The sequence below is a fragment of the Phaethon aethereus genome (genome assembly GCF_964289735.1).
Source record: "Phaethon aethereus genome assembly, chromosome: 4".
Classification (NCBI taxonomy): Eukaryota; Metazoa; Chordata; class Aves; order Phaethontiformes; family Phaethontidae; genus Phaethon; species Phaethon aethereus.
The window spans coordinates 54,398,946-54,470,542 of NC_138578.1; the positions used below are offsets into that span (position 1 = coordinate 54,398,946).

General features: G+C 44.3%; 1 protein-coding gene across 1 annotated transcript; it reads left to right on the forward strand.

Moving 5' to 3' along the window:
* The first annotated feature begins 3,125 nt into the window (after nucleotides 1–3,125).
* Nucleotides 3,126–34,043, forward strand: KDR (kinase insert domain receptor). Its single transcript, XM_081998813.1, has 30 exons — nucleotides 3,126–3,595; nucleotides 4,885–4,975; nucleotides 5,487–5,683; nucleotides 6,845–6,969; nucleotides 7,299–7,467; nucleotides 8,708–8,847; nucleotides 9,043–9,211; nucleotides 10,600–10,711; nucleotides 10,805–10,968; nucleotides 11,807–11,963; nucleotides 13,084–13,204; nucleotides 13,793–13,901; nucleotides 14,646–14,990; nucleotides 15,937–16,083; nucleotides 16,238–16,369; nucleotides 18,051–18,157; nucleotides 18,564–18,699; nucleotides 18,971–19,075; nucleotides 20,328–20,441; nucleotides 21,648–21,736; nucleotides 23,453–23,609; nucleotides 24,985–25,085; nucleotides 26,423–26,545; nucleotides 26,691–26,802; nucleotides 27,194–27,293; nucleotides 27,410–27,515; nucleotides 28,912–29,063; nucleotides 32,558–32,654; nucleotides 32,765–32,853; nucleotides 33,439–34,043. Exons 1-30 carry the CDS (start codon nucleotides 3,250–3,252, stop codon nucleotides 33,656–33,658), a joined length of 4,332 nt encoding a protein of 1,443 aa, XP_081854939.1. The 5' UTR covers nucleotides 3,126–3,249; the 3' UTR covers nucleotides 33,659–34,043.
* The last annotated feature ends 37,554 nt before the right edge of the window (nucleotides 34,044–71,597 follow it).

Sequence of the window (71,597 nt, forward strand, 5' to 3'; positions counted from 1 at the left end):
ATGGGGACTGCTCTCCGAGGGGCTCTGGGAGATGTTGTGCGAGCAGGGAATAGATGTGATGAAACTCAGGAGTGATACACGTGGTCTGACTGCATCCCGTCTGTCAGCTACCAGCTCTCCTGCACATCTCCAGGTCCGGTCCCACACTGGGCTGAGATCTGCTCAGCGCGACAGGAGGGTTGAACGTTTGTGGAGCTCCTTCCAGCCCCCCGTTTCTTTACTGGTACTTTCTGACCAAGGCAGGGGTAGACTTTTCTGAACTAAGCCAGATTTGAAAGGTCTTGATGGGATTACCTGTTATTTAAGGCAGGTGAGGGTGCTGAGACAGAGGGTAGGATAGCTTTGGAAGCCATTGCATGTTGTTTTTGGGATCCTAGGAAGTTTCCCAGACTGAAACTGTCTCTGGGGAGGGAATAAATCCCACCCCATGCTCACTCAATAACATGAATATATTTGGCTTCTCTCACTAGCTCCCCATGGTTCAGCACTGATGGTCTCTAGTGCAAGCTGGGCTATGCTACATACTCTGCAGTCTAAAGGATGGCACAAAGGCTGTGCAGAGATTACAGCCTAAAAGGCTGGATAAGAAAGCTGACCTCACTTGAATCACTGGAGTTTTGGTTTTGTAACCAGACATCTGTTGTCCCATAGCTATGATGGTAGCAGTGTATTTAGATGAATCATTCTCTTGGACTTGAGGTCTTTCTTCTGTGCTCAGGTCGATTTTTCTCTCAGAGGTTCCCCATGGCATCTTCCAGTAACAGCCCACTTAAGCAAGCCTCATCAAAGCTCAAAATAGAAAAATCGCTCTAGCAAAGCACATATGATACCATACATCCTCTGTTGGTAAAGTCACTTCACATCTTTTCTAGCTCTTACTTGTCCCAGACAGACACCTACCATTTCCAGTGATTCTTGACTATAGTTTTCACTTGATCTTACTAGAAGATTAGTCCCACCAACACCATGTATATAAGTAATTTGATTCAGATGAAAAGCCCTGCATCTGCAGAATGACTCTCCAGAGTAAAGTTATTCTTGTGCTTAAATGTTTACAGGGTCAGGGTCCCATTCAAGTATCTGGAGAGTAAAGAAGTTACCATCTAGTTTGCTCATTAGTATCACAAATAATCCCTGGTATTGTAAGGATGGCAGTTCATACAGTGAAGCAGCAGTTCCTGCAGCATTACTCTAGTTAACAAGATTATACTGACAGCCAGGCAAAGTACTGCAGGATTGTGTCCCATTTAGGAAGCACAGCGTAAAGGCTGAGATCTCACTGGCATCACTCAGAGAGATAAAAACACTTTGTGCTTTTGAAATGTGCACTTCCCTGTGGATGCCCAGCATTCACAAACTGGGAGCTCCTCGCTGCCGGCTGCTCAATTCGGTGCGTGCACTGACCAGCCAGGAGGTTTGTGTGTTTGGGGGGTCAGCTCCCCTCCTTCCTTTCCCTTGTCTTCCCTTCCCTCCTCAGGACGCTGCAGGGGAGAAGGAGGCAGGGGAGGTGGCAAACGCCAAAGGGCCTGGGGAGGGCTAGCATTCATCTATCTTTGCTTAGATATGCTCAGGGAAAACAGTGGGTATTTGTTCTCATAAAGCTCAGGCACCAAAATAATTTTCAACAATGGAACCAACCTCCCCAAACCACTGACTTCGTCGCAATGACTGTGCATGAAAACAGAGCATAAATGGAACTGCAGGAAGCTCTAGTTGCACATCATCTGACTAAGTTTCAGAAAAGCCACTTGTTCAAATCAATACAGTGGCATGTTTTCTACAGATTGCATTTTTGGAAGCTTGGGTAGGAGTGCAGAAAGCACTAAAGTGAGCTACCAGTGATTCTGCTGTATTCTATGGATCCTATAATTCACGTGAACATTTTTCATCTTATGCTTATAATTTAATTTGCTTTCTTGACTAGCTAAACTGCTGTGGAGGCAAACAGTTATTGCAGGTTTATCATCCCCTATTAAATTTTTTTTCCCTTGTAGTCAACAAAACCAGCATCACCACAAATAAAGTTATCAAAAGCGGCTCTTCTTTAGCAGTAGGTACCCCTGGTTCTCACTAGGTATTTGTCACTACCACACAAACCTCACGTGCAGGCTACTCTCAGCAACGGTCAGTTGTTTAGCGATCACTGCCAGAGTTTCCCAAATCATTTAGAAATACCAATGACCTGACCTGCAATATGATAGAGGTGAGGGTATGAATGAGGACAACCATTTTTCTGGTTTAAGAGCTCACAAGAACGGCAAGAACATGTTTTATTTGCATGGTGCCAACTTGCTGTTTCTTGAACCACATGAGTCTTCTTTGACTTTTCATGGGTTTTATTGGACCTCTGGGAAAAATCAGTATAGAAATTTGGATTCTCCCACCCCCTGTATCTTTCTGTGAGCAACAGGGGTGTAATTTCAAAGCAAATTACAATCATCCCCCAGTACGGTAAAACAGCTGGAATTGCATAGCATGCAAAATAAAATCACTGCTTCATTAACTTAGTCATTTGTGGACAAGCTCAAATGCAGATTTGCAGGGAAGGAGAAAAATGTGGCATGTAGAAGTATACGCATAGTTATGTACATAACTCTGTGTTTTTACCTACCTGATTATTTACCTCCTTATCTATGTCTCTATCTACGCAGATGTATTTATTTCCCCAGAAGCTTTATGGTCATGTGTTGTGGATAAAGCATTAAGAACCACGTGTTTATTTTTCCCAGAGGACTACCTCACGAACTTCTCTTTCAACAGTCACTGGTTAATAATTTTGATTAAAAGGTACATTAACTAGTTGGGGGGTCATTTTTGGAAAAAAAAAAAAACCCACAAAACACACAAACCTGTGGAGTGAGAGGGGAATGGTTACCGCCACCGGGTAGCATCCCGCAGAGAGGGTGGGAAGGGTGACTCTCGCAGGCAGCTGTTGGATCCCGTTAGAGGTGCTGCGGCCAGTTAGGCTGGGGGGTACATGCTACATGATTCGGGGACTCCCATGTTAGGAACTCAGCACCCATAACCGCCCGACACCGAAAACCCGCTTGGATGAAGTTGCTGCCAGCGGGAAGATGGCTGCGTCTCGCCGCATGTGCCCCGTGGGGCTGGTCTTTGACGGTCATTTCTGTTGGGGGGGATTTTAAGGAACCCCAAACACGTGCAACGAAGAGGCCGGCAGCGGTGCACGTGCGTCCTGACGGCCGGCCAGCCAGCCCCGGCGGAGCCCTGGGGCGGGGCCGCGGCGGGATGGGCGGGGCCCGGGGAACAAGCCCCGCCCCCTGGGACAAGAGGGGCGGTGCTGCTTGCCCGGGTCCCGCATCCCCGCCGTGCGGCGCGGCTCGGCTCGGCTCGGCTCGGCTCGGCTCGGCTCGGCTCGGCTCGGCTCGGCTCGGCGCGGCGCGGCGCGGCGCGGCTCGGCTCGGCTCGGCTCGGCTCGGCACGGCTCGGCTCGGCTCGGCGCGGCTCGGCTCGGCTGCCGCCCCGACGGCACCGTCGGGCAGAGGGTTCGCTTCCCGCCCCGCAGCGCCCGGCGGCCGCGGGATGGAGGCCGGTGCGGCGCGGCTGCTGGCGGTCCTGCTGTGCCTGGCTCCCGGTAAGCTGTCGGGGAGCCCCGGGTGCCCCGGGTCCGGCCTGTCGGGGAGCTCCACGGGGCCCCGAGGAGAGGCCGTGCGGGGATGATCGGGTGCCGGGAACGGCGCGGGTGCGGGTTTCCCGTGGGGTTGTCAGGGCTGGTAGAGAGGGTGAGGCAGCGAGAGCCCCGGGGCGGGATGGGGCGCCCAGCGCTGCGGGCTTGCTGTTCTCTCTCCTCTCCTGTTCTCTCCTGTCCCGTCCTCTCTCTTCTCCTGTCTTCCTGCCCGCTCCTGTCCAGCTGGCCAGTGCTGGCCCATCGGAGAGGGCTGCCTGCCATGGCACAGTGTCCCGCTTGCTTGGCTCCAGCGTCAGCCGTCATTTCCAAGAGCAAAATGTCCCTGGAGCCAAATGCGGGAAACCCGTCATCAGCAAAGAACCTGCTCGGGTTGCCAGTGATCAAAGTGCGGGGAAATACTAGGGAAATAGGGAAGGTCCCGGTCTGGCCTCGCTTTCTTGTCACCCGTTGTAGCTGGCTGAGCTGTCCTGGTCGAGGCTGCTGGCTCGCCCTGGTGAGGTGGGATTCCTGACAGTGATGGGAGCAGCCAAGGGCGGGCTGGAAATCTCTCCCTGTGGTCCTCGCAAATGTTATGCAGGCCAGGCTGTAGCCTCAGAGCAAACACTGTCACCCAGAGCTCAGCCATCATGCATGCAGGTGGCTGGGGGTGGCCGCAATGCAGCCCCTTGTGCGAATAAAGTCTGGTAGAAACAGAATTTTGCCTAACTTTTGAGGAGGAATTAAGGAGATATCCTTAGAAAAATCACGGGATAAAATAAATTCATGGGATCTCAAATTTGTGACGAGTGGTATAAAATAGTTTCTTCACATAATTCATTGATCAGTGGTCTCGAAGAACATAAGTATATTCAATTTATTATAAGAAAATTTGGTAATCGCTTTCCCCAGGGAGTGAGATCATCAGATGAAGGTTCACTTCGTTTCAATGTTCCACATCCTCTTGTTAGACCTTGAAGTTGGCAACGCAAGAAAACAGGAACTCCACCCTGGCTGGCTGAATTGTAGTGCTCTGCAGCTAGCTCCTGACCATCTGCCTTTGCTTCCTGTTATGACAGAGTTTTTGAACTTTCTGGGATGTGTGAAAAGTCATTATTTACCCTTCACTGCTAAGTAGGTGATGTGAAAGTATCCGCTTAAAGCATACTGCATATCGCTGTATATGAGGCTTTTCTGATTGAGTAGCATTTACTTTGTTTATTGCATTGATTGGAGAGGTTTTATCCATTTTTTCGCAGGTTTATTTGTTTCTCTGGATCAGCCAACCCTTAGCATCCAAAAAGATGTCCTCACAATAACTGCAAATGACACTCTCAATATTACTTGCAGGTAAGGGCAAATCTGTCCAGCATGATTTTCATGGGAGTGATTTATGCAGGGAGTTTTTGTACAGAACCGCAGGTGATTCGGTCTCTATCCCGTCATCGCTCCTGTTGCTCCCCGCTCCCTTTGTGCCCCCTGCCTCGCTTTTCCCTGGCAGACTGTAGAAACGATCTTAAAGGGTCGCAGAAGGGAGAGCTGGGGAGCGCAAGGTGTCTGGGAGGCGGAAGCGTCAACCAAGTCCTCCTGGAGCGCGCTGGTGAGCCAGGCTCTGGACTCTCCTTTTTGGGTGCTGTGTCACTTAGATTCCACAGAACATATATCTCAGGTAGCTTCCTTGTAGGTATTAATGGTGGGTCGATTTATGTGAATTAATCCTATGTGGCTTGATGCTCCATGTGATGGGATGAAGTCTGTTCCTCTCCATAGCCATAGAGAGTAGGGGGGCTGGGGTTTGCCACTTTGGCATCAGTACTGGCACTCATCGCACGCTCATGCTCCTGTAACATTTCTTTCCCAGCGGTCAGAGACCACTGGAGTGGTCCTGGCCAAGCAACCAGAGCAGTGCTGAGAAGCGTATCTCTGTGACAGACTGCAGCGATGGCCCCTACTGCAAGACACTTACTCTCCTCAAAGTCATCGGCAATGACACAGGGGACTACAGGTGCCTTTACAGGGACAACCAAGCAGCTACAACCATTTATGTCTACGTTCAAGGTAAGTGCTTACACAGTTCTGAGGTGGCTCTTCCCCTAGCCTCAAGAGAAAAGAGGAGTATCTCAAGTATCTCAAAATGGTTTTGACATTAAAATTTCTTACTCCTAGAATTTTTGATCATGTGAAACTGTTATTTTTCTTGTTTTCATGTTGAGTCATGCCAGTATGCTAGTTGCCATCAATAGAAAAGCCTTTGTACCTGTAATTTTTAACTGACCTATCATATGCAGTACTTGGTCTGCTATTCTCCTCCACCCAGAACTTGGCATACATGCCTCCACTGCGCCCTGAGCCTGCCCCCATGAATGCAGAGCTATTACTGACCTCGGCAGGAGTTTCATACGAGGGAAGATTACAGAGATTGTATATTTATTAAAAGTGACAGATCTGATCCCTTTTACAATTTGTACTATCTGATACCATTAAAAAAAGAAACCCAAAACATAAACATCCATACTTCTGCTGACTGCAACGGTAAAATCTATTTAGGCGTTAAGAGCTAGGTTTTCAAACTCAGGCTGTCAGTTGTATTCACAGGAATGCAGGTGAGCATCGCAGATGCTGCAAAGCATCTGCAGTTACACACTCAGCTTCAGTAAGGACATTCGTTGAGGCATCTGCCCTGCCTTTTTGCACTGATGGCTTGATACCCCTTTTCTGGTGCGCCCTGTTTCCTTTTTATTGTTAACATATAGTTACCATTTTGAAAAATGGGATGTTATTATGTACACAGGTTAGCTTGTTTTATGAGGTCACAAACTTACGGGTTTTTTTGGTCTGACTTTGAAAAGGATGCTGCCATTGGGGGAGCCAATGTAGCATGTCACTACTTTTAACTGATATTTCCTGTAATACTTCTGCAAGGAAAGTCACGCTAGAGTAAACCAGATTTTTGTCGGCACAAAGGCTGCGGTGGCAGGAAGCTATTCTCCAAAGTGCGCGCTGCTGCCTATAGCTGTTTTGAGAATAGTGAAATTGTAAAATTAAGGAGGAGGTCTGTAAAAACATGTGCCCACTATTTAGTCTCATCGTTTAAGTGTTTTACCACATAGAAAAGAACTGATTTGAGAAGAAATAGACAGGGAAAGAACAAAATTGGAAAAGTTTCCTCTGTAAGCATGTGACCAATAATATCCATTTACCAATTGAATATTCTTCTAGATTACAGATCTCCATTTGTGACTTCAGTTAGTGATCAGCTTGGCATTGTATACATCACTAAGAATAAAACTGTGGTAGTGCCGTGCCTTGGAACCGTATCAAATCTCAATGTATCTCTACATGCGGTAAGGAAAAAGCCCCCCCGTTATTATTATAAGAGTTAGTTGAAATCACTGTGACATAAATACATTGCCTGAAGTATAGATATGATTCTTAAAAACTTCTTTCCATCCTTGGGAATTTTACAGCCTGTGATTACAAGGTGAGTGCTGTAACCATACTTGTCCATGATCCTGGGCTCTCAAAATGCGGTGTGATGGCCTACGAAAGGGAGATTGCCTGAGCTAGGATGTTAAAACTGGGACCCTGCGGTTACAGAAAATGTTGCACTTGAAAATTCAGCGTTGTTTGATTTTTGAAATCTGACTATGTATTTTATCAATATTTCAAACAGAAATATCCAGAAAAGATATTTGTTCCTGATGGTAAATCAATTTCGTGGAATAATAAAAAAGGCTTCACTATACCCAGTCATTTAATCAACTATGCGGGCATGGTCTTCTGTGAAGCTAAAATAGATGATGAAAGCTATCAGTCTGTGATATACATAGTCGCAGTTGTAGGTAAGCCAAAGTGTTTTTTTTCTCTCTATAGCCAATGTTATTTTGCTCGCTACAACATACTGAACCAATTACATTTGGTTGGACTCTAGGTTATTCAATACTGACAATGCAGCTAATGCAAAATGGATGTTGTGATATATATTACTTTTCTTTTAAATGCAATGTATTGTGTTCTTTCTCGTTGATCATTGGGATAAGTGCTTCTATTTTTAGCGTTACATAGATGCCAGGGATTTTTATTTTTTTCCCTGACAAGGCAAGCCTTTTTCCAAAAATCACTCTATTCTGTAGTTTATTTACTTATCTGAGATCCAAGTCATAGTGGAAGGGAACTAGAGGCAGGCATCCTTCAGCAGCAGATGGGGGGGAATTGCTCTGAGGGGGTACCAAGGGAATGGGGGATCTGAAGGTCGCACTAAGAGCTAGGTTGTCTTGTCTCCTTCAGACCTGTGTCCTGACTCTGACAGGGTTTTACGCTGTCCTGGTATATTTTGTCAGTTGTTCATCAAAACCCAGAAATAACATCATGATTCTGTGGAGGCTCAAGCCTGAGCCGAAACTGCAGATACTCCTCTTTTGACTCTGAGGACACAACGGCCGCTTCAAGTGGCCGCTTGGCACCAAGGCAGTCTCGCCTTGCTTGGCAGGAAGACTCAGCAGCCCTCCATCCTTTAATCTGTGCAGCAGGCTCTTGCTTCTCCACCAAATTCATCAGTCTTCACTCTGATTTGGAGCAAATTCAGAATTGCTCCATTCAGAATATTCTGGTTTGGAATATTTAAAGTATTTTTATTGCAGAAAGTAAACTTGGGATAATTTCAGCAATGCCATATTGTCATTCTTGATTAAGTTCCCACTTATTGCTCGGAGTGGGGATGTATCTCCTTTAGTTTCAGGTCTCACAAGGGTAAGAAGAAGGTGTCTTAACGCAGAGGAACTGTGTGGGTCACCATCTCCTGCCTGCTCCCACCACCGGGGGGGCTCTGATCAAGTGCCTACATCCCGCTGCGCCGTGTCTGACGCGGCTCTCAGATGGGAAATGCTGAGAGCAGGCGTATCCCTTCCCTCCAGGCTCCTTTGTACGCCCGTCATCATGCTGCCCGGGGGCATCGCGGGGCCTCTTTGTCGCTGGGCTTTTGGTGGGAGTTTTGGTGAATTTGCCTGGGAAATTTGGTGCCGAGCGCTGTAAAGAAACCTCTTCTTACCCCCATGTTTTGTGTGTGCTTTTTTCTTCCTCCAGGATACCGAATTTATGACCTGACGATGAACCCGCACTACCAAGTCGAGCTGGCAGTGGGAGAAAAACTTGTTCTCAATTGCACCGTAAGAACGGAGCTGAATGTAGGAATTGATTTTAAATGGGATTACCCTTCCATCAAGGTAAATCCGTAATAACTTACAGCTGCCAACATCACAACAAAATTCAATTTAGTTATAATGTCACTCCCCTCTTTATAACAGTGACAAAGCAGATGATAATATACAAAGAAATTACTAGTATGCACAGGTGTGGAAAGTGTAACAGGAGGAATAACAATGAAATTCCCACACACCTCTGTCTTTTATCTGTTACAGGAAAAACGTGCAACCATAAGGGATTTAAAAACCACAGCAGGAGAAGTAAAGAAGTTTGTAAGCACCCTTACCATCGACAGCGTGTCCTTAAGTGACAAAGGTCGATATACTTGCGCAGCATCCAGTGGCCGTATGAACATGAAAAACAGCAGTTACTTCATTATCCATGGTATGGCATCCTCCATTTCAGTTTTCTTGGTTGCTTCAGATTTGGGATTGACTACTGGGATGCAGAAGGCATCTCAGAGATGAATCAAATGACAGAAAAGAAACAAACTGCAGCTACAGTATTTCTCTTGCACCCAATATATGATTATTTTTATACCACAAGCTTAGCTAATGATAAGATTTTAAACAATCCTGTATGTTACTGAGAGCTGTAGAATCCCATAGGAAAATGGGCAGTAAAATAAACTGAGGTAAGCCTCTGTTCCTCTTCTGTGTTGACCTCCTTGAGGTCCCGTAAAGCTGAATTTGCGTAGATGACTTTGTATAAGGGTTGTCTGTTCTCACTCCAGGTGAACTCCCGCTAGATTCTCGTGGCTCTGTGGGACAAGAGTCTGGGTCGGCATGAATGAAGCTAGGAAAATAAAACTTTCAGCTTTTACATTTTGAATAGATGATCAAATGGAGTTTTGGCCATACGGAAATGATGCAAAGGAAACAACTTTGGCTAAGTGCATAGATAAGTACGAGGCCACATCCTACAGCCTTTTCTCAGGCCCCTCTTGGGCACAGCCCCAGTGGCTCCACTGGCTTACTTCTAGAAAAAAATTGCCAGCATGAGAATGGCCCATTTTTATCACTGACAAAGGGGTTTATATTTTCAAGGAGGCTGGTTTTCCTGAGGCCTGATTTCAGGGGCCTGAATATTCATGGCTCTTTTTCTGGTTTTTTTATCATTCAAACTTATTATGGGGCACAGTGATTCAAGATAGACTCAATTTTCTCCTGGGTTCTTTCTATTTCTCTTCAGGAGCCAAAACCAGATCATGTGCTATAAGTGAGTGTACCAGATACTAAGTTGATACCATCCTAAATCTTAGCCAAAAGCCTAATCGCTCTCTTAGTCTGAATGCAAGTTTATAACTTATAACAAGTAATGTAAATAATTTCAAAGTATTCTGTGACTGCAACGGTTCAAATACATACTTGAGAAGAGGCTGAACATATCTAACTTTATCACATTGTAGTTTTGAATACTATTATTTCTTGGAATGAGTAGATCAAGCCAGTTTTATGATATTTATTTATTTATATATATATATGTATATAGGTCTGACAGTTGGCATGCCGTCCTGAGAGTTGAGTCTTGTCTCTGCTTTCCAGAGCTCCCCAGTGGGAGAACTGGCCTGCTCCTCTGTGCAAGGGAAAGGACTAGGTTTTCATGGTGGGTCCAGAGCCCACCAGCTCTCTCCAGTTTGGAGCCAACTGTGCTTTACCAGTGGCGTCCTGTCACTGGCCTCTATTTGTCACCTGCTGTTAAGTGCTAACCCAAACGGAGACCGCTTACACTTTTGTCCATGTGGAAAGAGAATTTAATTTAATCTTTTGCAGAAAGTCCTTTTATTCACCTGGAGAGAATGGAGAATGTGGTTGAGACAAGGTTAGGCGACACAGTCAAAATTCCCGTCAAGTTTAAAGGATATCCTCCACCGGAGGCAAAATGGTAAGAATCAGGACACAATGTGTTTGAAAAATAGAGCTATTCTGAGTCAAGGTAAATGTTTGAAGTATTCAAAGCGCTCTATATTTTGTTCAGGTATAAAAACGGAAAAGCCATCAATGCAAATCATACAGTTAAAGTTGGCTACACATTAGTGATCGCTGAAGCAACTGAGAAGGACGCTGGGAATTACACCCTTGTCCTTACAAACCCTTCCAACAAGATGCAGAAGAGGCATACATTCACTCTGCTTGTGAACGGTAAGTGGCCTACAGGGATACCTTTCTTTCATGTGTGGATGTGGTGTATTACCATTCTTAGGATTAAATTCATCCCAGAACTATGAAGATTTAGGTGGGGGCGGTGGCCGGGAGGAGAGCACTTGAACCTGAGCCCTGGGAGGGCAGAGGTGGCTTGTCTCTCCTGGCTCCAGGATGTGCTGGTCAGGAGGCTGCAGGCTTCTGGTGATGTTGTTGTGATGATACTTTGTGTGTGTTTTTTGTTTTCAGTATATTATTTCTTTGCTTCTGCATCCTGCTCTTTTCCTGCCTTCTTTGCTGGCCGTGCTGCCAGAGTGCTCCCCCACCCTGCTCCATCCTGGCCCTGTCCCGCCTCGCCCATCCTTCCTGCCCCACTCTGCCTGTCCCTCCTCTTCTGCCCTGCCTTGTGCAACCTTCCTCCTCCTCCTCCTCCTCTTCTTCCTCCTCTCTGCTCCCCAGGAAACAGCCTAGCCCCCATGCTTTGAAGACGGCAGGTCTTGGAAAGGGCGGCGAGGCTACATGCGGTGGGATCAGGGCTGGGGAATAATACGCATGTAATGGCGGGGGGTGGTGGTGAGAGTTCGAGGGCTGCATTTTGAATCGAGGGGTAATGAAGGGCGATTTTGCAGGAGACACTAAACATTGTGTCTTGAGGACCTGATCCTCGAGGTGTTGGGCGCGTTCACCTCTTCCCAACACGTCCTTATTCCTTGGAGGTGCTCCGTGTTGCATTCCGATGTGGGGCACAGCGTGAATTAGCCACCGTGGGTCTAACACGTGTAGCCGGTGCCACTGGGGAGCCGTTAGCGGGGGCGTAACCGGCGGCTCTCTCCTCCAGTGCCCCCCCAGATCGGCGAGAACGCGCTGCTGGCCCCCGTCGACTCCTACAAGTACGGCTCAACGCAGGCGCTCACCTGCACCGTCTACGCCGTCCCGCCGCCCGCCGCCGTCCTCTGGCACTGGCAGCTGGAGGAGGAGTGCACTTTCAGCCCCCAGTGAGTGCTAAGCCCTTGCCATCTTCTGTGGCTTGTGTAGCTCTTGAGGGTCGTTTGGGTCGGAGGGGTTTTTTTTTGTGTGCGTCCCTTGTCCGGGCTCGTTACCGAGCGCAAACCCAATGGCTGACGAAGAAAAGATTGTTGTACTTAACAGGCAGATCGTTGCGGGCAGGCTGTGCCGAGGTCATCCTCGGCGGCGGTGAGACGCAGGGACAAGGGCCACCTGCAGCGGGGAGCCAGCAGCGCCTGCGTGCTGCCCTCGTGCCTTCTCGTAGGGCATCTTGGCTTGCACGGGGCTTCAGACGCAGCTATCTGCGTGCCCTCCCCTCGGATCTCCCCGTGGGCTGCAGGCCCAAAGCTCCATCGCAGACAGAGGAAACTTGCTGCTTATGCTAATTACAGGTCTTGGTGTTGGGTTTGTTGTTTTTTTTTTTTTTCTTACACTCAAGTGCTGAGTGTGACGGTGCTTTTTATCTGTGTGAAAGTGTATCTCTGAGGAAGTGCACTGATTGATGTTGGGGAATGATAGAGAGAGTGCCTGACTGAGATTCACGCAGCTTCCCTTATCTGGGCCTGCCATAAGCCCAGATTTCCTTTAAAAAAAAAAAAAAAGGCCAAAAAAAAAAGGCATTCTTCTTTCCTGTTGTTGTTTTTAAAATGATTTCCACTAGTTTCTTCCTTTGGTGCCTTGTTGCTTCCTACACAATGGCTACTGTCCTCAAGAAATTCTTGTAGGGAGTTCACTGATTTCTATGTCTCTCTGTCTTCCTTTGAACTAAATTAACTTGAATCATCCATTTATGAATGGAGGTTTGTTCCCAGAATAGCTGCTTCCCTCCAAGCATCCTGATTGAGCTGACACAGGCAGATTAATTAGGAAATTCACCTTTCAGCATGGGGGTTTCTTATTTTACAGAGCACAAAGGTCTTAGAAGGTTATAGGGTACAATTTGATAGACATTTTTCCAGAAACTTACTCTTCCCTCCCAGATGCAGGCTGTGGCCAGTGGTGCATCTGATTTGTAGATAAATATCTGCATATTATAAAGAGAACACAAAACCGCTCTCTTGAAGGGTGAATATTCGTCTTATCTAATGCATATGTCTCTACTTATATCAGGAAAGTTCGCTCAGGAGCCAATCCATATGCATGCAGGAAATGGAAAGTGATCTCGGAGAGAAAGGGTGGGAATCAGGTCGAAATTAAGCACCGAGTTGTTACTATTGCCGGGAAAACAAAGGTGAGCAGGTTTTCTTTTCTGTTGATTGGGGATGATTAGCTCAGCAGTCCACATATCTGGAGATATATCACTAGAGATGAGACTCTTTTCACCTAACACTAAACTTGGGGATCTACTCGCAGCTAGTCATGCAAGCTTCTGCTGAAGACAATAGGCAGAGGTAGACACTTCCAAGTCCTTTAGACGGTGACCTTAAATGAGTCTCCACTGAGGAACATACCTTCCTTAGATTTCAGTGCTTACCTGTTAGTGGTCTGAAGTTAGGTGAGTTAATCTTGCCAATTAACTGTAATAGGGAGAAGCTGGAGAGACTGAAGAGCAGAAAAAGCTGTGGGTGCAGCATTTATTAACACATATACTGAAGTCTGCCTTCTGGCAGGTTGCTTTGTCTTGTTTTCTTTTGCCTGCTTGTTACAGACCTAAGGAAAAAAATGCAAACGTCAGGAGGGAACTGTGCTCCTGCTGTGCTGTGGATTTGTGCTGTGGAGGGATTTTTGGTTGTGCAGATACCTGCAGGGCACTTTGCTGAGCTGCTGAGGTGATCGGGCTCACTGACGTGGTGTGAAATTCTCGCTTGTTCTTTTGTAGACTGTGAGCACCCTCGTGATTCAAGCAGCGAACGTATCTGCGTTGTACAGGTGTATGGCTACGAACAGAGCTGGGTCAAGCGAGAGAGTCATCTCATTTCATGTGACCAGTAAGTATACCCTGTTGAGGACAGCCATATTAAATTAACGTTATTTTGTCTGTTTCACTGGTGATAAGTGCTTCAACGTTGTTGTCTGATTCCTGTCCTTTATAAAATCCTTTCATTCTTCAGGGTTTTAGGTTTTCCTAAGGTTTTCCTAATGCAGCCTTTAAAGTCACCACCTAACTTCAGCCAAGCGATTAGTTCTGCTGGCATCAGTGGAGTGGCAGTTCCGTGAAAACGATGCAAAATGGGCACTGTTGTCTCCAGAGTGATTGCTATTGGGCTTTTGCAGTCACTTAAAGGAGCGACAGAGAAGTTATGGTGGTGTCACAAAATGAGTAAAGAGGTACTGTAGAAGCTAAGACTAACATTTTCAAAAACAGTGGCAAAGAGCTGCTGTCTTCTTGAAAACCAGTCCCCATATTCACATGCTGAAATAATATTTTAATCCAAATCTAAAAATGAACTATAAGATAAAGCTAGGAATTGTCTTATGTTGCCACGTTTCTACAGTAAGAGGAACTATATTCATTACACAGGCCTGCCTTTGATCCATTTTAAATGTGTTGTTTTTAATGAGGTTGTACTCTTTACATAAATGATCGACTGATTTTTCAGTGTTTTGTTTTCTTATTTACAACCATCCAAGATGAGGATAAGGCTATATTTGTAAAATGGCTCTTTCAAGTTACTGTTGGCAACATATTGTGCAACCTAATAGGAATTTTTTTTTTTTTTTTAAACTTGCAGGGGGTCTTGAAATTAATCTTCAGCCTCGGAATCAGCTCACAGAGAAAGATAACATGTCCTTGCAATGCACAGCAGACAAATTCACCTTTGAGAAGCTATCATGGTACAAACTCAGCGCTCGCGCTTCGCAGACTCCCTTTGGAGGGCTGCCCATGCCCGTTTGCAAGAACCTCAATGCTCTCCAGAAGCTGAATGCAACAGTTTCAAATACCAATGGTGAAAATGTCACCTTAGAGCTCATCCTCCGGAACATCTCCCTCCAGGATGGAGGGGACTATGTTTGCATTGCTCAGGACAAAAAGGCTAAAACACAGCACTGCCTGGTGAAGCACCTCACTGTGCAAGGTACAGATCTCTTGCTGTGAACCAAAATGGGAGCAAATAACTGCAGTAGTGTCAGGTTTTGGTATCTTCAGGTCTTGCATGTGTTGCCCTAATGGTACACTCAATTTGTTAAATAGATTTAGACCATTTGTTGTAAATACAGGGATCACCAGTTGTACATGCTCACGGCTGCGGAGTGCAGCTCTCGGGCTTGTCTGGGCAGCAGGGACAGTACCAGTGAGGAAGCCTGACCGAGCCACTGGGCTGGGCGAGGAGATTAGTTTGGCTTTTGCACAACTAATGGCACGTGTTTAGCCCAATAACTTCTCAGTTTTACTTTTCAAAACACGGTTTTCCCTCTAGATGTACATGCATGTGTGTGTTCGTGGCGTTAATGCTACTGCTTTTGTGTCACCGAATCTTGGGTTTGAAGTATTGTCTATAATTTAAAACTGTCATGAAGTGATGCTGGTATTCAGGCGCAAGCAATGCAAGCTGATAATCAGCTTTTCACACAAATAGTGATGACTTTGCTTTGGGACCTAGATGTCTAGGCTGATTAGGCAGATTCAGGAAAATACTTACACGTGTTCATGGGCTGTCCTGAATGGACATTTGATGGACCGGCTGCATCAGACTTCTCATAATGACCCTGGAAATAGAAATGTGAGGGAAGCAAATTTCTCACCTATTGCCTCTTCCCGCAGCAGCCTGAGCAGTTAGAAATTAAACTATCTAAAGCAGGTTACATCAATACTGTTAAAATGTTCTTGGCTATTATAATTTTTTCATGTCATGTGGAAGTTTAACTATGATCTTAACATGAATGCTGTGACTGTTGGTGTTACAAAAGGATTTGAGCTTTTGTTACTAGGCCAAACGTGTAGAATGTCCTCAAGTGCTATTACTGCAAGAATGGATGTTTTCTTAAATGGTCAGTAATTTCGCCTTATTTTCGAACCAACAGAGCCCATGGCACCCACACTCATAGGAAATCTGGAAAATCAAACAACAAACATTGGTGAAACCATAGAAGTGTCATGCACAGCAAATGGCATTCCTCCTCCAAACATCATGTGGTTTAAAAATAATGAAACGCTTGTTGAAGATTCAGGTGAGGATTGCTCCTTTGCTACAAATTTTCTATCGCTTTAAGGGCTTTCTTTCATAGGTCTCACTGCTAATTTTCACTAAGAAAGGTTTCATTTTGAATTTTTAAGACAAACTGGCATAAAAATAGCAGAACTAAGTGTCATGATTTTTTTCAGGTATTGTTTTGAAAGATGGAAACAAAACACTAACCATTCGTCGAGTGAGGAAAGAAGATGGAGGGCTATACACCTGCCTTGCCTGCAACGTCCTTGGATGCAGAAAAGCAGTGGCTTTTTTTTCAGTGGAAGGTTAGTGTCAGCTTCTTCCCAGATTGTGCATGAGATCATTATGAGCACTGAAAGGAAAATCTACCGGCTGTCCCGATCGAAGATCTGAAAATACACTGTGAGGTTTGCAAAAAGTCCTGACCATTCCTGTCACGCTCCAGCTGGGTGCTGTCATAGCCGTTGTAATCCCAACTGTTCAGGCTGACGCTTTCTTCTCCACAGTGTTGTTTATTGCTTTTGAGCAAAAGGTGAACCTGTCTTACTTGTGATTGCAAAGAAATCTCTGCCAGTCTATACTGCCTGCAAACCTGTGCAACAGAACCTACCCAAACCTGCAGGTACCCTGGGGCATGTCTATTGTCTTGGTAATGTAATTGTCATACTGTGGGTTTTTAACAGTTACAACTTTTTAAACTACATCATTGCTGTCACAAGCATCTAAGAAAAAGAGTGAAGACTTTGTGCAGTCTGTTGTGATTGCCATCCCATTTCAGGGATAGAAACAGGTAGTGGTTTTGGATTAGGGGACTCCAGCCTTAGTCCACCAAGCTCTGAAAGTAGCGTTTGTGAGACCTGTCTCTCATTTGTTCTAGTCCTATTGTGGCACACCGAAATGCCACTCACAATAATAAACAATTAATCCTAACAAGAGAAGGATTTAGTCCGAGTAGCTGGAACCATGATGGACTTCCCGCCAAGAGTTCAGACTTTGCAATGAGAAGCCTCGTACTAAAAGCTCCTTGCCCTTCATATTAGTATGTTTGCAAAAATTAGTCACTGAATCCTTCACAAACCTCTGTCTTATAAGTCAGGGTGATTGTCTCGTCTGTTCCATTAAGGTAACTGAAGCAGTATTCTGTTATTCTTATAGGTCCCATTCAGATATTAAGATGTTTGGCAATGTGTTTATGTGGGGTGGAAATTATCTGCAGCTGACATCAATGCAGGTTTCAGCTGATGGGGTAAATATGGTTGGGGCATATCTGTGAAAGTTGGAAATCTGTATAGGACATACTGTTTCACTCCAAGAAATTTACAGTGCAGCTCATCAGGGTCATGCAATGGCGTGTGTTACCGTGTAGGAAAATCTGTATGGTGCGAGGGATGAAGTACAGGAGCATGATGTGGCGAACGGGAGCTGAAGGAGGGAGCTGCTCCTGCACACTAATAGGCGTTCAAGTGGTATCTGCTGGGGACTATTTTACTGGAAAAGGGATGTTGTAAATAAGTCCTTATTTTCATGTGTTGTTGTAGAACCACATTTTTTCATGCCCCAGCTGAAGCATGTAAAGAGACAAGAGAGAGATTGTTCTCTGGGTCATTCTCACAGCACTTTATTTACTATATGTTTTTTTTTTTTTTCTTTCTGGAGAAAGAGTCATTCATTCTGAGTATCCAAAACAATGATTTCTTTCTAAAATGTAGGATTTTACTTTTTATTATTTGCCAATGGTGCAGATACTGTCCTTGGAACAAAATTGATGCTAAGGAATTGTGTGGTGTGTAAAACAGCACGAAACGAAGCATAATATTCCAACATAAAAATCCAACCTTTTTGTTTTGTTTTGCTTTCGTTTCCTCGCTCCATGTTGCACTTTTAAAACGAACCTTCAGAACAAGGACCTTCATTCTCTCCTTTAATGAATGAACAAAACCAATATGCTTCCAACTATCACTCAGATATTCATTTATTTCTTCCCAGGCGCTGAAGAGAAAACAAATCTGGAGCTCATTATCCTCGTTGGCACTGCAGTGATTGCCATGTTCTTCTGGTTGCTTCTTGTAATCATCCTCCGGACCGTTAAGCGGGTAATGAAAAAAATTCTCGTACTGTCCTATCAGCACTGGTCTTGCATGACAAATGAGAGCTGACTTGAGGCCTTTTGTGTTGTTTCTTTCCATTGTTCTTAAATCAACAGACACATTTTTTCTTTCCGTGCCATAACATTCTTGCCTGGAACTGGGGGCACAGAAATTTGTTTTTAATTGAACAGGCCCTCACAAGATAAAAAATGTTTCAGCTGGTTTTGCTTATTAAACAAAAAAAAAAAGTGCAAGTAATTAACGATGATCACACTCAAAATGACATGGTGTAGGGAAATGGTAGCTTGGCATTTCTGGGAAATAGCGGAACACTACAAAGTGAGAAAATGGCACTTTGCCTGCACATCGCCAGCAAAAAATCTGTGCAACTACAACTAATACCATTTTCCAGGCCAATGGAGGGGACATGAAGACTGGCTACTTGTCAATCATCATGGATCCTGATGAAGTCCCTATAGACGAGCACTGCGAACGGCTCCCATATGATGCCAGCAAGTGGGAGTTTCCCAGAGACCGGCTAAAGCTAGGTGTGTCTTCATTGCATGAGCCATTTAGTGACGCTGCAGCCAGCCTGGTGCTGGGGGGTGTTTCAGGTCCTGGCTTGCCTCGGGGCTGCCCTGGTGCAAGACCCCTGGGTGGGCTTTCTGGTCCCATAGGATATAATGCATCCTCTCCCCATTATCAGCCCGCTGTTAATTTCCGAAACATAAATTCGGTTTAGAGTTGCTTTTTATTCTGCATCTTTTGCCCGCTGTGCCAGGCAAATAAACTGGAATATATTCACTTTCTCACTTCAAGGTAAACCTCTTGGGCGTGGAGCTTTTGGCCAGGTCATAGAAGCGGACGCATTCGGGATCGACAAAACGGCTACCTGCAAAACAGTGGCAGTCAAAATGCTTAAAGGTAAAAATGATGACTAAAACCTCACCTTGAATACACAGTATAGGGTTAATTGCCAATACTATAACCGTCAGATAGAAAAAAACATCAAAATGTTTGTACGGTGTATACAAGTTTAGCTTAACAGTTGGTGTCATGAAGCAATGATTAGGGAAAGTACATGCATTTACCTCATCGATACCTGGAGCAATGCATGGTTTCTTAGCCACCACTTCATAGATCTACTCTGGTTCAGAATATGATCTACTCTGGTTCAGAATATAAACTTGCTCCTGCAAGCAATTTGCACGTGTGTCCGTGTTTGCCTTATACAGCCCACTAGGGAGCTTTCTGCAAGTCCCAGGCAATGGCTTAGGCACGCTCCAAAATGAGTAGTAGTTTTGAACAGCTTTCTCCTCACTTTAAATCATATTATAGTGCCTCGCCTTTGCCACAAGCAAATTGGAAGCTGCGGTTCCCAGACACACTGTTCCTGAGGAGAATGTAGCTGGGGCAGGAAAATGGGGCTGCCCGTAGCTGCGGGCAGTATCCCACCCTGTGGTGTACTGAACGAAGGGTGGAAAAGCTGGGGGACGTCTGTCAGTCCGGTCTGAGCCGTCGCAAGCACAGGCAAGACCTGTGGCACCCTCGTTGCAATGGGATGAGCATGCAGTAATGGCAATAAAAATTAGGAAGCCCTGCCTCTCCAGCTTCCCAGTGCTCTGGCAGAGCAGGAGCTCCAGACAGCTGCCTCCTTTGCCCCCACTTCTTCAGCTCTTTCCTCTTCCCCTTCTGTCCCTGTGGGGTGAGGACACCAGTCATGCCTCCAGGCTTTTGATGAGGCTGCAGGGTCAGGCATGTTTGGCCCTGGCCCTATCTCCCCCAGCCCGTGGACCCGTTGGGCCCTTAGCATGGACCCCAGCAACAGCTATGGGACAATGTTTCCAGCTCTTCTTGGCTGGGAGCGTCAAACAGGAGAGCACAAACTGCTCAAAAGGTCTGTAGGAAAAAAGATGTTTGCTAATCTGGATTGTTTCTGTCCCTGTTCTGATGTACTTCCCATGGTGAACTTTGGAAAATGTTTAAAAGCAAAGCAAAACCAACCCTGGCATGCATGTGTTAGCTTTCATCAGTGTCCTGCAGCATAGCTGACCCAGGCTACCAACAAACAAGACTTCTCATGAGATGGGCTGGAAAAATAACAGAAGGTAATGCAGAGGAGGGGAAAACTTCTCTGTCTGTGATGCTCCTGATCTGTGTTGTTTTACCTCTGCAGAGGGTGCAACCCATAGTGAGCACAGAGCACTTATGTCGGAGCTGAAGATCCTCATTCATATTGGCCATCATCTCAACGTTGTCAATTTACTTGGAGCCTGCACAAAGCCAGGAGGTGAGTAATTTCTCAGTGGGAAGGTGCTAATGAAAACCCTGTTTCTGCCACTTCTGCTGCAGAAAAATTAAGGGTTGGGAGAAATTGTCGTCTTTTAAAAAAAATAAAAATCTGGTAAGAATGAGCAGGTCCAGAGGTGGGATAAGAGCTCAGAAGCCCTGAGTGCTATATCCAGCTCCATCCCTTTGTGGTTCTGTCACTTTGCTTTTCTGTACCTCAGATCCGCTTTTATAGTGGACACTCAACGTGTAACAGACTTTGGGTCTGAGTCTAGTACCAGATTTCATGAATTGGTCTTGTTCTTGTCACCGGCTACAGGGCAACTGCAAGTTGTGACTTCCCTCCCTGGCTTTGGATGGGCTGTGGGTGCCTCTGTGTGTGTGTGGGAGGGGGGTTGCAATTTGGAGTCCAGCTCTGGGTGGATGAACCTATTTTATTTTATAATCAGGGACAGATGTTTCGTTTAAGAAATCCAGCACTGCACGCTAATTTGGAAGAAATTCAGTGTAAAGTCAGTCAGTAATAATTTTTCAGGGAAGCTGACTTGTTGGCTTACTGTGGGATCAGAATTTAATTATTAAAGTTCCATGACAGAAGTGCAGTAGTTGAGGGAAACATAATCCATAATTTTTTTTTCCTTATTTATTCCAGTACGGCCAGTATCTGGAACCTAGGATGGAAATTTATCGTTGTAGCATATGCCCATATGAAGCAATTTGATCATGAAATAACACATTTGGACTATACATTAAGGCATCTGTGTCTGAAACCAAGATTCCTGTTTTAAGTTTTTGGGACTTAAACTGCCTGCACAAACATGCATGGATAACTGTGTGTGTATTTTATTGCAGATGAGTGGTTAATTCTGCTGAAGTTCACTCAAATATGTATGTCGCATCCTTACAATGTCCATTAGCATGGACAGTTATTGGCACTTTAAGTATAAGCACATTACTACGCGTTTTCACATAAAAATTAGGCTTGTGATTTTCAAAAGCATGTGCTTTCTTTTCCTTCCTTATAGAGCAGAAAAGGAATAATTTCCCTGATTTGATTAGATTTTTTTTTTAAATTACTGGTATTTTTAAAAACTTCTGGGTAGTAGAATGCTTTTTGAAATGTATGTATTTCTAGCCACAAATTATGCTGTGAGATAAGGTGGGATATAAATGGTCTTTCTAAGGAATGGCTTTATGTGTTACATAGGACCACTCATGGTGATCGTGGAATATTGCAAGTTTGGAAATCTATCAGCTTACCTACGGAGCAAGAGGAGTGAATTTGTCCCATACAAGGTAAGGAGTCAAGGTTAACGGCATAATGTTTGATTTGGTGGGGTTTTTCCACACACGATATTTCTGTTTCTAGCGCCGACTGTAGTGGCAGTCCCTGGGGATGTCGAATATCTAGTACTTCTCATGGGAATGAGAGATGACAAAGACATCAGAGGTCATCTAGTCTTTCCCCTGGCCCCTGCAATGTAGCTGGTTTGTTATTGTTAGCTTAAAATGTGCAAAGGAACTGGGCTTCCAGTATTTCCCTTGGCAGATTATTCTACACTTGGCCGTATCTGTCAGGAAGCTTTTTCTGATTATCAGCCTGAATTTTTTTCCTTTCTTACTTGAGCTCCAGACCACCTTAAATAACTACACTCCCTGCTTAATGTATATATCCGTCAGATATCCGTAGGTATCTTTTACCACGTGATTATCCTTTCCACTGTCCCCTTGGCTCATTGCTGAAGCAGGCTATACTTTTTTTTTTCTGTTACATCAATTACACAAAATGATTATCTCATGAGTTTACGTTCAGCTTTTCACCTCCCAAGCCCTTTGCAAAGGGGAGCTGCCATCGCAGCACCCCCTCTTTGCCCCCCAGTTTGAAATGAGGGGGAGGATGGAGGTTGGCATTTTCAAACTCATTTCTGCAAAAGGGGGTCTGATTTCTGGAGAGGGTTGGGAGGGTCCATCCCCTTCAGGGTCAAACACTGGACGAAGAGCGTGGCTGCGGGTACCCAGCACTGGGCATCATGCTTGGGACCCTACTCTTTTTCACCCACAGCTGGGAAGGAGGCCCCCAGGCTGTGCTCTGCCGTGCTGGTAGACCTGAGCTTCAGCCTTCCTGCAGTTGCCCTGTTTAGATAAGAGCTTCTTCAAACTTGTCACTTCTCCAGGGGGTTATTTTTCTTTATCCTTGGAGTCGTTGTTTACTATTTTATGTTGGCAAAGGCAACTCGCTGCATCCTCTTGTGAGGTAGAAAGGATAAACAAATATCTGAGAGGCCTTGAAGGAAGAGGCAGGGTTTCACAAGGGTGCTGACCCTTGCTTACACAAGCGGTGGGGATGGGAATCATCAACGGAAAAAAACAGCCCTGCTAGGGGAGAAAAGTCACCAAACTGAAGCAGGAGAAAATGGAAACGTGGTGGAGAAAGCCTTTGGGGCTGGCATCCTCCCCAGAGGTGTTCGGTGGCTTAGGGGAAGAAGGAGATAAATTTTGAGGGCCACTAGGGTTTTGGCCAAGGTAGACGTTTAGCAGAAGGGTCTTTGCAGCAGCAGGAGGTAAAGCTATAGTGGTATGGAGAGGCTGGAGAATATGAGAGGGGGTTCGGCAGTATCCATGCGTGCTTCACAAGTGGTGGGCACCAGGGGGCTGAGAAGGACAGCTCCTGAGTGTGGATTTCTTCTGAAGTGTGTGGAGATGGTGCTGGGGGGAAGCTGGGAGGATGTGGGAGCAGGCTGAAGCCGTGCTGTGGAGTGGCAAGGGGTGCTCAAGCCGGTGAGCCCATGTGGCCATGGGTTGGGGTTTGCTGGCGCTATCACCACGCCAGCCTGGAGCTCCAACCAGAGCTGGCTTGGAGACTAGCGGAAAGCCATGCCGCTGCTGGGCTGCCCTCCCTGCCTTCAGGGGTGCCCGTGGCACAGACCGTGGGAAGTGCCATTGCCTCTCCCAAGGAAGCTTCTGGCACGCTTTCTGCTTCTGATTTCTCCCACTCTCCCCTCCCATTTCTAGAACAAAAGTGCCAGGTTTCGTCAGGGGAAGGAGAACTACGTTGGTGACATCTCCGCAGATCTGAAGCAACGGTTGGACAGCATCACGAGCAGCCAGAGCTCAGCAAGCTCCGGCTTTGTGGAGGAGCGGTCCCTGAGTGACGTGGAAGAGGAGGACGGTATGATATGTCTTCTCCTGGTGCTGCAATGGCTGTCATTGGTAGGGGGTCAATAAGGGGCATGGGGGACGGAGCGATTTCCAAAGCTCCCTCAAAGCTGTGTGCAGGGTATTTCCCAGATGACCAAAGTTCCCGAGCTATGGATCATCTAATTCAGCATCCCAAACCCCTCAGCCCAATCCCAGGTAATGTCCTGTCTGAAACGGGTGCATTTTTAGTGCACTGCCTTTTGGAGATCCGCCTGTTATCATCAAATCCCATCTGCTTCACTGCTTTTTAGCAGAGTTGATTTGCCTTCCCTCTGCGCAGGTGGTCTGTCAGGAACAGGAAACCTGAATTATCCGCTCATTCAAAGCCTCCCCTGGATATACGTACCCTCTGCAGCGGTTTCACTGATGTGTTTGCCGTGTTCTCCTTTGGCAGAGACAGCACACAGTGTTGCCCAACATGTTTCAGAGACTGCTGATTTCAGCAAGTGGTGGGATCAGACTGGTCAGGAGGGACGCCATAGCTCAACTGTCTGTACATCGACATTGACTTCTACTAAAAATCTTAATGCAAAGAAAAGCGTCAGTATGTTAACAGGGAAGATGATCTTACGGTTTCAATGTGATCCCAATAGGTAATGTCAGGCATGCACTTTATGCATTTCCACACCATTCTGGTCCTTTTCAGACCTCTCTGGTGTAACCACTGACCCTTTGAGCTGGGATGTTGTAGCAAAGCATGTAGACCTAAAGCAGGCCTTGAGGTGAGGGTTGTAGCAACCAGTGTTGTAGTTCTTGGTAATTTTTTTCTTAAAATCAAGAGCTGAGCAAAAACATCAATTTGTTCATTTCATCAGGAACTAAATGCCTAGGTATCTTTGCTGGATACTTGAGTACATAATTCCTCCAGGTCACTAGAGGATGAAGTTAGGCTTATTCTACCCTAAATTAGCGGAGCTTTTTGCCAAACTCAAGTCTTTCTCCCCATGGCATATTCTTCCCCTGTAAGGACTAGGTGGGGCCTCCCTCTCATCGGTTTCCAAATCCATCTGCTGAAACCACAGCAAGCCTTTCCTGTCCTAGGAACTTGTGAGCTGTGTTTTGGTTGTTTTTCTTTTGAGATTGTTTTGCAAATCTTTCCACTGGTGGGTACTCTGGAAATAAGCAAGGAGACCTGGAGTATAACCCATCATCTCGAAGTTTCTTTTGCACAGGACTAGTTTTGTGTGAAATGGGTTGTTAGTGATAATTGTACAGCAAAAAAAAGGGCTCAGATTGCTCTTCTAGTTCAATGTGGCGTAAGGTTAAGATGGGCATTTACCTAAGAAGCAGTTGTGGGTGAAATCAGTGACAAAGGACATATTTGACTGTCATCTGATTCTTTGCAGCTGGTCCTGAAGACCTTTGCAAGAACCCTTTGACCATGGAGGACCTCATCTGTTATAGCTTCCAGGTGGCGAGGGGAATGGAGTTCTTGGCTTCACGCAAAGTAAGGAACTTCTCAGGAAGAGTGGCATGTTATTTATTTGACTGTGGGAAATAGTGCTGTAGGTCTATAGAAGGAAACGGCATGTTCATCTTTGGACTAGCAGTCATCCGCAACACTTTTCTTTTTGCCTCAAGACATACCCGAATCTTAATACTACAGAGTGAAACAGCTCATGCATTTATTGACACAAATGTTAGTCATCTGTATAAGTTTGTGGGTCACCGATTCATAGAATGATTAAGTAGTTGGAGGAGGGGGCTTGACTTATGAGGACGATTAAAGGAATTAGGGACAAATCCCTGGTAGCCGTAGCTAGAGTAAAGGAGTTTGCTCTGAGGAGGTTGCCTGTAACTTGTGCAGTGGGATTGGAAGGGCAGTGTGAGGAGAGCTAATGCTCACCTAGGAAACTTCATGGATGACTCTTTGGAGAGTCTCTTGCCAAAGACACCCTAGCAGTCAATAGCAACTCACCTGGATTTTGGCCTTCTATAAGTGCTTTTCTGTGGTTTGATCCTAAATACATGTAGTACATGTTTCAAAGGATGTAAATTCCAGCAAGAGAGAGGAATTGCCTGCAGTTGTATGGGAACAAAAAGTACTTAGAAAAGGGAAAAGGAAATAGAAGCGGGGAATAGAACACTGCTCTCAAGGGCAGGCTAGGTGTTCGAGAGCAGACTTCAGAGTCTTTTCTGAAAACAGATATTTGTCTACGTTTCATACGTCCTGGTTGGTGTGTATATGTAAAAATACATCTTTCCAGGATCTTAATTTCTAGTCCATACTAGACTAGACTGCAACCACTTTCAGAGCGTGGCTTTTTTACTTCAAGCTATTGAAGCTTGAGTTTTGAAGTCTTTGGATTGTTGGCTAAGCTGTCGTTCTGCATAGGTAAAGGCATAGACTTTTCTATCTGTAGTCAAGATTAGTTTGTGTTGGAAGCAAATCATCATTTTAGCATGGTATGTTTTTCAGGGATAGAGTGGAGTACAGGGATTTCAGTGAGCCTAAGTAAATTTAAAGGTAATCAGATCTGAACCTGTTTTGTGTCAGCTTCTTAGGATAATTAATTAGCTAACTTCAAAAGCCCTCTCTGCATAGTGGATAAACAGATGTATGTTTGGACTTGGGAACACAAGTCTCCCTGAGCCAAATCAGTTGTGACCATCAAAAAAGCACTTAAAATCACTAACTGTTGATGCTGAGGTTTCCTTTTCTTAAAAGGTTTTAAGGATTATCTGGCCTTTGAGGGTAGGAGAGCACATATGTGAAAGAGATCAGCCCCGTGGACGGAGCTGTGACGACAGGCAGCGTATGAAGTTGTTTACTTCTCTTTGCAGTGCATCCACAGGGACCTGGCTGCTCGTAATATCCTCTTGTCAGACAATAACGTGGTCAAAATCTGTGATTTTGGCTTGGCTCGAGACATTTACAAAGATCCAGACTACGTCAGGAAAGGAGATGTAAGTTTCAGATTCTCTATTTGAGAGAGAATTAATATGAAGTCAAGACTCCCTTTTTTTTTTTTTTTTTTGCCTTAAATGGGTTTGTGGAAACTCAGTGTTTTGCTAAATTGTGATACCTTTTTGTTTACGGAAATGCTTTCAGGCCAGACTGCCCCTAAAATGGATGGCACCAGAAACCATTTTTGATAGAGTATATACCATTCAGAGTGATGTATGGTCCTTTGGAGTTCTGCTATGGGAAATATTTTCATTAGGTGAGTCACTAATTTTACTGAGCCATCTTAAATTTTAAACAATGGAGTCTGAAGAAAACAGTCAAAGTGTTCTTGGATCCTCTTTAGCATTTTTTTTTACTTCTTGAAAATTTCCTGTTTATTCTCTCCATCAAAATAAAATACTTAAGTTTCCTTAAAAATGCAAATGTAGGAACATCGACTTGAAATGCTTCTTCATACAATTCCAGTATGTGATTATGTGCCTCATTTACTCAATCAGTTGCTGTTGCCATCATAAATATAAATTGTTTGCACATCCAAATATACTGAATTACCTTATTAACTTGGGCCATAGCAAATTATTTGTTTGAAAATTAATCCCAGAATTTAAGAATCTAATGCATTAAAATTACCATTGCTCTCACTTTAGGCGCGTCGCCGTACCCTGGAGTGAAAATTGATGAGGAATTTTGCAGAAGACTGAAAGAAGGGACAAGAATGAGAGCGCCAGACTATACAACACCAGAAATGTGAGAAACTCTTCTTCCAGCTGCCCACATTTACTTCACAATAATAGCAGGTGCTTGAGCAAGCAGTAGATGCTGTTTTCTTTATGCTGATATTTTAATGGGCTTTGTTCTTCTAGGTACCAAACAATGCTGGATTGCTGGCATGGAGATCCTAAGCAGAGACCGACTTTTTCAGAGCTGGTGGAGCACCTGGGGAACTTACTGCAAGCCAATGTCCGTCAGGTACGTAAAATGTATTCTCTGGTTGCTAAAACGACCAGCTGAACCCTGCCTGTCCTGCCAGCCACCACGAAATCGCACAGCCAGGTACTACCTGCTGGAGCCATCAGGGAGCCTGGGCTTCTTCCACCGCTCCCGTTACTGACCGGCAGTCGGGGCGACTTGCAGAGAAGAATGACTTAGGAGGGGAAAGATCGCAGAGGTCTGTTGTGGTAACCAAAAGCCACCTTGCCCTGCTGGCAAGGGCCTCCCGTGACACCACCGCTGTGGTTACTCAGCTGTCTTGTGGGGGAGTTGGTGGCACAGGCTCAACTCCCTGCTCTGCTGCAGAGCAGCTTGAATCTTTCATTACCAGAGAATCATAGACCGGCTGAGGTTGGAAGGGACCTCTGGAGGTCATTGGCCCCAAACCCTCCAGCGCCTACAGCCGGTTGCCCAGGACCATGTCCAGATGTTTTTTTAATATCTCCAAGGATGGAAACTCCACAGGCTCCCTGGGCAACCTGTGCCAATGCTCAGTCACCCTCACAGTAAAAAAAAGTGTTTCCGCATATGTTCAGGACATACTGTATGTATATTTGCCCATAACCCATTACGGTTGGATTACTAACGAGTTAGAGTCTCCTGTTATGAACTGTAGTCTTCTGTGACTATAAAAGGCAAACATGATTTACTGTCTGATAACTAATAGCTAATAGCACGTGTCATATTGTAGTCCAAAAGGGATAGATGCAAAAAAATTAGAGAAAGGGGTAATCTACAAAATTATTTCTTATGGGACTATAAATAGGTATGCAGTATCGAAGGATGAGTAATCCTTTTTTTCACTTCATACTTTAGAGCAGAAATGTAAACAAGTGGAATAAATTTTTTAAAATGTTATTCTTTTTATTCACATCAAGTTAGATGCCAAAGTACTGACAGAAAACTTCCCTTTTTGCTATCTCCATTTCATTCTTTTTTTCATTTACTTCTTATACTTAATTTAGGCTTTATGATTCGTATGCTGTAGTCCAACTCAATCTCACTTTCAGTTTAACGTTATTTTTTTTTTCCCTCAGGGTCATGTTCTTTGTGTCACTGCAATGCAAACATTACTCAAATTTAAATTTCTTATTTCAAAGACGTTAAGAGAAAGTTCAGTTTATGCATTATGTTACAGTATGTCATATAAAAATCTCAAATTTCTTATTGAAAAGTACTTGGCAGTGACTTTTACTAAGTTTCCCCCTTTTAATGAAGCTGCTCCTGTGAGGGTGGTATAATGCTCATAGTTTAATAAAACAACAAAGGAAGCTCTGTTGGACTGATGCGTTCTCCATGTACGTGTATGTAGCTGTTCATCTGTGTATCTCTTTAGCCTGATTTAATTTTTGTATTTTTTCACTGCATTTAACAGGATGGTAAAGACTACGTTGTCCTTCCTTTGTCAGTATCACTGAATATGGAAGAGGATTCAGGTCTCTCTCTCCCAACTTCACCTGCTTCCTGTAGGGAGGAAGAGGAAGTCTGTGATCCTAAATTCCATTATGACAACACAGCAGGAATTAGGTATTTTATATGGTGGACATCCTACTGGGGCCTCTGGGCAGGTTTTGTTCATGCTGGGGGCAGGGAAAATGAAAGGAAGAGACTTCAGCTGCCTGGTCCATATTTAACCTCCTTCATAGGGATAAGAATTAATCTGTAGAGTTTTTGCAGGCAAAAACTTACCTTGCCAAATGCTAGGAAATTTTTTTTTTTTTGCTACTCTTTCAAGGTTTGGTACTCATTCAAAAAATATCTGTTATTTAGTTTTTAAGAACCAGAACAAATACAAAATTTTACTGATCCAATTCAGTTATGTTCACACTCTTGTATTGCAGCTCTCTAAAATATTAATGGTAATAGATCTGTCATTAAGTAGGCTCCCTGGCATCTCCCCTCCTAAAGTGAAATAGCGGTAAATAGGTCATGAATTGAGAGCCAAGGGGAATGCAACCTAAATAGTATCATCACTGGATTTTGTCTACTGCTTGCTTCTGGTGGGCTGCTGGGGCACCCTTGATGGACCAATAGTGGTAGATGCTGTTGGGTATCATAGCAAAGATGACTTCCCCGGCAAGGAGTTCATACTAATGCACTAAAGCAGGGTTTATACTGGACCTTGTGAGGACTTGGGCACGGGATGTAAGGGAGAAAATTATTTTCTCATCCAGTGCTGCCTAAGATCAAGTTGAGCCACTGAGATGCTGGGAGCCCTGGGTTGTTTGCTGGAGTCTCAGAAGAAGGAGGAGGATAGGAGATAGATCCAACCATCAGGGCAGAGGTGGACTCTGTTGGCAGGTTTCATGTGATTTCCACAAAGTGGAGCCCTCACTGCTTGTCTTATACCCACCAAAGACAAACAAAGATCCCAGTGATGTTGGGTACTGCAGGATCAGGTGTTCCTCTGGTCCTGGAAAAGGCTAGGTAGGCACAGTGCATTTCACGCTTCAGTTGAACTTATGGTACTAGAGCTGAACTCTCAATCCCATGTTTTAATAGTGAGACCGTCCAAAATGTAAATATTTAAAAGATGCAAAAGCATGGTTTAACACTGAAAACATCACACACATTTTCCACTTCTAATGCTTCCTATATGGCTTTTCCTGGTCCCCACTTCCTGTTATGAATGGAAGTAAAACCTCTCCATCAACCTTTTAAAGAGACTTTGAACCTCTTCTCCGTTGTCTTACAGTGTGACAGGGTTTGTGAGAAAGCACTTGTGGAAACCATGCCAGGAGAGGCAAAGTGGGGAGCTTCGGACATGTTTTGGGGCTTTATTCTTCTGTTCTGGTAGCTGAAAGCGATTTTGTAGGCACGGATATTGTGATACACGTAGTGGAAAAGATTCATCTGTTCAGTAATGTCTCTTTCAGTCTTCACAGAAGTACTAGCTATGGGGAGAGGCTGATAAATACAATCTCTAAATCAAAGTTGTTGGAGGAGAAGCAACCACAGGGAAAACACAGAGAATATTAAAGAATATTTAGATTGCTGAGGTAAATTAAAATCAGCAGGACCTCCTAACGTCTGCCACATTTGGCTTAGCAAATAGATATGCAATTTCTGAACCTTGAAAGGCTGTCATTAAGAACAGTCAGGTCAAGTAAAGAAAATTTAAGAAAGTGTAAGGATAATGCCTGTTTTTAGAAAAAACAGAAAAGGAGTAACCCTGAAATCAGGTTAACTTGAATCCTAGGAATGATGCTGGAATAAACAATCAGATAAATAATGGTAAATGCCTACAGGAAAATGAAGTAACTAAAAATGGCCAGCATGAATTTGTCATGCAGGAAAAAAAAATGAAGTCAAACCAATCCAAGTTTCCTTTTTTTTTGAGAGGGAGAATAATTGATTTGGTCATAGCAGGGAAAATGGATTTTGATTCTGTGTAGGGCATTTTTGGCCCGTTTTTTACGGGACAACCTATTACAAAATGCAAACACGTGTCAGGAAATACTGTCAGGACATCAGCTGAGCCATCACCGCCACTGGTGGTGGAGTCGGACTCCATGTGTGGCCTCTCTCTGCCTGCACGCTATTTCTGGTCCTGTTTGCACAGTAGCTTGGCTTAACCAGGAGGATCTCATTTGTTGTAGCCCAAGTGGAAAACATAGGCTGTCTCTTCTCTGGACTGAGCAGAAGCAGGACTCGCATACCTGGGAGGTTCTTCAGATCGTGAGGCTGGGATTCCCAGTCCTCACCATCCTGGTAACTGTAGTCCTGGCCATGTAGTTCTGTGCCTGTGTGGTCACTTAAATGCAAGCACACAGGGAGCTTTCAGACTAAGGCAGCAAGTTGTGGAACGAACTTCTCATCATTCAAGGTCAGATAGTCCAGGAGAGTAAGTAGACTAGATTGTCCATTAGATGCTTTTGGTCCTGGCAGGGTTGGATGTGAATTGGATTAGATACTGTTGGAGAATAACAGAAACAGAAGACATGGTCAGTGCAGAGATCTTGAAAGAACTGGTTTTGTTAAGTCTAGGGGGAGAAAAAGGAGAGGGACCATAGTAACAGTTTTCAGTATACAAAAAGTTGCTTGAAAGAGGATGTTAACTAGTTATTCTGTGTCCCCAGCAATAGAATAAATTTTATTTCCAGCAAATACTTGGGTTTAATATTTGAAACACATTCTAAAGTGTGATTGAGCACCTGAGCAGGCTACGCAAGGAACTTATAAAATCCCTACCAGTTTAAATAAATGTCTGTTGGAGATAGGCAGGACTCAGCATATCTAGACTCCAAGCTGGGGTGTGGCATTCATCCCAAATGGGGTGAATGATGCCCTTAATTGCCTCTAGCTTTGTGCTTCAGGTGAGTGCAGGGTTTTCTTCTAACTCCATGGCTTTTTCCTTCATTAGCTGTTAGGAACATAAATTTGTCCTTTTTAACTGGGGCAACATCCGTTTTATTCCATATCCCCTTAGACAGAAAGCTGTGGGTAGCTCTTTTGTTTGCTGTATTAGTATCTCCATGAAAGTAATTTTTTTTTTGGTCCAATATTTTTTATGGATGTCATCCTGACCAGAGGGCTTCTTTTGGAGAAGAGCCTTCAAGAGAGATGTAGCACTCCCTGTCCTGATCCCCATGGTTTAAGGGCGGCAGTCTGCTGAGTCTGCTGTTGTTGTCCAAGGTCCAGCCATGGGTCTCAGAAGTGCAGTCCAAAGGAAGAGACACATGTCTGTGCTCCAGGCTCCTCTGTTTATTATACTTCTGAGCGAAGCTTGCAGGAAGTGAAGCCCTCCAGTGTAACTGAAGAAAGGAGCTGTTTTCTCAAAGCCATTTCTTAGAATTTGCTCAGAGATCAAGGTCGTCAGGAGCAGAAGGTCAGAAACATGCCACTTTCTAGGCGGTTCGTCCTTTTCAATAAATGGATATTTTGAGGTTTGCATAATATGTTTTGACAAAAGGATTAACTTCTCTGTAGAGAGATAAAAGGATTCTGATATCATTGTGCTGTTTGCAGCCAAGCTGTGGATAGTGGACGCAAAACCTTTTTTGTTTTGTTTTTCCTTTCAGTCAGTACCGACAAGGTAGCAAAAGAAAAAGCCGTCCTGTGAGTGTGAAAACATTTGAAGATGTCCCATTGGTAACCACTGTAAAAGTTGTTCAGGAGGTGAGTTTGTCTGTTGTTTGTATGTCTTTTCCTTCTGTTAATGTCTGTCGTTGGGTTTGTTTTGGTTTTTTTATCCCTTTCCATCTAATGCATTTGTAACACCTTTGCAGGAAAACCAGACAGATAGTGGGATGATTCTTGCGTCTGAAGAGCTGCAGACATTGGAAGAGAGCAATAAACAAGTGAAAATACCCTTTAGGTAAGGCTCAGGTTGCACATAGGATTGAATATGACCTTTTGCTTGCAGTATGTCAGAAGACTGACTGGTTTGTAAAATTTTTTAGAAGACAAAAATCTTTTCTTACTGTATTTTTAACGACACAAAGAAAAATTGTGCACTGTATGCCAGTCATCTGCATTCGGTACCAGGAGAGGAGAGGTAATGCAGCTGTTGAAAGCATCAGCCAAAGGACTTGTATTTATCAGCTGCAAAAGCATCAACCACCCCTCGAAGGAACCGAGCCGGTGCACACAATTGACCGTATTTGTGAAGGCCTCTCTGCAATGACAAAGAGCTCTTTTTTTTCTTTCTTTCTTTTTTTCTAAAGCTGACTCTCAAGTTTTCAGGATGTACCTGAGTGTATTTTCAGAGCATTGTACAGGGGTTTCATTGTGCAGTTCGCAGGAAGCACAGTGGCATTCATGGAGCTGAAACCTCACGTATGCTCTCTGAGAGCTTCTCGGGAATTATTTTTTCCAGGACAACTTCAGTACAAACAAGGGTATGCTGCAGTTACGATTGCACCAAATGTGCTCAGTCCTGTTCCTGCCTGTTTTTTCGCAGCACGCTGGTGCCCAGCAAGAGTAACGAGTCCGTCATGTCCGAAGCCTCCAACCAGACGAGCGGGTACCAGTCCGGGTACCACTCGGACGACATGGACACCACCGTCTACTCCAGCGAGGAGACTGAACTCTTGTGCGCCCGGGAGGTGTCGCCCCCCCTCTGCCGCGCTCACGGGCTCGCCTACGACAGCGCCGCGCCGCTCGCCTCCCCGCCGCTCTAGGGCGAAGCCGGTGGCTCCGGGTCCCCCTGGGATGTGCCTTCCTTGCCTGGGCTGGTGGTATTCAGGTTTGATGTATAAAGAGGCCACGTCTGCGAGACTAAGAAAAGACGTTTATTTTTCCTGAAGAGGATAAAGAAGCATCTGGCAGCAAAACGGCGCCGTGCCAGGCCGCGGGGCGCTTTCCTCGGGAGATGCTGGTGGCTGAGGGCGCGAGGTCCCGGCTGCAGTGTGTGGGTGCTGTGCCAGCCCGATGGCAGAGGCAGTGTGGTGGCCTTGGGGACCCCAGTGACACGCCGAGCATCTGCCCGATGCAGGCAGCAGCACAGCGTTCAACTTAACTGTTTCTAGTTGTACGAAGTAAGGGCACAGCCCTGCTCGTTTGTTTGTTTGTTTGTTTTTCCCCTTGTGGCTGGACTCCAGGAAGGAAACAGCACGGCGCTGGCTCCTTGTTTCTCAAAGTTATCCCTTGCTTGCACCTCCACAAACAAAAAAAGGAACCTCCAGCTCAAGGCTCTGGCACTCACCGACGGCCTGAGACTAAACATAGGCTGGGCTAAATATAGGTGGGGGCAATGGTCTCTCTCTTTGATGGAGAAAAATTGTTGCTGTACCAGACCTCATGAGCTGCATTTCCTTGGAAGACTTGCCCGGTGAGGTTGGTCAGTAGGGAGGAGGCAAAGCACTGAGCCACGTGATGGGACGCGTGTGCCAGGGGCGTGCATCCCCTCTGGGGGTGGCCTCGGCATGGCTCTGTCCCCCGTCCTCCCTGGCACCCTTGCCCCATGCCAGGCACGTACCTGCTTCTGAGCTAGCCTGAAATGGCTGCAGAAAATGCCGCCCACTTTTAATCGCTACTGGGGCAGCCTCTACAACAGGTAGAAAGGGCAATGTAATCTACCTTAGGACTGTAGGGAGCCCTTCGCCCCCGATGGGGTACCCTGAGGGCACCCTACCTTCTCATCTCATCCCCCCTCCCTCAGGTGTAGGTCTCACTCCTTCACTTTGCAAACTCCAAGTCTGTTTGCACCATCAGAGATCTCGGTTTATGTAGTCTTGGGAATCTGTGACTGGTTTCATGGCAGCTCTGATCTTCTCCGAGTTGTGAGATTGTGACTGATTGTTGGACAACTTCTTACCTGTGCTCTTGTAGTCCCAGAGCTCTATTGATAGACACAATGCAGACTACAAGATTTTAAAATGTAAAGCTATTTCTACTGAGTCCTTTTTTGTATTTTTATAATGTTTTATTTTTTGTTTGTACTTACTATAATGTCAAATGCTGGGAACCATGAATATAAGGCATATACAGTATTTATAGCCTCTTTATGTAGAAATAAATGTAATATATTAAAATATAAATATATATTATATAATGGATATTGTAGTGTTCACATTTTGTATCAGTGTTCTGTAGCATTATGAGGGTCACAAAATTTTTAATAGCTAAACTTTTTGCATTATTAAAAGGGACTGGAAGTTTGGAGGTGGGGGCTATAAGGAGATCTGTTTGCACTTTTTGCATGTATTTTCTTATATCCTGTCCATTTACAAAGGAAGTTTATCATGTACTACTTCAAGCGCCAATTAATTAATCTAGTTATTTATACCATTGTACAGGTTTATGAACATTTCTGTAGGTACCTATAGTGATTTTTAGTAGTTGGCAATAAGTTAAGTGCCTTTAGAGAAATGGTCAGAGGAACAGAATGCTCGTACAGGCTGAATCTGCTGTGAAAGAGTTTATAATGTTCAGTTAGGGATCTAATGGCATTGTGGCTTTTGCCTGGGGAGTAGCAGTTTCCCTTAAAGCCTTATTCATTTTTTCCCACTTATGTTTCTTCCATTTCACTTTCATAGCTGAAAGGTTGTCCCTTCTCTTGTGTAACTTCTTTCCTTTAAATCCGTACTTAAAGCTCTCACCTTTTCACTCTGTTGTCCACTCTTTGACCTTCTGCACTATGTAAGCTTTTGTTCTCAGTGCAAGACTGTCCACCACTGGGATATCAGCACTGATGTCCATCTGCCCTAGATCTGGAGCTTCCCAAGGTTTAGGGTGCTCAATTTAGGCATCAAAGTTTTGTAGTTTTATTTCCTCTCCAGCTTGATGTGGCACACGGTATGTGCCACATACTTGTAGTCAGATGCTTCCCTGTGTGTTTGTAGTACCTCTAAAACAGTCATCCACCATAATGCAGACTGATGAAGTTACAATATAGTCATTTCAACTAATGAGTTCTCATTTATAATCCTTGTCAGCCAATGAAACTCTCTTGTGGGTCCAAATCATTTTAAAGATGCCTGGAAAATGTGGAAACTAGCACACACCTGCTTTAGGAAATGAAATCAGCTTCTTTGAAACAAAAAAACCCCACAAACAACAACAAAAAAAACCCCTATATTTTCAGTTTCAGGAGCAAGCAAAGCTTCTATAAATGTGTTCACATATTTGGCATCGAGTAACACAATTCTTTTCTTAGACCATGGCCATTACATCCTTTAAAACACCTGGACTTTTTGTTGCATTCTGAATACAGCACATTCAGTTAAGCTCCAGTCAGGCCACATCTGTCTTGGCAGACTCTGTAAATTCCAAAAAGGATATTTTCAATGAAATGACAGACTTATAGCACGCAGATCTGCAAATGCCTCGCAAACCAGTCCTGGCTTTATCTCCATTCTGCAGCCATGCAGCAAGTGTCAGCATTTGGATCAGCATCCTTATCCATGAAATGCATGGGAGATTCCAGCCTGGATTTGAGCCCAATGCGCTGCAAACAGACGGGACATGCGTGAGATTAGGGATCCGAACGTATCGCTGTGAGCAGCTGGGTAGGAGTGGGGAGAAACAGTGATGGGGTTGACTCCTCTGGTTCGGAAGAACTGCCAGAATGAACTGTAATTGCTGGTGGGTTTGGATGTGGGCGATCAAGCAGAGCCATGCCTGAAATAGGCAGTTTCGGGGCTTGAAGATGGCTCATGTTAGCTCTTATCAGTGTAAACACAGCCCATCTGAAGAATGCAGGGGCATTCAAGCATGGTAGCTAGGTCCTTCTCCCTGCAAAAGATACTGTGATATGTATCCCATTCTTTGCATGGAAATGCCTTGGCAAATCCAGTCCTTGCCTAAGCTTTTCTTACGAACGCTTCTCCAGTCACAAGCAACTGTATTTCACACAACCATAAAAAGTGTTATGATGATCCCTCATGTCTTCTTCTGACACTATTGTCCCCAGGCACCATGCCTGGGGACTTTTGGGACAGAGTGTTAATTCTAAAAGCAGCGTGTGACTAAAAAAAACTACAATCAGAGAGCTGTTGAAATTAGGGACAAAATTTTCCCACTGATTGCATCTCTTTTTGGTGGTTCTAAGGCTGGAAAACATAGCTGGGCAGCATGTATAGCCTCCAGATATAAAGCTGGAATTTGCTATTTTTATGTGAAACATTCCCAAACCGTGAATCATCGGAGGCTTCCCCTCATCGCCGGTACTTGAGTACACACCCTGACTTACCTCGCAGTATGGGACCTCACAAAGCAACAGCAAGGGCAAGGAAAACAAAGCTAACGTTTGTTCTTCCTAATTGACAAATTTATTAGGGACAGAAGTTAACCAACAAAGACCTTTTCTTTGGACTCCAGCCCTGGATTTTCTTTCTGCCTGGCTGAGCGTTGCATTCTGTGTCATAATATATGTCCTCAGCTCCTCAACCCCTGACATTCGGGCTGATTAAGTCCCAGAAGGTCATTGGGAAACGTAGCAGGAGCTCGTAACATATGGTGCTGATAAACATCTCGGCATCAGAGATAAGAAGCTGGTCAGTGTAATCTTAGGAAGCTCAGGTTTTGTTGCCATAAAACTATACAATGTAAGTCCTAATCCCTACACGGATTTAATTAGCTGTTAAATGTATCAGATTCATGATGAAGGGTGTTCTGGTCACCTAGATGTTATTCACTGACTGCCACCAATGGGTTCAAATGTGAAGTATCTCTGCCTTGCAGCTTGTTAGGAGGACATGTTATGGTGAATTGTGGCTGCTCTGTAAGTTTTGCTGGGCAGGGGGAGAAATTGAATTCAATTTCCAGACCCAGCTGCAGCGTCCGACACAGCCTCTGGTGCCAGCAAAAATGGCAGTGCCATGTGGTTTCCCAAGTCTTGGTCAAAAAAAGGCTTTCTTACAAGGTGGAATACATGAACTGAGGTTTAATTCTGTTTTCCAGGGGAAGCTGAAGCTGTTCAGCATCCCAAAGAGCTATTGCACTGGGCTCCATGTCACTGGAGCCTCTTGCGCTGCGGGGCGGACGGCGCTAACCCGTGATCATCCCCGTGTCGCGCACTGCGGTGGCAAAGATTATCTGTGATGTTTCATTTCTTTGGTTTCAGAATGTCATTCCCACAATCTCTCCCCAGACTCGGCTGAGGTTGGAGGATGCGGTTTGTTTCCCACCACTCGTTCCCGGTGTACCAGGCTCTGCGGACCCTGCTTAACCCCGCAGCCGATGGGGACCAGTGGGCAGCAGTGGCTTTGGGTTTGGGGCTGACGCTCTGCCTGGGCTCAGCAGTGCTGCGTTGGCGTGGAGCAGGGGAGAAGAGCAAAAGACTGAAAGAAAGTTTTCGTCATTTTATATGTCCTTTTCAAATATGCATACGTCCTTACACTGGAGAGTTGCACTTTAGCAGCAGGAACCCAGGGAGTGGAAAGGGGTTTTGCTCATGGGGACCATCAGGTTGCATGCTGGGACTGGAAGACCAGTGCTGCTTACTGCTAGTCATCCGCAGGCTGCTCTGAAGTGCGTTCCATACAGGAACAGGCCCTCTTTATCCCTAAAGTTTTCTAGCGATTCACTTGCAGATTTGCACAGTGCACAGGTTATTAGCCTGTTCACCGTGTTCCGGCTATGGTTTAAGAGCTGAGGGCAAGGCATGTGAACCAGCAATGGGGCCCCATGTTTTATATGTGTTGATGGATTTGGTTTCCTCCGTGTCATTTGGGATTTTATGGACAGCTACCCCCGCAGTCATTCCCGTTCGAGCCAGACTATTGCTAGCCCCTAGTAAAATTTGTTTGCATCTCCCCAAACCTGTAAAGAGGGCCCCTTGGTGAGACGGTGACATCTGCTTGGCACCATTCCCCAGAAGGTCTCCACAAGATACCCGGCTTCCGTCGGCGGGAACGAGGATGTAGGGCAGCCAGCGTGATGTCAACCGATGCGCGCGACGGAGGTACCGCAGCATCGGCAAACATCAGTCAATGTCGAGATCCGGCTTTGCTGGCATCTTCTCAGTGTTGCTATTTTTGGCCGGTGAAATCTTTCCAAGGGTTGGGTTGGGCTTGTCTCCCGTGTGTGCAGCGTTGCCCCGTTCCCAGGCTGTTGGCACTGGCTCCTGGCTGGCTGCGGGGAGGGATAAGACGCAGAAAGCAGAAGCTATATGGCTCAAACGCGACACAAACAGGGCACCATTTACCGCCGCAAACTAGCAGAACAGAGTGAAAGCATGGCCTATCTTATCAGTCACTTACTGAGTTAAGACTCGGCGGGTATAAAAACTCTCTTTAAACTCTGGGTAATACCCATAAACGGAGCCCTTAGGAGATAACTTCACAAGTGGAACTTTTTGGGTGCACTTATGTGTAGTTTTAAATTACAATCACAAAGACGTCTTTATATTGTCTGATAAACTTCTTAAGCTGGCAACAACTATTTAACATTTCAGTTTAGTTAAGTACTAAAACAGCAGGGAGCGAGGGAGCATGCAGCTAAAGCGATACAATTATTAACGTATAGCTTGGTAATGCTATCAAAACAACGGCTTTAGGCGTTTCAAGCCTGCTCTCAGGCTAATGTGACTAATTTTTCAGGAGGATTATTAAGTTTTATTAGCAGTTTGCATCTCAGTATAATTATACAGATATTAGAGAAATCAATATTGTATAATGTAGAGTCCCTTAATGGCTCTACAGTTTGTTGAGTTTGTTATGGGGCCAGCTTTGAAGTCAATTTAAGGAAGAATCTTTATAATTCTGCTGGAATTGGGCTTTGCATGTTGAGATGGATGCCTTAGACATTGAAGAGAGGCTTGCAAAATCTGTCCTCAGTCTTGAGTCTTTGCATTCAAGCGACAGTTTTACAAGTAGACCACAGAAAATCATGTGTTTAAACATGTTCTCTCCATTCTGACTCTTAAACTCCTAAACTCCTGACCATTACATAGCTTCCAAGTAAACTGACATATTAACATAAATGTGTATTCAAATCACCATGCCAGAAACATGTTTGTCACCTATTGCAAAAATTCACTGATCTAAGGTGATCTAAGGCACAGAACTCTGTGTCGCTGACAGATTTCTCATTTGAATTGAAGAGCTTTTTATTCTTCATTATATAGTGTTTTTTTCTTCTTTAAGGATTTTTGCTTAGGTCTGGGCATATGACAGTTAATCAGAGCTTAAATATCATGGTTTTCTTTTGTGTAAAAACCCCAAGGTGCATCTCAGGCAGCTTTTGTTTCATGGGCCATACTTGCAGTATATATACCTTAAGCATAGCGTTTCTCTGACACTTACTCTGACATAAGGTGGCAACGTCACCAAAAGAAACTGCCCTACCTTTCCTCAGGACCCGCAGGCTTAACCCTTACCCCCTGCCACATGCTTTTTTGTGCCGCAAAGCAGCTGCCTGACCCCAGAGTGAATTCAGTCAAAGGACAGAGCTGACTGAAAACAAACTGGGTTTTTTTGTTGATGGTGGTTGGTTGGTTTTCTCAGGTTACTTTGAACTCAAAAAAGTCCCAGGACACAGTTCACTAAGCCCTGCAGCTACAAAGGGATGCGGCAGCCACAGGAGGGATAGTGGTGGGTGCCGGCAGTGATGGAGAGGCACGGCTTCGTTCCTTCCGCCGGCTCTTGCGGAACTAAAGCCATTGTGGCCTTTTCCAGAGGCAGCACGGTGTGCCTGTGCACCTGCAAGCAGGTACCAGCACAGCTGCAAAGGGGGAGAGGGACCCACCACTCCATCTGGAGTATTTTTTGAAACGGCGAGAAAGGCATCTTTCCCTGTCCACTATATACTGGTTCAGCCTCTTCACTAGCTGGAAGGATTTCAAGTAAACTTGGAGGTATTCCTGTACTTAGGCTTAAAGTCCTCAGCAAAACAGTTCTCTGCATTTCTTTTATTTGTGTTACAGAGAAGAATGATAATACATCACTAGTTCCTCACGTGAGTTGTATGTATCTCACAGAAAGGGAAGAGTTGTAGGGAAAAGCTGTTTTCTGTCTCCTCCAGCCCAAAAACTAGTGAGCATCAGCTGAGAGCAACAGGGGACTCGTTCAAAGCAAACACAAGAATATACTTTTTATCTGTGCTTGGTGAGCTTGTGAAACTCTTTTCCACAGGTTGCTGATATTTACATCGGTTCAGAAAAGTGTGGAGCAAATTAATGGAAGAAGAAAACATTTAGAAGTACTAAATATAAATATGCCATCACAGGTTCAAGAAATCTCTGAGCTGCAAATTGTGGAAACTGAGGTAGGATATTCAGGAGAAGTTTTCTATGTGCTTATCCTGGTCTTTGCTCTTCTTTAGGCTTCCATTGTCAACTGCTAAAGCTCCTAGAAGGGTGCTTTAGTATATTGTGGTATGAACCCCCCGAAAGTTTTTGTAAGTTCTTACAGTTAACTAAAACACTGGCTTGACGCATTAATTCTCTGCAAGAGTTACAGCTTTCAGGCTGCACATGAAAGATCATAAGCATATGTTTTCCAACACACGCTTAGACTGCTCCGCACTGAGCTCCGTGTAGGTCAATAAAGGGAATTCTGCTAAAATCGCTCTAAGTGGTCCCAAGCCCTTGGAAAATGAGTGTGTCTCCAAAGAGAGAGTGAAGGGGCAGTGGGTCAGACGCTGCACCGCGCCTGAGTGACTGCAGTCTGATTGCAACGATGCCCCAGCACCACCGCGTACCCCCTGCACGGCTTATACCGCACGTCAGCAGCTGGCCGAAGAGTCGTGCAACCTCTGGGTGAGAGACTTCAGGCCCTGATTTTCAGCCTTTTGGCTGCAAATAAACAATGCATTCCTGACATTTCAAGTACACAGTCAGAACATCCTCAGCTCCAGCAGGCTGCTGACAAGTTGTGCAGAGGAAATCTACTACAGCCTCAGGAACTGATGGGTTTCCTACTCATTCTCAACAGATTGACTAGTGCTAAATATATATATCCTGTATTTCCACACAATCTTGGCAAAGAAGTCAACCTGTTTACTCTTTTTTTTTTTTAAGACAGAAAAAAACATAAGGTAAATGTAAAGCAGTAATTAATAAAGGAAAAACTAAATCACGTTTTTGTTACCACTCCATGCTTCTAGCTCTAAGTTCACTGAACACTAAACCAAATCATGCTCGGCAATGCACGGCGAGGGAAAACTCATTGACATCACTGGGAAGCATGTGTAGTCAGTAATTTTACAAGGAAAAGTTTCCCGGAGACTAAAGCATAGACGTGCTAAACAACTGCTGAAAGTCCATGAGATGTAAACACTGTTTGCTTTGGTGTCTTTGGATGTTCCCTTGCCATATTAACCTTTAAGAGAAACACAGGTATTCTGGCCTTGGGAAAACCTCCAGCAGCAAAACATAGTTAAATACAGCGAGCTCAGCCCTGAAACTGCTGGGACTCGCACATCCACCGCTTCTCTGCAGACGAATAACTGCCTAGAAAGGAGCTTGAGCAGAAAAGCCCCATCAGCTTTGAAGCTTGGTACTTGGTGCAGCTGAGGACCAAATACCTGGCGGTATCGCTCCAGCGCGCTCAGCCTGTGCACAGCACACGGGTGAGAGGTCTAGACCCAGCGACAGAACCAGCCGCATGCGATGCGTATGGGTAGGAGACCCTCCGAGGACTATAACGCAGCCGATAACCTGTCTGTCTTCCTCCCAGCCTTCCCCGTAAGGCTGAAGAAACCGAGCAGACAGCCTGCTAAAGCTGCACCGCGGAAAGTCCGGCTCCCTGTTTCAGCTAACCCCTCGCTATCTGCATGCCTTTCCAGCAAGCCACTGTCTCACTTTAAGACATCTCCCATGTGAGATACGATACGAGCTTGTAAACAAGCTGCTTCTGCAAATATTCCTGTAAGTCTGGGGTGGGGTGCTGGGAAATTGCAGAAACAACTTACTTGTCTTTAAAAACACTCTACCTTCAAAGTTGAAGATCAGCCCTTAGGTGTTAAATATTCAAATAGGTTTTTTTTCTTGCTGTCTTACTCCCTTGCTTCACATACACCTTAACATTTCAGTCATCCTCCCCACTCTCTTTAGAGCCAGGTTGTATAAATTTGGTCTAAATTTTCTTAACTATTGCTTGGGATAGACGGAGATGCAAGTAAGGCTGTGATTGGCATTGTCAAAGCAGGAGCTAATCAGCCCCTGGGAACAAAAGTTTACTGTTCCCCTTGGAAAGCAGTAGGGAAAACTCAAGTTACAGCTGGATTTCTCTAAACTCAGCCCTCACCAGATAAGGGCATTTTAAAATAAAATAAAACTTGTTACAGGAAGAATATGATAATGTTACCCAAGATGCGCCAGGGTAGGTTTAGACTTGATATCAGGAAAAATTTCTCTACTGAGAGAGTAGTCAAATGCTGGAACAGGCTGCCCAGGGAGGTGGTGGAGTCACCATCACTGGAAGTGTTCAAAAAACATGTGGACATGGCACTTTAGGACATGGTTTAGTGGGCATGGAGGTGTTAGGTTGATGGTTGGACTTGATGATCGGAAAGGTATTTTCCAGCCTTAATGATTCTGTGATTCTGTGAAGACTGGAATAAAAGGGGAAAGCAGACAGGTCTGTTTGCAGGAACATAGAGAGAAGCTGAGTCGAGCCCCCATTGACATGGCCTCATCAGATCTCCTTAATGTGCTCAGGGCACAATCTGTTTTGCTGCAACTCCATGGTCTTCCCTGGGAATCTTATCAACCTGTGCACAAAATTTGCTTTCCTCCAGCTCAAATTTGCTGGCCCAGATTTTTCCTCCAGCAAATTTGTAGGAAATTTGCTTTTCCACCAAAATATTTAGTTTGAGTTGGGAGCTGCAGGTCCTTGTGGGCAGATGGAGCTGGGGAAATCCCTCATCAGGAGCAGCTCCTAGTCTGCCCTCTGAGCCTGGAACCAGCAAAGCTGAACAAGCTGCAGCTCCAGCTCTCATGGTCAGATTTGTTACTGCATACTTAGTCACAAACTCCATTTGAAGCCTTTCCCTAGCACTGGAGTATATATAAAATAATAAAATGGAAAACGAATGGATTAAAATGGTCAGTGGATTAAAAAGTCACTGCAGGAGGCAAGAAGTGAGGACAGACAGATAGCGTGATTACATTAAAATGATTTCCTGCTTGGGGTCTGCAAGAACCATCAGGGCGATGTTATGCAAAAAGTTAAATGCCATACATGACATGGCACTACCATTGAATGCTTTTTTTTTTAGAGAGTTCAGGGAAAACTTAAGTGTTTTATCTGAAGTTCACTGGATTTTTGCCCTTATGCAAGCCTTTGCCCTGTGAGGAAAATCCTCCTGGAAAAGGAACTGGGTGAAACTCTGTCCTCATTGAAATTCAGGAGTGTTTCACCTTTGATTTTAGTCCAGCCAAGATTTTACTTGTTGCTATCTCTGCAAGATCTCACAAACTGTGCATAGAAAAATCACCTTTCACTGGTCTCACAGTTTTTGAATCCCATGGGACAGTATCTGTGGAAAAAAACAACAAGGCAAATTAGACAACAATAACCCAGGCTTCTCCCTACAAAACAGCAGTCCCCTCCCAGTGCAGCTAAAGGAAGCAACAAGCCCGATGAGGAAGGTAAACTTGGGATCTGAAAGGAAAGAGTTGCTGGTATTTATAAAAGTCAGAGGTTCACACGGAAATTTCGTTACAACACCGATCCTCTCCAATCTATTTCAGGACACGCAGCCCTCTTTCAGCTGTAGTATTTGACTCACTAGTGTTGGAATATTTCTCCTCTTTTTAACTCTTTGAGTGGAAAACCATGTACTGATTTGAAACAATATTGACAACTAGAATATATATAGTGAGATCTGACCGCTGAAATTCATTGGCTGAGTAAGAACAGAGAGAAAACTAAATCACAACTTCATCTAAATCACAACTACAGATCACATGTGACCTGTAAGCAACAGAGCCATTTCACCCATCATGGTTTTCTGTGATTGGCAAACCCATGGCATGGAAAAAGAGAAAGGGCAACTGCCTGCCGTGGGCACTGGGATGAAGTGCAAAGAATGCTGATGCATGCTGCGTTTCAAATGTTAATTCCTCCCTTCAGAGGAAGGAACAGCACGGGCTGCATGCCCTTGCAGAGGATCATGGAGTAACTTAGGTTGGAAGGGGTTGCAGAAGGTCTCTAATCCAGTCTCCTGCTGAAGCAGGGCCAGCTCTGAGATCAGATGAAAGTGCACTTCACCCTCTTTGGGTCTTGTTAAACAAACACCAGAGTTTCCAAGATAGACCCCTGTGGTACTCCACTCATTACCAATCTCTAGTCTAGGTAGAAGATGACCCATTTAGCCATTTAGTTATCCACCCATCCAGACTGTAATTTCCTAACTTGGGATACAAGAACATTGTGAGCAACAGTCTCAAAAACCTTCCTAAAGTCAAAGCAAATGACATCCACAGTTCTCCTCTTGTCCACAGATCCAGTTATTTTATCACAGAAGACAACTAAATTTATCAGGCATGACTTACCATTGGTAAATCCACGCTGACTGTTTCCAGTCACCTTTATTCCTTCGTATGCCCAGAATTATCTTCCAACAGGACTTGCTTCAAGGTTTTCCCAGGGATCAAAGTGAGAGTGACTAGTCTGCAGTTCCCTGGATTGTCCTTTTGGCCTTTTTTGAAGATGTGTGTAGCATTTGCTTTGCTGCAGTCATTAGAGAGAAGACTCTCCCAATCTCCATTACTTTTCAAAGGTGATAGGGAGAGGCCTTGGAATGACAGCAGTCAGTTCTCTCAGTACCTTCACATGCAGCACATCTGGTCTCTTGATGTGAGCATCTTGTATTTGGCAAACATTTAGGTTCTATATATATTGGTTGTTACTGCAGTAGCAGTAGCAGTACTGAGAAACTGCTAAACAGGATGCTAGAATTGGAAAAACATACATGAAATGATTTGCATTGTGAAAGTAGGTGAATGAGGATAACTTTCTTTATCATCAGAGAAGTAAAACTGAAGTAAAAGTTGATCTCATCATCTGTTCCTTCAAATTAAGAATGAATCCACTGCCAAGGCTTTACAATGGTGTAAATCAGTAGTGGCTCCACATTTTAACCAAAAGCTTTTTCACATGTTTTCACCTCATTTAGTGGTATCAGTAACACTGAAATACCCATCTCTATTAAACATAGTTGAGGTTGTGAAATTGTCCCTCTGTATTTCACAAAATCGATCTTACTGACACCAGTTGAGGACACCATCTGTGCAGAATCTTTTAGATAAGTCAGCTACTTTTGACATTCATCTCAGTGGACTGTGGCTACAACTTCTGGAAGGACCAGAGTCACTTTAATCCTTGAACCACAGAAAGCCAAGAAAGTGTTTAGAGGTGGTTGGTCCTCAGTCTTAAGAGGTCCTCTGGGGGCTACCACAGGGGTCTAATCTCTTACATTTTCTATTCAATATGTCTGTATGATACTAAAGGCTCTAGTTATGGTGATATATAGATGTCAAACTGTAAAGTTAAAGGATCAAACTGTAGACGATACGTGACTCTAAGTTTCTGTTGTTCCTGTCCAGGTGACATATTGACTCAAAGGAGTCAATACTTTCATTTAGAAAGGATTCAATACAAAAACCTGGAAAAGAGCTTAGGTGCCCCAGTGCATAGAAGAAGAAATATGCCTCGGTCTATAGCAGGGATAACTGCAAAGCAAGTGAGATAGATACCCTAATGAAGGCGTATGGCCGTTTATAGCCCAAGTGTAAAATGCTTCCAGTTTCTGAATAATTCAGGTAGCAGCTCAGAACAAAACTGCTCTTTCCATCCATAGATGACTGTAATGATTAATTCTGGATTATTCATTACTCACTTGCACTAACCATGATTCATGCTTGGATTGGCTGCACTGAGAGTTTGAACTCTGCACTGGTCTCACCCTTACTCTTGTGAGTTTTCTGCTGCAGTTAGCCCACAAAGCAGCAGCCAGCCCAGCCAGAGGCCACTCTTACATCCTTATGTACATTACAGCATGACATAGACCCTACTGCCTTTCAGGCACTGGGAGGAGAACCAGTATGTGCAATTTCATCTTTAGATCCTTGAAAAGCTCAGAACAAGTGCCTGGATCCTTACAAACACTAAAGCTTCCACGTCCAGTTGAATCCATAGAAGAGACATGTCTAGTTTTGATTTGGCCTGACTGTTTCTGAGACCCTTTTTCCAATCATGTGAGATATCATCCTGGGAAGGCAGGTACTCTAGCTGAAACTCTGCTGCGTGGAGGATACCCTCCTGTGCAAACGCTGGTTAGGCATAAAAAAGATGCAGGTTCAAATTTAATCTGTAGGAATGTTGGTAAACCTTTCATCATCCCGGAGAATATTTCATGGCTTTTTGCCATTGTACCTGGGCAATTTCATGCAAGTAAGTATTCTTGGTTGTGCCGACCAACAGAAATTGTGTGTAGGGCTATGTCTGCATTAACATCAATGCAGCTCTGTAGAGTGAATCAGATGGTGCCAAGGACCCAGTGACCACATTGTATGTGGGAAGAGAAGGTTGCTTTGAACTGTTTCTAGTCTGGTCTCATAGCCTGAATGCCCATTAGTGGCTGGGATGTCGGTTGTGTTTCTAGAGCTCACCTTTCTGTGTGGTGTCTGAAGGGACCCCTGTTTGCACACTGTGATAGTGCTCCAACGTGACCAAAGTGTTCACCCATAGGGAGGAGTGGAAGATTTACTTCCAAAATGTTCCTTCAAAAATGAACAAAAATGCCAATATAGGTGCAGCCTGAGTTACCCACCATGAATATTGTTCTTGGCTGTAGGAGTTTCCATATCACTGTTAGTCCAGGCCCCCTCCTTGCCCAGATCCTTCCTGAGACTTGTTAATATAAGCCTTTAGCTTTCATCAACAAATTGGTTTGAACTCTCTAACCTCAAAGGTTAAGCCTACTACTCAGTGAATATCTTATATTATCTGCCTTTATAAACTGGAAGAGGGCCTGTGTCATCCTAGCTGTAGATGTTTGATCCACTCCTGGCAGGGTTTCAAAATTGCAGGTTACACCTGTTTATCATCTGGAATGAGAAAAGCAACGTGACTCTCTCTGTAGCAGCACTGTGTTTATCTGAGAGCTCAAGCTCAGGATCGCGAGATCCTCAGGAGACCACATTTCAACTTGGTATCCTGATTTGTGGCCTCTAATTGTTTGTTTTGAAAACAGAACTGTCACCAGCATCCCTTGAAAACAGAGCTTTGGGCTTTAACTATGTTGTAGCAGTCACTTGATATTACTGCTAAAATGGGAGTGCATGTCGGTGTTAATTGAGGTCAGAGTCAGTTGTGTTTTATTGGCTTCTGATTGCTACCATTACAACCATTATTACTACTGCTTGCCTTTCTATAACCTCCTTGCTCATCCATTGGGTAGTATATCAGTTAAGTGGATTTCTTCCCGTTGTAATAAATGGCAAATGAGAGATAATAAGAATATAGACTTCTGCTCCTTGAGTTTAATGAAAGTGTTAGTGCTGAAAGACATATTATGGTATTTCCCTCATTAAAAAAAAAAAAAAAGGCAGGGTTCTGCACTTAAATCAGCTTTGACTTTGGGAAGACGCCCTAGTTTCTGGATGCCTGAAAATAGTCACAGGGCACATACATTAACAAATACATTCAGGTATGGTTGTGTTTCATGAAAAGGAAACAAAAAAGCACGATGCTCAATACATGATGCTCAATACCTTTCCACAGACGAAGCGCACTGACAATCACTGGAGGTCAGTATGCCTTTCATAGTTGTAGGGGAGTTGATATATAAGTAGCATGATGTGTTGGACAGAAATGCTGGGGACTGTCATACTGTTACAGTCCATCTGAAGAAAGATCTTGAGAAGGTGGAGGAATGGGCTAACAGGGGCTAATAGGAATCTCACAAAGTTCAACAAAGACCTGCAAAGAATCAAGATGTCCTGCATCCTGGTACAGCAACCCCACACAGCAGCACAGGCTGGGACCAGTTTTGTGGAAAAAAAATGCCGGACAAGAAGTTGAACACAAGCCAGCAATGAGGAGATGCTGAGGGAAATGGGTTTGTTTATCCTGTGGAAGCAAAGGCTCAGGGGAACCTAATTGCTCTCTTCAGCTACCTGTTGTGGCACAGAGAGAAGTTAGAGACAGGTTCTTCTTGGAGGTACAGTGTGAAAGGACAAGAGGCAATGGTCACAGGTAAGTGAAAGAAAAATTTCAGATGGGTATAAAGAAAAGCTCTTCACCATAAGCACTGGAGCAGCTTGCGCAGAGAAGCAACTTTGCAGATTTTACAAATTTTATGGAGACAAGGCCCTGAATAAGGTGATCTAATTTTGTTCTTTGATTGTCAACTTTCGTGATGAGTGGTGCCCCTCAAGGGTCCATATTGGGACCAGTACTGTTTAATATCTTCATCAATGACATAGACAATGGGATCAAGTGCATCCTCAGCAAGTTTTGGTGTAGTTGACAGGCCTGAAGGACAGGATGCCATCCAGAGGGACCTGGACAAGCTCGAGGAATGGGCCCTTGTGAATTTTATGAGGTTCAATAAGGCCAAGTGCAGGGTCCTGCACCTGGGTCGAGGCAACCATATCCATATGGTCGAGGCAACCAGTATCCATACAGGCTGGGGGATGAGGGATTGAGAGCAGCCCTGCCAAGAAGGGCTTGGGGGTACTGGTGGATAAAAAGCTGGACATGAGCCAGCAATGCACAGAAGGCAACTGCATCCTGGACTGCATCAAAAGAAGTGTGGCCACCAGGTTGAGGGAGCTGATTCTGCCCCTCTACTTTGTTCTGGTGAGGCCCCACCTGGAGTCCTGCATCCAGCTCTGGAGCCCTCAGCAGGGGAAGGACATGGACCTGTTGGAGCAGATCCAGAGGAGGGCCACAAAAATGATCCGAGGGATGGAATAACTCTTCTATGAGGACAGGCTGAGAGAGTTGGGGTTGTTGAGCCTGGAGAAGAGGAGGCTCCGAGGAGACCGTATTGCAGCCTTCCAGTACTTAAAAGGGGGCTTATAAGAATCACAGAATCATTAAGGTTGGAAAAGACCTTTAAGATCATCAAGTCCAACCATCAACCCAACACCACCATGCCCCCTAAACCATGTCCTGAAGTGCCACAGCTACACGTTTTTTGAATACTTCCAGTGATGGTGACTCCACCACCTCCCTGGGCAGCCTGTTCCAATGCTTGACCACCCTCTTGGTGAATAAATTTTTCCTAATATCCAGTCTAAACCTCCCCTGGTGCAACTTCAGGCCATTTCCTCTTGTTCTGTTGCTAGTTACTTGGGAGAAGAGACCAACACCCACCTCACCACAACCCCCTTTCGGGTAGTTGTAGAGAGCGATAAGGTCTCCCCTCAGCCTCCTCTTCTCCAGACTAAACAACCCCAGTTCCCTCAGCCGCTCCTCATAAGACTTGTGCTCCTGACCCCTCACCAGCTTCGTTGCCCTTCTCTGGACATGTTCCAGCACCTCAGTGTCCTTCTTGTAGTGAGGGGCCCAAAACTGAACACAGGATTCAAGGTGCGGCCTCACCAGTGCCGAGTACAGAGGCACGATCACTTCCCTACTCCTGCTGGCCACACTATTCCTGATACAGGCCAGGACGCTCTTGGCCTTCTTGGCCACGTGGGCACACTGCCGGCTCATGTTCAGCCGGCTGTCAACCAGCACCCCCAGGTCCTTTTCCGCCGGGCAGCTCTCCAGCCACTCTTCCCCAAGCCTGTAGCGTTGCATGGGGTTGTGACCCAAGTGCAGGACACGGCACTTGGCCTTATTAACCCTTATACAGTTGACCTTGGCCCATCGATCCAGCCTGTCCAGATCCCTCTGCAGAGCCCTCCTACCCTCCAGCAGATCAACACCCCCACCCAACTTGGTGTCATCTGCAAACCTACTGAGGGAGCACTCAATCCCCTCATCCAGATCATCAATAAAGATATTGAACAAGACCGGCCCCAGAACCGAGCCCTGGGGAACACCGCTTGTGACCGGCCGCCAGCCGGATTTAACGCCATTCACCACGACTCTCTGGCCTCGGCCATCCAGCCAGTTCTTTACCCAGCGAAAAGTAAATCTGTCTAAGCCACGAGCCGCCAGTTTTTCCAGGAGAATGCTGTGGGAGATGCTGTCAAAGGCTTTACTAAAGTCCAGGTAAACAACATCCACAGCCTTTCCCTCATCCACTAGGCAGGTCACCTGGTCATTGAAGGAGATCAGGTTGGTCAAGCAGGACCTGCCTTTCATGAACCCATGCTGGCTGGGCCTGATTCCTTGGTTGTCCTGCACATGGCATGTGAGTGCCCTCAAGATGAACTTCTCCATAATCTTTCCCAGTACCGAGGTCAGGCTGACAGGCCTGTGGTTCCCAGGATCCTCCTTCCGGCCTTTCTTGTAGATGAGCGTCACATTGGCAAGCCTCCAGTCTTCTGGGACCTCCCTTGTTAACCAGGACTGCTGATAAATGATGGAGAGTGGCTTGGTAAGCTCCTCCGCCAGCTCTCTCAGTACTCTTGGGTGGATCCCATCAGGCCCCATAGACTTGTGGGTGTCCAGGTGGCACAACAGGTCCTTAATTTCTTCCTCCTTCCTCCCCGTCGTCCAGGTCAGGGGGCTGAATACCCTGCGGATACCTGGTCTGATACCTGAGGCAAAGAAGGCATTAAGTACCTCAGCCTTTTCCTCATCCCTGGTGACAATGTTCCCCCCCACATGCAATAAGGGATGAAGATTCTCCTTGGCTCTCTTTTTGTTGTTAATATATTTGTAAAAACATTTTTTCTTGTCCTTTATGACTGTGGCCAGATTGAGTTCTAGCTGAGTTTTTGCCTTTCTAATTTTGTCTCTGCTTGACCTAATGAGATACTTGTACTTTTCTTGAGTTGCCTGCCCCTTCTCCAAAGGTGATAAACTCTCCTTTTCTCATCCCCATAGAAAGATGGGGACAGACTTCAGCAGGGCCTCTTGAGATAGGACAAGGGGTAATGGTTTTAAAATAAAAAAGGGCAGATTTAGACTAGGTATAAGGAAGAAATTTTTCATGATGAGGGTGATAAAACACTGGAACAGGTTTCCCAGAGAAGTGGCAGATGCCCCATCCCTGGAAACATTCCAGGTCAGGTTGGATGAGGCTCTGAGCAACCTGGTCTAGTTGAAGATGTCCCTGCTCACTGCAGGGCGGTTGGACTAGATGACCTTTAAAGGTCCTTTTCAACCCATAGATCCTATGATTCTATGAAGTTATCCCTGGTTTGGGCAGAAGGATGGACTAGATAACCCCCAGAGCTCCCTCCAATCCTAAATTATTCTATGACTCAAAGGTTAAGTTGTACTGGAAAAATATTTCAGCAGAAAGCTTTCCATAGAACAATTCTGTTCTAGTAAAATGGAAAGTATTTCATAGGACCATGTATATTTTAACATAAAACTTTTCCAAAATCTCAAAAAAACTTTTGAACAACTCCAAACTGAAATAAGACATATTATCTGTACACATTTTTTTTTTTACAAATTCATACTATAAATATATGTATATTTTCTATTGCTACACTGAACTACTGTGAAAAGGAACAAATTCTACATTTTCAAATTACTGTGATAAGGTCTGGCTGATGTTTTCAAATTCACACTGTTTGGAATACAAATTTTTGTATTTTGCAAATTTTATGTATATTGCAAAAATTTACACACTTTTAGTTATTTTCAAAAAAAAAAAAAGTCAGACTTACCTGAAAAGGGGCAGATAGAAATTCTGTCACCTATAAATCAGATGATTTGATATCAGATATGATAAAACGTATCATACCAAATACATCCTACCTGTATGTTGCCTCACACAGGAGCCACCCATGGTTTTGTTCCAGAGAGAAAATGCGCTATATTATCACTGCTTGCTTTCAATTTGGATCCCTGTATCATCTGAGTGATAAAAGGGATGTACCACCAGACTGAGGCAGGAAGTCTTTTTCTGCTTAACAATTCAGAAGCTATGCCACATCCCCTTTTCAAAGCATTTGGTGAATTTCTCTAAAGAAATAGGATCTTCTTCCACATCAGCTGTTGAAGTCCCAGGAATCCATTCTTAAAGGGAAAGATGAACTTGGCCCTTTGTAAGTAGGGCTGTTTGACCAGCCCTAGGTGTTTTGCATGGCATTGGCTTTCTAACAGTTGAAAGTGGTTCCCAACCAAGTGGTTCCTCATTCAGTAAAACAGATGGCTTCTTCTCCTTCTGCTCCTGCTAGCTTGCATTTACCTGATCCTCTGGTTTTACTTCCATTTTTCTAAGTCAAATTCCTGTTGTGTCTTTACTCTTAGCAGTAGTTTTGATTTATTTTGATTTCGGTTTCAAGATTTTATAAGGGAGCGTAAGAGGAGACAAGTTTTGCAGCAACTCAATTCACATTTCCAGGGACATAAACGGAGTTTGAAATCATGCTTGAACATTCACTTCTCTCCCCCTAGTAAGTAAAGCTGAGAAATCACCAACCACAGGCTCAGAGATGGAGACAACTGACCTGGGAAAATTATGTCCTTCACCTCCTAGATGAAGTGAAGACAGGTAAAGATGAGTAGGCAGGGTAGCAGATGTGTTTCTGCCTGGCTGGCCCCACTACCCAGAGAAACTGGAGGAGTGCAGTGAAAAGGAACCAAAAATAATAGTGCGGTGAAGGCTGACTCCTTCCATTGGCCAAGCCAAATGTTATAGTTAGGACAATCTCTTCAAGAGGCTTGGGAAGAGATTAAAAAATGTAAGGAAGAGCCCTCTCCCTCTCCTCCAGCCAATTTGGATAGCTGGAAAACTCATTTTCTTTTACCTTTACTGTCTTTTCCCACACAGCACTAGGAACGAATTAACTGAGAAGAAGGATGGAGCTCGCTCTGGCTGGTCAGGGCTTTAAGTCCTGACCTGCAGGGACAAGTCCCAGGAGCTGAGGAGTGTGAAATGAGATATGCTTGGAGGGTTAAGGTTTTAACACTGAGCTATGTCCAAGCACTTAAAGAATAAGAGTTCATAGACCTGCACATGGACAAACTGATTTTACCATCACCACTTGGATGTCATTAGCACTCACCTCATCTGTCCTGGAATGAAGCTGCATGCTTTTAAAATAAAACATTGTGTTTATCTATTTAATAAAAGGACTGGCAATGTCCGAATCCTGAAGTGTAATATTTTCACAGGAAAAAAAAAAAAGTTTGACTGATGAAAACTTGTAATTAACAGCAAGAAACAAGTGATTCATTCATAGAACAATCGAGCATAACTGAAGAATGGTACCCTAAGCTGATCTGTTGAAAGACCCTTGGAAGAAGAAAATCATCATTCATCTTTCTTTGCACATCTTTTGATTAAAGTTACTTGAGAGATCATGTCTCAGAAGGAAAACAACCTTACCATATAAACCATTTTGGCCAATGTTTATCCAAGCCAAAGCATGAGGACACAACTTAGGTGTGTATAAACAGTTAATTTCATGGAGAATTAGTCTGTATCTGAGAGATCAATAGGGCAGCAAGGCACGATGTACTTCACTGAAACTCAGAAATGTGTATGGCAGAAGTTTCAGTAGAATATGTAACGTTATTCAAAATATTTATCTTTGTAGGCATTTTTCCACTGTGATATAAGATTTTGTCTGCAACAACACCCCGCAACAGCTGAGGTAACAGAAAAAATGAGAAACTCCGAAAGAAGGTGTACTTGTGCAGTTCAGAACAAGCTGTTCACATGAAGGTTTGAAGGCATCCTCTCCCCCTTTTACAGGTGGGAATATGAAGTCCAGAGATTAGAAATGGCAGACGGAACGCATGGCTGTTCCGGCAGCCCAGCCCCACGCTAGCGTTCGTGCCACTTCTGGAGCTAGATGTGTCTCAGCAATGAAGTGAAGAGGCTCCCAAATGCCAAAATCCGCAGTATCTTTAGCAACATTTGCAGACTGTCAGGTTTTGTAGTCTGGAGTGTACCAGCAGCTACCATTGTCTTCAGCAGTGGAAAAAACCTGTACTGCAGAAAAAGCTGCGTGAGAAATGTCTTCCTGCTTCCTCATGGATCTTCTACACGGGGATCTTACTGGGAGCAGGAGAACCCACAACTGCCCAGTGGCCAGAGGAAAACTCAGAAAAATCACTTTCCTTGCCTGTAAAAACCTGAGAGGAGGACTTCAGTAGAAACTGAAAGAGGAAAAACATTCAAGTAATACTAAAACAATTTTTTTTAAATGAATTTTTAATTAAAACCTTCTGTTTAAAGAAAATCCATGTTTCTTTTAGGAAAAAATATCTTTCACTTTAATCTTTCCCAAATAGAAAACTATAACAGCATTAATAACATTTACAATGAATTTTTGTCAAAAAAGTGTATTTAAGATGTAATCAATAAACAAGATTTTGTCTGAAAGGACATCAATTAAAAAACTGTATTTTCAATCTCCACTTTTTCAGAGTAACAGAAGTTGATAAGAATCAAAATCAAAAGCCACCTCCAGGTGTTACCTTTAGCTACTCTTTTTTCACTTTTAAGTTTGGAAACATGGGAAGGCAAAAATCAGAAGAAAGAGTATGCAATGCCATTGGGAACATGACTTTGCCTAGTCTCTGCATTTGGGTGACTTACTGGGCACTTACCTGCTAGCATGCAAGTCCTCATATAATCCTGATTGCTCCATGTTATAACAAGTTTGTTCTGTATTCATTTGTTGTATCTATGCAGTAGCAATGGACTATTGATGGGCTACCAAGACAAGGAATCAGATTTTCCAATTCAAATGATGCCGAGAGGTAAACTTTGCCTGCTGGAATCTGCAAGTGAGCTTCACAGCTGCAGAGAAAGAGCTTCCCACCCCATGCTGTGTTCAGTTTTGGGCCCCTCACTACAAGAAGGATGCTGAGGTGCTGGAGCATGTCCAGAGAAGGGCAACAAAGCTGGTGAGGGATCTGGAGCACAAGTCTTATGAGGAGTGGCTGAGGGAACTGGGGGTGTTCAGTCTGGAGAAGAGGAGGCTGAGGGGAGACCTTATCGCTCTCTACAGCTACCTGAAAGGGGGTTGTGGTGAGGTGGATGTTGGTCTCTTCTCCCCAGTAACTAGCGATAGGACAAGAGGAAATGGCCTGAAGTTGCACCAGGGGAGGTTTAGACTGGATATTAGGAAAAATTTCTTTACTGAAGGAGTGGTCAAGCATTGGAACAGGCTGCCCAGGGAGGTGGTGGACTCACCATCACTGGAGGCATTCAAAATACATGTTGATGTGGCACTTCAGGACATGGTTTAGTGGGCATGGTGGTGTTGGATTGACAGTTAGACTTGATGATCTTAGAGGTCTTTTCCAACCTTAATGATTCTATGATTCTATGATCTCTGAAGATCCTTTTCCTTCAAGAAAACTCCACCAACAACTCACAATTACCCAGGAAAGGGACTGTTCCTCACGTTCCAGCTACAGGGCTTTGATGTGAAACCACACATGTAAACCCTCCCTGGCTGGGAAAACAGCAATGACAGTGGAGTGTGAGGCTGTTGTGGACTCAACAGCTTCTGCTAGCTGGGGTGCCATGCTGTAAAATCGCAATGACAAAGGAGGTGGCCATAGGTATTTGGACACATAGCCCCCATGAGTGTTTTAGATTGGAGTGTAGCCTGTACATATATTTAACGTCTTTTCCTTTATGGAAATCTCTACTATTTCCAGCAATATTCCTTGTGGGGAATTCCCCTGGAAATGCCCAACTTTTCAGAATGACACTTATTTTCCTGGACGTTAATTATCCAGGGGTATATTTATCTTGTTCCTACTTACTTGTGACTTTTAAGGCTAAGATACTTCTCTGGGGGCTCTGAAGTTAGTCTTTCACATCACGGCCTGTATCAGTATCTTTTACATAGGAATAAATTACATAAAAATAAATATAAAAGAATCAAAACAAAGTATAAAATACACCATATGAAACCATATGAAGTTTGTTTTCAGGCAAACTTCAAATCAAATCAGGAGCTGTGCTTCTGTATGATATGGCATTTAACATGAAAAAAACAAGTCAACAAAACCATCAGGGCTCTGACTTCCAGGAAGCAATCTATTTTTAATATTACAAATGCTTTCCTGTTTTCTTTTCTCCAAGATTTCTCCAGTACATATGAAATTCATGGGTTTAAACGTTTATTTTTTCCTTGGCAATGGTATGCAATCAGGGAGAGATACCAACATTTGTATTTATTTTAAGAAGGTCTCTGCACTATATCAGCTGAGCCGGATAAATAGATAGGCTTTGTGGTTCACAAATGTCACCCTTGGTCTAGGTGAAAAGGTACTGCTGCTAGAAAGTCTATGCAACTGCACGTTTGTCTAGTGTACGTGGGATACATGTTCTGAGACAGAGTGGTCAGGATATCTACTGATCTGCAATTTGATTACCCATGTTATTATTTTTAGTTCTTATTGAATTGGAAGCAAAGTGAGCTCAGAAAGAAACCACGAAATGGCTCCAACTGACATCAGTGATAAACTTTTTTTTCACAGAGCAAAAAGCAGAGTAAACACAGCCCAGGTTTGCTCTGGTAGCGATGCTTGTAATGCAGCAAGAACATCCTTTTCCAATTCTTGACCAGACTGCTGCAACAGGCAAAGAGTAGCGTGTGTTTAGAAAGACTTCTCCAGGCTTTACGCGATGTCTGTGGCAGCTGCAGCACAGTCTGAGGGTGTCAGGGGAGCAAGGAGAAGTATTGCTATGCATGGCTGCATGTACAGCAGATACTCTTCTCATATGGATGGTTGGCCAATGTGTGGGGTCCTGCAGATTAGGAGGAAAATCCAGTGGTGGAGCCGATTGCCTTTGATGGATAGTGAATATTTACAAGAAGAACATATTTCTTGTTTCAGCTCCACAAGAATTTTGGCAGCCAAAGGCAGCCAAGATGCTGATGTCAAGGCGCAGCTTGATCATTCCCTGATTTTGCTTTGCAAGGTACCTTTCTCAGTGAGCAGTTTCTGAAAGCAGGTTAACTGGTTTTGCTGAAAATTGCCCAAATCTTGCACAAACCACTTTTAAAAAATAATCTTCATGTTTGGATTTGCCAACGTATTATACTACTCCAGGTTTTTATTACAAATTCAGAAGTTGTAATGCTGTCCAAATGGATTTTTGAGTTGACCTCTTCCCCGGGCAATGAGGTGTCTGATTTTCAACCCCAGTTTTTGCCAGAATGCCTTGGTCTCCCGATGATCTCGCATGCCTTGTCTAATGACTACGGTGTTTGCTATTCTTACGCATTATGTACTCAATAGTGAAATACCTACAATTGCTCTTGACACATCCAGACTTAATAATAAAGCTGATTTTCCTACCCTCAGATGCTTCCCCTTCTGCTCCATGTCCCTTCCCTTATTCACTTCAGAGAGTGATTTGTATTTCTGATGCTCCATCCTCTTCTGCCTTATGACCATTTCTTTATATTTGAAACTGAATGGTTGCCCATTACAAACTGATTTTAATTGTTTTCTGGTTCTTCATGCTTTGTCATGAGTCATTCCAGAACTGCTGATTCTCAGCAAGACACAGAGCTGGAGTTACTAGGCTCATAATGACCTGCACCCATCTTCCTTGCTAGCACCTGCTTCCTTTTCTGATGCACTACTACAACAAAAAATGTAAGTAACATGGCAAATTCCAGAGCCATTCAGAGTCATTTGGCATCCATCCACAGACCTTGGTCCATAAGCTGAAGACCAGCTGAAACCCTGTAAATTGGTTCATTGCCAGTTTATCCTGGAAATCCTTGGTAGCTTTCTTATCCGCTACGAATACGTGACTTTGGTGGCCCTCCAGCAGCTCAGGTAGAGTCATTCATCTCCCTCCCAACCCCAAGCCCGCATGCCTTTGTCTTCAGTCTCAGCTGTTTCCCTGGGTTGCTCATATTGCTGGCTGTCTCCAAGCCACACACTGATGGTCTGTACACCATCCAGGTGATTTGATCTGTCTTCCAGGGGACTGTTCTGCAACACCGTGAGAGATGCACTGTTCATGCAAAGGCATTGACAGGTGCTCCCGTCTCAGGAATGACCTAGATGATGGGACAGAGCACACACTCAGCAAGTTTGCACAGTACACAATCATGAGGAGTGGCTGATACACTAGACCATTGTGCTGCCATGCAGAGGGACCTGGCCAGGCCAGACAAATGGGCTGACAGGAACCTCATGAATTTCAGCAAGGGAAAATTTGAAGTCCTGCACTTGGGGAGGAATAATCCAGACACCAGTACAGGCTGTGGGCGAAAGGGCTGCAAAGCAGCTCTGTAGAGGTGGCCCTGAGGGTCCTGGACACCAAGTTGAACACAAGGAAGGAATGTGCCCTTGCAGCCAAGAAGCTCAACAGCCTCCTGGACTGCACTGGGAAGAGTTGTCTCCAGCAGGCTGAAGGGGGGATCCTTCCCCTCCACTCATCACTGGTAAGACTGATCTGGAGTGCTGGGTCCAGTCCTGGGCTCCCTAGTACGAGAAGGACATGGCAATACTGGAGTCTGGCAAAGGGCCATGAAGGTGATTAAGGGACTGGAGTGTCTCTCATATGAGGAAAGGCTGAGAGAGCTGGGACTCTGCATTCAGCCTGGAGAAGAGAAGGCTCAGGGGGATCTTAGCGATGTGCATACACGCCTAATGGGAGGGAGCAAAGAAGGAGGAGTCAGGCTATTTCCAGCGGTGCCCAGTGACAGAGGCAGTGGGCACAGACTGAAACACAGGAGGTTCTCTCTGAACATCAGGAAACCCTTTTTTTCTGCGAGGGTGACAACAGCACTGGCACGGGTTGCCCAGAGAGGCTGCAGAGTCTCCATCCTTGGAGATATTAAAAACCTGAGTGGGCATGGCTGTGAGCAACCTACTCTGAGCAGGGGGGTTAGACTAAATTATACCCAGAGGTCCCTGCCAGCCTCGCCATTCTGTAATGCTGTGATCTTTGCAGTATCTGAAGTGGGTTGATTCAGTCTCTCCCCTTTCCATGGTTAGAAACACATTGGAAAACAGTCATAATTAATAATCATAAAACGGACCTGATCCTTTAGTCTTGCGGATTGCTTCTACAATAGCCTGCAAAACTCCTGGTTTCCTTTGAGAAATATTTCTGTTTGTTTCCTAAGTCCTTGTAGGAGCTCATTTCTGCTGGCAAGAGCCAAGTTGGGCAGAGGTTTCCTAGTGCCTCCATATTTCTAGTCCATAACAGCCAGGCTGCTGTTCTTGCTTTTCCAAACTGGGAGTGTTGCAGCCGGGCTTCCCATTTCTCTAAGAGTTTGTTGATTTTATCCATGCTTTAAAAAATATGCCAGGCAAAATATCTTTTCTTTGCTGTTTTTGTGAAGCTTTCAGATTCTGTTTGAAACTCTTCTGCTAAACATCCAGCATTTATTTGGGTGCTTCTTTAAATTTAAATACATCATGGATTGAGTTTAAGGTATGGGAGAACCTCTACTGCTTGTTCATTCTTGGTTCAAAAGGACCACAAAGTCCTGTTATCTTTCCACCAGAAACCAGTCCTTGGCACTAGCTAATACTAGCTGAAGCTCAGGGCTCCCCAGGAAGAGAAAATCATGGGATGGAGTCAGATATCAGATATAAACTTGTAGATATAAACAGGTATAACATTCTCAAGAAACGTGTTGCCCCTTTTTCCTGAATTTTCCTGAATTCAGATAGGAAAGAGATAGGAATCTAGGATAGGAATTTCCTGAATTCAGATAGGAAACATAACCTTTTACCCAGTAGTCCAAACATTTGTCTTGTCCTGTTAGCTTCACCTCTTCTGGGAGGAGTGATATGAAAGTTCAGTGTCTACTCCTCCTGTATCTGCATTATTAATACCTCTTGCCTTTCTCCTGCTTTTCTCCCAATATCGGTTCAAACAAGCAATGCCTGGCCCTTGGCATTGGTAAGTGATTTCCTAGGACGTACAAACATACAAGGTGAGCCATAAAAACAGATGAATGCTTTGGTTAAAGCCATCTGTTTTGCTAGTGGCTGCTTTGACCTGATTATCCAGAAGAGTTTGATGGCTTCTTTATATTTCTCTTCAGTAAAAATAGACAAAGTATAGGGAAGCTGTCCAATACATAATAAGGTGTTATTTACTGTCATGGACCTGGGTTTGACAGACTCTGGACTTGGTAAGACTCAGATGTCACAAGCAATGCTCTGTTCCCTAGACCTTACCTATGTGTGTAGCATCTGAAAACGTGCAGATACTGCGCTTTCAAACAAGAAATCACTAACGACTGGATATACAAAGCATTATGGATTAGTGTGGATTCGCCCCAAATCAAAATACACTGAAATGTCAAATTAAGCAATAATATGAATTTTTTTCCTTTTCACTCTTCAGGAACTTACACCGTAGAAGTAACCCAAGGCTCTAGCTGATTCCAAATTACTGATTGCCTAACTGCAAAGATTTAGGCACTGACGATGCCTATTTAATGCAAAATACAGCTATGTACTGGCATTTGCAAACAAATTTCTGTGGCTGACATTCTCTTCTGTATGCATTAATTTTTAATTCCTTCACTTTCATTATCTGCAAGTAATGATTTTATCATTATACTTGTAAAGGTGCAGCCAAGGGGAAAAAAAAAAGTACGAAAAAACAAATGGCCACTGGGCAGGAAATGAATCACTCTGGCTTTGAGTGTGCTAACTACAGATACTGCAAATATACAGAAACACTTTGAAAACTTTCCAAGGACAATGCTCTGTTAAAACTATAACATTTATTCTGAGGATCTGGATGTATTATTACACAACTCTTTGAAAACAAAAAACAAACCAAGCATGCAGTAAAAAAATGGGGATGTGTTTGGATGGGAACTTTTGTTTCAAATCCACTGACATCTACTACTCTCAATCAATGTTCTATAGCCCGATCTCAATTCTCCTTTCTAGGAAGGACTCAACAGACTGAATGAGAGTCAGATTAACTCTTGCCAGAGAATTGTCTTTTTTTCTGCACATTAGTATCATCCCCAAAGGATGCTGCAGTAATGTGTTGCCAGACAGAGATCTGTTTTGTCAGAGAATATATGACCATTTTTTCCAAAAGGAAAAGTAAGGGGCTTCTCCATGCCCTGCTGTGACACTTGGCATTTTTCAGAGTGTGTCTCTGGTCATTTGCCAACACATTGACAATTTACGTAATGTCCCCAGCTTGATTTGCTTGATGGGATCCCACTTGCTCCAGAGGGGTGAAGATACATACTTAAGATCAAATGTTGTCTCAGAAGCTTTTCAGCCTTCTCTACTCCTGCATCGTAACCAGAGCAGAATATTTAAAGAAGAGCTGCAAGCTGTGGGCAAAATTCAATCCTAACTCAACTTCATTGACTCAGTTTAAGTGATGGGGAACATAAGCAGCTTGGATAGAATCCATTACTTCCCAACATTTTACACCATGTCATTAGTAGAGATTATGTTTATTTCATTATCTTTTTAGGTATGTGCAGAGGATTATCTAAAAATCAAATAAACTATTGACCTTCTTTTGGAGACTTCTTCGTTGTGACTCCTGTTTGAGCTGCCCAAATCTGGCCTGGATGATAGGTGACTCAGCTGGAGGGAAAAAAAATACCCAACAAAGTAAAACATCTGTGGTTCATTTTGAAAACATCATAGCAAACAATATAAAGTGTGAAAGTTCATGCAGCTTTATTTGAACAGCCTAAATCAGACCAACCTTGCTGTGTTTCTTTTCCCTCAAATCGCAGCACAGAATTAGGTTTGTCACAGCCGCTTGGTCTTCAGTTGTGGCTGCAGCTGGGTCAGCTCTCACATGCAGAGTTGATGGAGAGTTTGTTATTTAAAAAAAGCCCAAGGGGAGAGAAAACAGTAAGCAACAGCTGTTAGTTACTCAAAAGAAAATTTTAAACTAAGATATTTTGGCCACTTTTCAGGCTCGAGCATGGCAGCACGAGGAAGGACTATGCAGGTTTAGTAGCTAGTCCATGGTATGGGACAGTCTCCTTCCCCCACCTGACTGCATGCTACTCCAGCACACGGAGTGAGGAGCGCTGTGTGCTACGCAGCCTGGGTGGAGATGGCCAAGCAACCTTCACACAAACTATCTCAGGTTCTTGGACAGATGTGGCAACATCACCGTAACCTCTATCCAGCTATTGCTCCTGGCTACTCAGCGGGATGCAATGGCTATGATGCCTCAAGGACCTACGATGACTCCTTTGTAACCAGCCTGGCTCTCCTAATGAGGTAGAGAGGATCATTACTTCACTACCACGATTTGATATATGTCTGAGAACATCAAGTTGCACTGAGCAGTATTTGCATAGAGTCTGATAATTAGTGTATGGCCAACACCAGGACTGATACACCCGTGCAGGTGGGGTGCGGTATGGGTGCTGCTGAGGTGCTCCCCTCACCTACAGCACAACCCCAGCAAGCCCCAATATGTCATGCAGCACAGTCACCTCCACTCTTCTCCCAGGAGTACTCCTGCCTCGGCAGTTCCCAGAAGGCGTCCAGCGCTCATCTGAGGTCAGCAAGAGGTGGAGAATGCACCACATCCCCAGCAGTCTGCTGTCACTGATAATTGCCTTTGATCAAATGCCGTGATCAGATATATATGGCTTTGGCTTCCAGCTGCCAGTTCTTGCTGTGCCTCTGGGCCCTATATTTTTCTCCCTGTGAAGGTAAATTCACCATCATCAAACCACCATTCATTTTTCCATTCTCCTTCTTTTACTGCAACTCTGTTTTGCACTTTGTCCTGAACTGCGATGCTCCCACCCCAAAAGTAGTCACAGATCTGCACATGGTCTCCATTACTTCTACTTTACACACAGAGAAATGTTTCTCTGCTTATTCTTCCTTGCATATGCCTTCAAAGTTCATACTAAATCTCTGTGGCTGCTACAGATCGGGATTATATTTTGTGCACAATAGTTCCTATGGTATTCCGGGGTACTGAATTATCTGAGCCCAAGGCAGTAAAGCAAGGTCTTTCTTTTCTTCATCTTATCTGTTAAATTGCTTTCAGCACATGGAAAAAAGGCACTAGCTTCAGTCTATTGGTTCTGATAGGAAAACAGGGTGCTGTAAAGCTTTCGGATGTAGGGATTGTGTCCCACATCCCATTTTGCACAGCACTTGCTTAGTGCTGCGTTAGCAGGAGCTGAGACTATTTAAAGGGACCACATCAAGAGACGAAGGCTTGATGCTATAACGACAAAACCGCAGTTTCACAGGAGAGCACAAGAAGGTAACTAAAACATTCCAAGAAATGCAAAATTAAATATTATTTCTTGAAATATAGAAATCTTTCCTGGCCCAGGAAGAAGTACTGAGTGAAGTATGTAAGACTATAATTGGGATTTTAGGAGGAAAACGCTGGATATTTATTAATTGATGTAGTCTTTGAGTAGCAGCAAAGTGGAGGTTGTTAGCTGAAATCTCACCTCCCGGCAGAGCATGCCCCATAGGCACATCGGGATCCGGTGCTCTCAGCAGGGATTTCCCCACTTGTAATGCAAAAGGAGGAGATGGAGGGTGGATAGAAGGTGACAAATGTGAGCAAGTAGCTAGTTAAGGGGCATCATCTGACATGAAGAGAGGAGAACAAATGAAGTTGTATCTCTGCTGTGCTTAAATCCATCTATGTGATGCTGAACACTGAAGGAGACTCCGAAGGAGTCGTAACAGTCTGATGCCATTGCACGCAGTGGGCTCCTGTTGCTCAGCCCCCAGTGCCCTCTGCCCTCTCAGAAACACCTTCTTCACCCAGATTGCTCCTGGACTTTTATTAGGCCTTTTCTTCACTCTGATACACAGCATCAAAACTCTTTTTAATTAAGCCATCACCGGCAGATTATTGCAGAATGCAGCAGATGGGGACAAAACTAAGAGAAACTCTACCTGGATATGGTAATCATAGAGCTTTTAACTTCACAGTCTGAAGAAATGTTTCTCTCTCAAGCAGACATCTAAGGAGTGCAATGAGGAAATTTCGTTTGGTAATTCACAGTGTAAGTAACAAATTCAGATACCATTCAAACACATTATTCATGTTATTGGCAAATATTTGCATTACGAGCTTTAATAATCTTACAAAAACCAAGCCATTTATGCAAGCCTGTGTAATTCCTCTTCCTAAAATATGGAACATGGATACTTACAGATAATAGCGGATAAGCCCCTGAAAGTGAGAAAATAGAGATTTGATATGATGCATCAAAAGACAGAAAGCCAGTGAGAGCTTTCAGAGCAAGGTGACAAAGGAAGAACGGCAGAAAAGGAAGGTGACCTTCCCTAGCAGCAGTGGTTTGGGTAGATTGATAAAGGTGTAGTTCCCTGCCAGGAGACCAGCAAAAATACAGAAAGATAACTAGAAAGTGACAAAAATCTGCAGACATTTTTAGTGGCTTAATATAACATGCTAAGATGAGAAAGCAGTCTCTGTGCCAAGTGCATCCAAATTCTTCCAAAATCAAATTACCTTCATGATAATGCTTTTTCTGAGCACCGATGCTTTATAACATAAAGTAGAAAGCTCTGACTTCAGCAGATCTTCTTCTACCTCTCTGATAAAGGTAAAAAACTTATCAAAAAATAAGTGCATATGATTTTTTGGCAATTAACATGTTTATTTATAGAGTTACATTGCTTGCTGTTTAAAAATTTTGTATCACAGTCAGGTTATTAAAGTTCCCCAAACCCAGACTGGATTCAGTTCTCCTGGTGTTCTCATACCACATCAGCTCATTGCTCACTCCCCTCCTTCTGTAAAACTGGTCAGACCTGATATTATGTTAGTGATTCTTACTAAAACGCTTGACTCTGCCAGTACTTACAGACTGTCCCATGAGATCCAAACCATCAGTGCACTTGAACTGTGTGAAAACTAAGCAGGAGAGAGAAGAAGATCACACGTGGGGGGAGAAAAATATCAAACTGAAAATTACACAAACTACTAATTTAGGGCCTGCTACTTGCTAAAAATAACCAGGTTTTGATATACTAGTTCTCAGACATAAACCTCAACTTGCACCTGTTCAGAAACCAGTCACTGCCCTGAACTTCTCTGCCTGAGCCCGGGCACAAATGGGTGCGACCAGCTTCAGTGCAGCATGGGTGCACACGCAGTCCGTGCTCCCTCTGCTTACTGACATGCCCCTTTACCGAGCAGCTGCCGGTGGGAGAGAGGAGAGCCAGCTCTGTTGCTCTGGCGTGGCAGGAGGACTTGGGGACTTTGATTTTCACCCCCCTTAGTATTTTCTTCCATGGACTGGTACAGTGAGGGCATTGATTTCCAGAAAAACCCTCTATCCACACACAAATTAGAGCAGGTTTGGGAAGCAGCCTTGAGCATAGATAGAAATAAGGAAATTGGTCTTCAAAATAGCTTCTACTAAAAGAACTAATAGGTGAAATTTAAAGTTGACAATACTTCATGTTCAAATTAGCTATGGCATACTTAGTCATTAGTTAAAACTTATTTTCTCTTGTATTTTAACTCATCTAACTTTATATTGAATAGATGGCAATGCAATGTCTACTTTTACACATCGCATCCAATAGCCTCCAACAAAATATTTTAAAAGATATTATGAAGCATGAAGCACACGCAATCAAAATACATTAGCATAAGTAAACTCCTTAATCTATGTGAGCAGATCTGCAGTTGCACTGTTGCTTCTCTTTAATAAAGCCAGACTGGAAGCATTCTCATCACCTTTGTGTGCCTTTGCTACTTTTATTTTCCCAAGAAAAAGGAAGCCTGTCCAGTAGGACAAGCTTTCCTCGGGGTTGCAGAGCCATCTAGTGTCGAAGGGCAGGGTTCCCGCATACATCTTTTCTTTCTACTTACTTTTATTTCCTCAGAAGTTTCCCCATTCCATACTTTAAAAGTTTTATCACAGTTTCTCCTTTTTGTTATCTTCACTACCTAATTTTCTCTGCCTTTTCAGTCTTTAGAAATCCTCGGGCATGAAAGGGCTGCCTGACCACACTGGCTGCCCCATATCCATACACAAATGATAGGTCCAAATTTCTGTATTTGTTTCTTCCTTAGGGTAAAGCTGAGCAAAGATCCTTTTATTAATCCAACCCTCTGCACTACCTAAAGGGTCAGTTAGACCTAGGCTATATGTTGGTCTAAAATGTCCCTAAAAACTTCCAGAACATCCCCATTCCAAAGGTAGGAATTTCGTATACTCTCTGGCCAGCCTTTCCACTGCGGTTATTCATTTTCACTCAGGCAGTTTGCTCTCAAGTCTGGCTTCAGTCTGTTTCTTTCAAATTTAGGTGGCTTCTTTTTCTTCTGCCTTGGGAAAAACAGAGGCATTTGCCCAGGCCTGTATTTGCTGTAACGTTTGCCTACTGGTGGGTGTGCCTCCTCCGCTGCTTTTTGTCTGTACAAAGCAAGTGCAAATCTTACAGTCCTTCCTGCCTGGTGGGGTTTGTGGGACCTATCTGCCATGCTTTCTGCTCTCCCCGGAGCCGTATCCCTGCCTACCCCTTTCTCCAAGAGCCGTAGATGGTGCTTCAAGCCGGTGGATGCTGCTTCATCCACGGCTTCACTGGTGCAACGCCAGGGCAGCACCAGGGTTGCCCCTGCCTTAGAGATGATATAGCTGGTGCTGAGCTCGGGTGGCCACCTCAGGTGGTGTAGAAACAGCCTGAAGGGCTGCAGAAAACCCAGAATACAGCAGGTAAGGAGAGGTCTGAGTGCAGGGTGCTCAGAAAAACAGGAGTACAGGGTCAAATGGGAAATATTATTGGCAGTTCCAGGTAGCTGATGAACACTGGTGGCTGAATGGGTCAGGAGGAGTAATGTACGTAACATGTATATGCATGTGCACATTTCCTACATTCATGCACTCTGAACGTTTCAGTTCACTCTATACAAGATAATGATTAATTGTTCTAGAGATGGAATAAAACTTCATCATTTGACAAACTAGCTGGAGAACAGGTTAGCTAAATGTAGGTACAGTTTTGTTTTGTGACCAAAGTATTTGTTTCAGGCAACAGAAAGGGTTTATGTAGATGTCTGTTCTGGGTCTAATAATCTACAATTCAAAAAGAATGAGAAGTTTGGGGCTAGAAAGCTTCCCTATTTCAAAACTCAGTTTGACTGCATGACATTTGGGTACTGGTGATGTGTTTCATTTGTATGTATGGTGGTATATGTTATCCAGTACGACTTGCAAAAGATAAGCAGCTCTATCCTAAACAGGAGACAACCTCAGAGGTGTGTTTTTTATACTCAGCTCCAACTAGAGCAGATTTCAGTGATCCACTTTGGAAGTGATGAAGAAATGATCTAAACAAGCTGCCATCCAAGAACAGGGGCAAACATAAACAGAGAGCTGAAAGGGTCCAGTGATAGAAGAGAGATGGTTACCTAAACATATGAATATCCATATTAGATAAAAAGAGGCATTTATCACTCTTGCCTCAGTTTAAGCATCTGGAAATAACAAATCCAAGAGGATTTTGAAAGCAATCAGGCAGAAGGTGGGTAACCTCACTGTCTGTCTCCCACTAATAATTCCTGAACCTGGCCAGGTTTGATGGAAGGCTAGCAATCTCAAAGATATGAAATTCCTGTATGTCCCCTGAAAATCAGGCACTGAGTGGAGGAAAGAGTCCCAAATGAGTATCTCCATAGACAGACAAGTCACTGCGTCAAGTCAGCTCTTCTTGGTATGGTTTGGTCTACCAACTGGGCAACCAGTAGGTACTGGGCAGCCCGTAAATAAATTCTCTTACCTGGAGAAGTATGAACTATTGCTAATGTTGCTCGTGAGTGGAAGGTGCTGGACCTTCTGCAGGGATGTAAATAAGACATCTGCTTCCTCCTCTGTTATTCTACCAAAAGGCATCATTTGTTTAAATAAAATATCTTAGACTTTTCTTAGCTGTTGTTTGTGTTAGCTACCCAGCAATCAACAATTTTATTAGCTGGCGATTATGACTTGGGGAAAAAAAATCACTCCTTTGCCTCATCTTAAAATAAAAGATGTTTGTAAAAACCTTTGGCTCACAATAGCTTTCAGGACATTTTTAGTACCGTAGGAATGGATGCGCTTTTAGACAAACAGCTGCCTCTCAGACACAATCCGTTAGCAGAACACAAAAATGGGAAAAAAAAGGTGTTGGTTTTGTGCATCTGTCCACTGGATGCCTCCCTCCCTCCCTCGGTGTGCTGAGGGGCACAGGCTGTCGGGCTGCCACAGGTCACTCCTCAGGGGAAACGAGGTACCGCAGAGGTGCCAATGACCTTGATAATATAAGGCTGTGCCAGTAATTGCTTGACAGCATCCACTGGTACCTGAAAGCATCTGTTTACTCCAGGCCTTTCTTCAGAGGCTGCAGTTTCACTAGGTTAGTGGGACATAAGAAGTGGGTAAATGAACGAATGTCACTCCCCACAGAGGCACATGTGCTGCAAAAGGTGTTGAGGATGGGTTTATCTACTCTCAGTAATGAGGCTTTGGGTACACCTAAATCAGCAACTCTTTGGCTCAATTTTTTACTTAAGAAGCAGCAAGACAAGGGCAAAAGGACCACTCCTGGTAGCAAAAGAATGTCACTCCGGTGCAGCAGCCAAGGCATCATGTTCATGGAGGCTTTTGGACCTGAATCCTCACTGAGAATTTAACAACTTTGTGTTTCAGTGATGCTGAATTCAATGTGATGGACAAATGAAGTTAATTCCCATACAAGTCTACTCCAACTAACTTTGCTAGCCTGGCTTACTGCCATCCTTGCCCCACAGTAAGATGTTATTTCAGATTTATTTTTCCTAGTGCATCGCTATGGAGGGGCTGGTCTTACTACAAAACTCCATCTAATAAGTATCATCTTGAAGAGAAGTGGGAAAGAAATAGTGCCCCTAACTAGAACACCTCCATTTACACTCCAGTGAAGCGGAAAAAGTGCTCCTGCCAATGTAGCATATATTGTTTGTATACTAGTGTGTGTTATACTTGCAAACTTGCCCACTTGAGCATTCCCTATAACCTTGTTTTCTGAGAAAAGTGGCCGTCTGCTCAGGAGAGTGGCACGGCCATGCCTGGGAGTCGATTACAGCAGAAGGTATCCTTTCTCTACCATTTCCCAGGTGCTTACTCTCCCCTAGGTCGCTTCCCTTTAATTCTCCCCTTTTCTCCTGCATTCCTCTGGGAAAAGCCTTCTGCAGTGCTGTGCATTAAGGAAGCAATGGTGGGCAGCAATATAACCTACTGCATGTGTGTGACAAGAAAACACGAATAATCGACGTATCGGCACAGCTCCAGGTCAGCCTGTGCAACAGCTGAGGCCCAGCAGAATGACACACACAATGACTTTTTTTTTAATTATTGTTTGAAAACAAAGGTCATCAAAGTTGTCACCAGGATAGCAGTCTTCGGTGCAAGTAGGTGGGAAAGCCAGAGTTGCTCACTCGCTGTCAGACTACATCTCTCAATACTTTATATCTTGACTTACAGCTTTCTTTTGTGGATTCCTGTCATTTCTGGCCAGAATGAGGTAAAGAAAGTATTGCTATATCCTCCCATGCCTGTTTCTTCACATAAGCTTAACCTGTTGCTGAAGAAATTTCAGAAAGCAAAGTTTAAGACCAGAAAACAAGGTTAAACTACAGGGCTATTACCTGTAAAACCCTAAAGAAGAGTTGCTTGCAATTCCTGAACAAATGTATGGATTGTTGTAAGAATGTAAGCAAAATCAATGTGTTTTATCCCTTATTCTTTTCTATCCTTGCTACTGTGTTATACCTGAGGGGAAATGTAATTTATCAATGTAAAATCTACATTTCTGCACATTATATATAGATACACACTTGGAAACCCCTTGGACCTCCTTTGGGGCCAAGTTCTCTGCGCTTATAGTATGACGTGTAACAACGGATGCATCGCGTGGGCTCTCCCAACCTGCAGATAAGATGACAGCCTCTCCTGCTCCATCTTCCTAGACATGTGAGAGCAGCCTCTGGGCAAGCCTGTGGCAGGGAAAGCTCCACAGCCAGCACCACCATCAGCTCTTGGCTCTCTGCTGTCCCCCCATGCTGGTGAAGCTGGAAGCTCTTTTGGTATCCAAAGTGGAAGAAGTATTTGGATCAGCATATGAAATCTCTGCAAGGGTGTGACAGTGTGGGTTACATTCACTGTACACTCTGCCCAGCACGGGTGGTGCAGGAACCGGTGGCACAGCAGGCACCTTGGTGGACCCGTTGTTGTCCGGTCCCAAATCTGTCTCTACCTTCCATCTTCCTGAAGCTCAATCCTGAGCTCTTGATGGTACCTGCCCGGACTTACTACAGTAGCCTTCCCACACTGCTGGAGCATGCAGTCTCCAATTAAAGACCAATCCTTGACGAATCCTTCTAGTGATTGCCCTGTGGTCTCATGCTTCCCCCTCTCAGCAGCCTGTGTTTCATTTGCCCTTTAGCAGCTCCTATGCAGGTTACCGTTCTGGTATAGCTCCTGTCTTAATTGATATTTCTTGTATGGCACCATGCAAGATGCTTCCCTGAAATCAAAACAAAGCAAAATCTTCTCAGAAAATCATCTGTCTTGTCAAAGGAAGATACTGGGTTAGTGTGGCACTACTTGACTTTCAATGAACCCACACTGCATTTTCCCCTGTTTGTAGCTTACTTCAT

What these genes read in the sequence shown, in the direction of transcription:
- KDR (XM_081998813.1), top strand. Translation starts at nt 3,250, where the DNA reads ATGGGCGGGGCCCGGGGAACAAGCCCCGCCCCCTGGGACAAGAGGGGC. An exon ending in CAGAGACCGGCTAAAGCTAG is followed by an intron (nt 18,700 to 18,970) that starts GTGTGTCTTCAT and finishes TCTCACTTCAAG; the next exon opens with GTAAACCTCTTGGGCGTGGA. An exon ending in ATGGGAAATATTTTCATTAG is followed by an intron (nt 26,803 to 27,193) that starts GTGAGTCACTAA and finishes CTCTCACTTTAG; the next exon opens with GCGCGTCGCCGTACCCTGGA.